Source organism: Gigantopelta aegis, chromosome 12 (assembly GCF_016097555.1).
Source record: "Gigantopelta aegis isolate Gae_Host chromosome 12, Gae_host_genome, whole genome shotgun sequence".
Taxonomy (NCBI): Eukaryota; Metazoa; Mollusca; class Gastropoda; order Neomphalida; family Peltospiridae; genus Gigantopelta; species Gigantopelta aegis.
The window spans coordinates 19,956,646-20,028,734 of NC_054710.1; the positions used below are offsets into that span (position 1 = coordinate 19,956,646).

General features: G+C 36.9%; 1 protein-coding gene across 1 annotated transcript; it reads right to left on the reverse strand.

The window, feature by feature from the left end:
• Positions 1–8,843: 8,843 nt before the first annotated feature.
• LOC121385793 lies at positions 8,844–38,369 on the reverse strand. The gene is made up of 8 exons (XM_041516578.1): positions 37,874–38,369; positions 31,220–31,303; positions 26,835–27,164; positions 22,341–22,459; positions 19,190–19,409; positions 15,435–15,797; positions 13,584–13,710; positions 8,844–10,370 (listed from the first exon to the last, which is right to left on the reverse strand). Exons 1-8 carry the CDS (start codon positions 37,902–37,904, stop codon positions 10,121–10,123), a joined length of 1,524 nt encoding a protein of 507 aa, XP_041372512.1. The 5' UTR covers positions 37,905–38,369; the 3' UTR covers positions 8,844–10,120.
• Between the last annotated feature and the right edge of the window lie 33,720 nt (positions 38,370–72,089).

Here is a 72,089-nt window from a genome sequence, read left to right on the forward strand (position 1 = left end):
TAGTTTTACAAACGATTCTCGTTGTCTTAATAAAGTGGTTGAACTGAATGTGTTTTCTATTGTGATATTATTAGACTAGACATGAAACCAATCGTGTCTGGCTGGGAATACTTCTAACACTAGTTTTACAAACGATTCTCGTTGTCTTAATAAAGTGGTTGAACTGAATGTGTTTTCTATTGTGATATTATTAGACTAGACATGAAACCAATCGTGTCTGGCTGGGAATACTTCTAACACTAGTTTTACAAACGATTCTCGTTGTCTTAATAAAGTGGTTGAACTGAATGTGTTTTCTATTGTGATATTATTAGACTAGACATGAAACCAATCGTGTCTGGCTGGGAATACTTCTAACACTAGTTTTACAAACGATTCTCGTTGTCTTAATAAAGTGGTTGAACTGAATGTGTTTTCTATTGTGATATTATTAGACTACACATGAAACCAATCGTGTCTGGCTGGGAATACTTCTAACACTAGTTTTACAAACGATTCTCGTTGTCTTAATAAAGTGGTTGAACTGAATGTGTTTTCTATTGTGATATTATTAGACTAGACATGAAACCAATCGTGTCTGGCTGGGAATACTTCTAACACTAGTTTTACAAACGATTCTCGTTGTCTTAATAAAGTGGTTGAACTGAATGTGTTTTCTATTGTGATATTATTAGACTAGACATGAAACCAATCGTGTCTGGCTGGGAATACTTCTAACACTAGTTTTACAAACGATTCTGGTTGTCTTAATAAAGTGGTTGAACTGAATGTGTTTTCTATTGTGATATTATTAGACTAGACATGAAACCAATCGTGTCTGGCTGGGAATACTTCTAACACTAGTTTTACAAACGATTCTCGTTGTCTTAATAAAGTGGTTGAACTGAATGTGTTTTCTATTGTGATATTATTAGACTACACATGAAACCAATCGTGTCTGGCTGGGAATACTTCTAACACTAGTTTTACAAACGATTCTCGTTGTCTTAATAAAGTGGTTGAACTGAATGTGTTTTCTATTGTGATATTATTAGACTAGACATGAAACCAATCGTGTCTGGCTGGGAATACTTCTAACACTAGTTTTACAAACGATTCTCGTTGTCTTAATAAAGTGGTTGAACTGAATGTGTTTTCTATTGTGATATTATTAGACTAGACATGAAACCAATCGTGTCTGGCTGGGAATACTTCTAACACTAGTTTTACAAACGATTCTGAATGTTGTCTTAATAAAGTGGTTGAACTGAATGTGTTTTTCTATTGTGATATTATTAGACTAGACATGAAACCAATCGTGTCTGGCTGGGAATACTTCTAACACTAGTTTTACAAACGATTCTCGTTGTCTTAATACAGTGGTTGAACTGAATGTGTTTTCTATTGTGATATTATTAGACTAGACATGAAACCAATCGTGTCTGGCTGGGAATACTTCTAACACTAGTTTTACAAACGATTCTCGTTGTCTTAATAAAGTGGTTGAACTGAATGTGTTTTCTATTGTGATATTATTAGACTAGACATGAAACCAATCGTGTCTGGCTGGGAATACTTCTAACACTAGTTTTACAAACGATTCTCGTTGTCTTAATAAAGTGGTTGAACTGAATGTGTTTTCTATTGTGATATTATTAGACTACACATGAAACCAATCGTGTCTGGCTGGGAATACTTCTAACACTAGTTTTACAAACGATTCTGGTTGTCTTAATAAAGTGGTTGAACTGAATGTGTTTTCTATTGTGATATTATTAGACTAGACATGAAACCAATCGTGTCTGGCTGGGAATACTTCTAACACTAGTTTTACAAACGATTCTCGTTGTCTTAATAAAGTGGTTGAACTGAATGTGTTTTCTATTGTGATATTATTAGACTAGACATGAAACCAATCGTGTCTGGCTGGGAATACTTCTAACACTAGTTTTACAAACGATTCTCGTTGTCTTAATAAAGTGGTTGAACTGAATGTGTTTTCTATTGTGATATTATTAGACTAGACATGAAACCAATAGTGTCTGGCTGGGAATACTTCTAACACTAGTTTTACAAACGATTCTCGTTGTCTTAATAAAGTGGTTGAACTGAATGTGTTTTCTATTGTGATATTATTAGACTAGACATGAAACCAATCGTGTCTGGCTGGGAATACTTCTAACACTAGTTTTACAAACGATTCTCGTTGTCTTAATAAAGTGGTTGAACTGAATGTGTTTTCTATTGTGATATTATTAGACTAGACATGAAACCAATCGTGTCTGGCTGGGAATACTTCTAACACTAGTTTTACAAACGATTCTGGTTGTCTTAATAAAGTGGTTGAACTGAATGTGTTTTCTATTGAAAAATAACTTGATTGAAAAATGCAGACATTGCAGTGGGAGCTGATGGAACTAAAATGTAACACTGTCACAAGCGTTAACTTATTTCCTCTGTATTTTCTCACAAGCACAAAAAAAGTTAGTTTATTTTTCCCTATAGCAAATCGTATAAGATATGGTGGTTAACAAGAAATATGCTGACAAAACTCCAATTAATTTATTAAAACAAAAACAAATTCAGACATAATTTAAATTAAACATAGAAGAAAATGTTAATGCATGTGACCTGTGACACGTACAAGTGAATCTTGAGAGAATTGTCTTTCAACCAAATAGAAAGAAGTTAACATTGGTATAATTGCATTGTGTCGGCGCATGGACTAGATCAATATTTTTCATGTCTAGTTCCACAACACAAAACAAATTCATATCATCCACTGTATTAAGAGAACAAGATCCTGTTGGGCTACTAATATCATAAGCGTTACCGGCCACACAGGCATGCTTAGTTTCATTGCTGATCCAATTCAAAGTTTTAAAAGTTTGTTTTGTTTAACGACACCACTAGAGCACAATGAACAATGTTTAATAAATGAAAGGATGTGTGTTTAACATCACCCAAGCAGTTTTATTCAGTTATGTTAAATATTCAGAGGCTATTTAACAATATGACACGAATGCCTGTTTTTAATATTTTGACAGCAGTTCACAGACAGGACTGCACATACCACGGCCTTTGATATATCATTCGTGGTGCACTGGCTGGAACGAGAAATATCCCAATGGGCCCACCAACAGGGATCAATCTTAAATCGGCCGTGCATCAGGCAAGCGTTTGACCACAGGGCTATGAGTATTTATGCACATATGTTTCATAAAAGGTAGATATATAGGGAACACATAAGTATGATAATAATGTAGTACACAAAACAAAATACCCGTGGCATGTTACTATTAATAGCTTTTAACAAGGCTTTTCAACACGTTCTTAGAATATTACTGAAAAAGCTTTAGATTTGTTGAATTTCAAAATATCTATAAAAAAATTGGCTTAATAAGTTATATAAAAATTCAACATCAAGAGTACTCCAAATTTTTATCCGAATCTTTTCAAATAAGAACGTGGTAGTAGTCAAGGTGAGCACCCCTCGCCATATATGTTTATTATATTTTGAGTATTTATGCACATATTTTGTTATGTATACTACATTATTATCATACTTACGACTAATGGATTTGTATTTTGTTTGCAATACACCTAGATGTGATTTTGTATGTACAGTTTAACAAAGTAATAGGTCTCCAATTCTTAAGAAACTGTTTTGGTATACAAGTGACAACACCTAATTTGTGAGTATTTGACATTTATCTTACTTATACCGGTAATTAATTGACCGTACTATAAAATAATCAACATCATTTCAGAAATGTTTTTAAAACTCTGCTGTAAACCAGGACTTTGGGCATTTTTCATATTTTAAAGAAATGTTTTTAAAACTCTGCTGTAAACCAGGACTTTGGTAATTTTTTCATATTTTAAAGAAATGTTTTTAAAACTCTGCTGTAAACCAGGACTTTGGTAATTTTTTCATATTTTAAAGAAATGTTAATGCTTCAGAATAACTACGTTTACCTTCTAGTTCTTATGCTTCATCATTAGTCAATTTGTTAAAATTAATATGTTATATTTTCAATAAAGTCATCATAAATGTGTTGATTTCTTTTTTATTAAAGATTTTGGTAAAATCGTTTTGTTTCTTCTAAAATATTTGTTGTTCAGGTATTGTTTTTATTATTTAATTACATTTTTGAAATTTACTTACTACTATATTTCCTTGGTTCCATATTAGACATATTTAGTAACTTTTTCTCCTTTTTCAATCCATTTTACTCTGATCTTACAAAATTACCATTTAGTGTTGGGGTTTTTCTTGTTACAAGTATTTGACTTCGTTTTCTTCTAATAGTTTTGTGTCAGTCATATTCTAATTGTTTTATTCCATTGCTTAATTTAGCCTCTAGTATATTTTCTGTTTTCTTTTCGAAAATTGAGTAAGATATTGTTTTCCCACGTTTTCATTGGCAGTTCCTAGGAAGAGCTCATCATTAATGGTTAACTGAATATTGTTGTCCACTTTATCAAAGTTAGTAATTAGATTTTCAGATAAAAGAAAAACATTTGTTTTTTAGTCCAAGTATATTTTTTCTCAGGGTTTTTTAATTTTTAATTTTTATTATTTTCGTGTGTGTGTTTTTGATCCAAGTATATTTTCTTAAGTTATCTCTATTTTTTGCAAGTTTTCCTTATACGTGTATCTTTTTACAATGTAGACAGTGTAGACAATACATATGACATTGTTTTTGTTTTTAAAAAATCATCAAATCCCTCCTTTTCTCTGGATCTCCGAAACCCTGACAATTAACTGTCATTAATATAGGTTCATGTAACTGATAATTACATTTCATAAACAACATACACAACCAACAAACAAGACATTATTTAACTTAATAATTTTATGAGCAATTTTCAAAGTAACAACTTGACATCAACAGAGGTATTAGTTTGTACACAGAGGGGAAGAAAGTATGCGAAAGTAAGTATACACACAAAATTAACATTACGAAATTTAATAAGAAACCCATTGGTCAAAAGTCACGATTTCCTAGTGCCAGACCTTTTTACAATACCAATAATACCATAGTACTGAATATGCATATAGAGTGATCGAAATACTTCCATCCCAACCACTTGTGCTGGACAACATCTCAATAGGTCGGAGGATGTTTCTGCCTACTGATCCATGAGACCGGCAATCAGTTTGTTTGAGTCTCATACATTATACCTACATCTAATGATTTGTAAAACTGTTTCCATCACAGATGTAAATGGTTATAAACCACAACATTTGTTTCTCTCTTTTTTCTATATTTTAAACAAAAAAACAAACAAACAAAAACACAGGTGTCAAATGGTAGTATTTACAAATAGCGAACATTTTGGAAATCGTTACTATTGAGGTTATGGTTTGCAGTAACATTATTACTAAGTCCATGTAACTGATAATTACACACCGGCCTTGGTGGCGTCGGCGCAGGCCATCGGTCTACAGGCTGGTAGGTACTGGGTTCGGATCCCAGTCGAGGCATGGGATTTTTAATCCAGATACCGACTCCAAACCCTGAGTGAGTGCTCCGCAAGGCTCAATGGGTAGGTGTAAACCACTTGCACCGACCAGTGATCCATAACTGGTTCAACAAAGGCCATGGTTTGTGCTATCCTGCCTGTGGGAAGCGCAAATAAAAGATCCCTTGCTGCCAATCGGAAGAGTAGCCCATGTAGTGGCGACAGCGGGTTTCCTCTCAAAATCTGTGTGGTCCTTAACCATATGTCTGACGCCATATAACCGTAAATAAAATGTGTTAAGTGCGTTGTTAAATAAAACACTTCTTTCTCTCTGATAATTACATTTCCATAAACAACATGCATGGCAAATATTATTTGACCTAATAATGTTATAAGCAATGTAATTTTCAAAGTATTTCAAATGTTAAATAAACTGCCACAAATAACATAATTTAAAGTATACAACTAATTAAAAATTGTCATCTCCATCCCTTAGATCTACAACTGAAATATCATTGACGTTTCCAGAACATGAACCAGTTTATGTGTTGTATGCATTATGCAATATAACTTTAGTCAAATAGTGACATCATTCGAATTTAAAAGAGTTCTGTGAGCTTTCACATGTTTTTGTTTTTGTTGGGTTTTGTTTTGTTTTTTGTTTTTTTAGACAACTTTCAACCCTACCAAAATAATTGTCAGTTTGAACAGAGTTTTGCTAAATTTTTAATAAATGTGAGGGAAATATTAGTTGAAATTGAAATAGGTGAAAGTAAGTCACTGTACAGGCCGTGAAATATAATACATATAGCTAATTAGTTAAGATTTGTATCATGGTTTTTGTTTATGATGCCAAAACAAGTGTATTGTGAAACTTAATATCACTGACAGAAACCAGTGATTCACTTTTCCGAAACGTGAAGCCATTTTCTATATTACACATCTTACCTTTTTGAATAAAATGCTCAAATACTCGCATATCCTAACTGATAACCTAACAAACACCTTAGGTCAGGTCAGGTGATAGGGCTTTACGTGCACACTCAGAGCAAGCTGTTGTAGCGCACGCCTGTCCTGGGCACAAACACCTTCACATTCCCAGTCCTTTATGGGTCTGCAATTGCTGTATTTTCCCTATTAGCGTGTAAGGTGATGTCAGACAACACGGTGATAGGGCTCAGGATATTGAAGGAATGAAGGATTCTAAGAAAACCCGATAGTGTAACAAACATCTTTAAGGTCGCACCATTTCCTACATTCCTTCCGTAATCCAAATACAGGAAAAATACTTGTACTTTTTAATACTATTGCTCTCGTACATATTTCTTTCTTTTAAAATGTCTAAAATATTTACTATACACAGCACAAATGTACAAAGTTGACAACATAAAGAGAATAACGTAATAAACAACATTTTTATGATCACTGTATTTTAAAAAATCAACCTAAAAACAACAATCGGATTGTAGATTATATAAAACAAAATCTGCTTATGACATGCTCACATCTTATAAAAAAAGAAATACATATACAGTGATTACACTAAAATTAAATATCAATAGATATTTACCTGTATTATGTTGGTAGTATATGATGCGGGCATGCCATTTTCAGCATTTTCAAGGGCCAGATTAGTCAATAATAAATGTCATGGATATAGAAACTATATACGTTCATGTTCAGTGTGGCAAACTCTTTAACATTAAAATGTCATGTAACAGACGAAACCCAGATAAAGAATATTTCAGCAATGGAAATGAATATTCACTTTGTGTCCCAAAATAGGGAGAATGGCTGAAACACACACACACACACACACACACACACACACACAGAGAGAGAGAGAGAGAGTGAGAGAGCGAGAGAGAGAGAACGAGAGAGAGAGAGAGAGGGAGGGAGGGAGGTTAAATCGCATTTTGCGGGAAATTATAAGCATTGATGTATTTCGATTCTGATAAACAAAGCAGGAATGCACGAGTCTTATTGATGTCATTATGTAATAAAACAATTATTGACTATATTCCTCGTAATATCAGGTTTTATGGACTGAAGAACCACGTACAATATCAACAATATCAGGTTTTTAAAAAAATCAGCCGTTCGCCTCGGTCAGTATCACTTTCTTATGTCCATATAACCTGATATTGCCCTCAATGACGGTCAATAATTTATATACATATGAAATATTAATTAAAATATTAAATATTAAAAAAAAAAAATACATCATCAATAACAACAATAATAACAATAATAATACAATAATAATAATAATAATAAATATTTGTTTTTGTTCTGTTACCCAATAAACTAGCTAAATGTTTGAACAACTGGTCTCAAAATGTCAATATATTTGTACTTGTTATATATATGTGGGGTCATGGCCTTATATACAATCTTTTTAAAAATCAATTGAATTGCATTGCTCTACTTAAAATGTTACATTTATTTTCCTCTAAATAATATTACATTTAAAATGCCACAGGTAGTTGTCTCTAAGTGTTCTACCTAAAATGCCATGTTTATTCTCCCCTTAGTAATGTTCTACCTAAAAAGGTCATGTTTATTCTCCTCTAAATAATGTTCTACTATAAATATTACATATATCTATATTGTCCTCAAAATAAAGTTCAGCTTAAAAGCTGATACATATTGTTCTCTAAATAATGTCCTATATAAACTGTCAGTTAAATACTGCATAGTCAAAACGTCGCATTTCTTGTCCTTCAAATAATGTTCTATTTAAAATATCACATTTGTTATCCTCTAAATATTTCTCTAATTAAAAAGTATCACGCATTGTTCTATGTAAAATGTCAAATTTACTGCCTTTAAATAATGCTCTACTTAAAATGCCATGTTTATTGACCTCTAAATGATGTTACAAGGGCGCCCCAGGAAACATTTTAGGGAGGGGACCAAGGGAAAAGGGCACATGGACAAACTTTCTGAAAAGGGCACTTCAATGAAAATTGTAAATAAATGGTTCAAAAAGGGACACTTTAATTTTTTAGGGGGGAGGGACAGGTCCCCCTGGTCCCCACCCTTGGATTCTACATAAAAATGCCACATTTACTGTTCTCTAAGTGATTCCCTACTTAAATGAACAGACCCTAGTTTTTAAACACTACAACATATTTTTCACTATTAGAGCCATTTATGATCACTGAAATCAAACATTACTTGTATTATATTCTTTAGATTATACATTTCCGTAGAACCGAAGTGTTTCTGGTCATCCTGGTGTTTGTAGTACCAAAAATAGCATTTTTCATATTTTTTAAAACACATGTGAATCTGAGAAGTAGCGGTTTATTGATTCAAGTCCTAGTTTATTTTTAAGGATATTTCCTGTTTTAACGTCACAGACTTTTCTTTCACTCTATTCTATCTTTATCCAGATGAGTTACAGGTTTGTAAATTAACTAAACTTAGTGTCGATTTTTTTACGGGTTAAAACTAGGGTCTGCCTCTTTAAAAGGTAACACATATTTAAATATCAAAATATCATGTATTGTCCTTTAAATAATATTCTACTTTTCACTGTTAACTAAGTAATGATCTACATACAGGTTAATTTTATAATAAAGTAAAGTTAAACCAAGATAATAAACTGTTTTGCCAAAGTTATAGTTCAAATTGACGGGTGACGTTTTTATTTCCAATGAAGGTTATTTCAATTATATAAAAATTATTAAAAATTCTGGTTTAAAATTGCTTTTTGAGTAATAGGGAAAACAACTGAGAAATAGTGATGTAATTTGTGAGGGTTTCCCTGACTGCAGCTGTTTAATGATGTATTGCAAATGATCAAGAATGATGTCATGTCATGAATTAAGATGTCATCCTTGTTCTGAAATAAAGTTTCGAATATTTAGCATAGTATTTTGTAAAAAAACCAATTTGTAATGCTTATGCTAGAGTGAAATTAGGAACATTTTTTACGCGTTATTGGGAATACAAAGTATACAGTAAAATAGATATAAACCGTACAGCTCAGTTAATGCATTTATTATAAAGTTAACATTTACAAGGTCAAATGTATTGTTATTTGAATAATGTTCTTTGTAAAAGGTTACATTTATTGTCCTGTAACTAATGCTCAATATAAAAATGTATTAATCTCTAAATAATGCTATACTTAAACTGTTGTTAGCTTGTAAACAAATTATTTTCTTAATATCGTAAATGAATGGTAACACAGACCCTGCCTTCAATATATTTTGACCCTGCCCTTTTCTATTCAGTTAACTGTAAACTTGTCCTTTTTCTTCAATGACTGATGACCCTGACATTTCTCTTCAGTGGCTGGTCACCTTTCCCTTTTTATAATCACTGTTCCGGGACTAGGCCCAATTTCACAAAACATCGTAAGCCTAGTTTTGCACGTAAACGTAAATTTACGACTAAACCACAATTCTTATTACTATTATAGTTCAACAAATATAGTTAGAAGAACACATATTTCATTTTCTTTTGTCTTTAAAATACTTCAGCTTCTGTAATGATGTAATTTTCTGCGTGAAATTGATGTCAAACACGTGCAAACACACGACAGGTATAACTGCTAGTAGCAGACGTAATGTTTAGTAAAATGGGTCCCTGGCTTAGAAGAACTTGAGAAGACTGAGTTATCAACTTAGTATTGGGTTTTTCTTTACCCATCTTGTTCTTTTTAACGCCAAGACGTTGGATCTGACTCATTTGCCACTTGTTTAGTAGGTTTTGAAGCGTCTGGGTTATCAACCTGGTTTTGGGTTTTATCCATGTCAATATCAACTGTCTCGTTCGATGAATCCCATTCTATATCTTCCAGTTCGTCTTCACTTACGCCAACTGCCATGTTACTACACGCTACCACACTCATTGAGTTTGGATCGGTCTCCGATTTTAACTCTTGTTTGTCATCTGGCTGTGTCTTTCGCCTGTCAAGGGAAATAATAATTATGTTTTATACTTTATATCTACTGTAACACGAAAAACTGCTTAAGCAGGCCTATAGCATTTGGGGGTGATGAGGAGGGCAGGGGCCCAAATTTGTTGGGGTTTTTTTGTCCTAATATATATTTTTACCATCCACAATTTGCCTGTGTACCCCTCCCGATTTCACATATCATTATTATGTATGTTAAAAGGTAGTTTGTTCTATAACATGTACATGTGTAGTGCAGACCTGTCAACCTTTAGTCAAGAGAAAGCAGGAGGTGTGTGTTGAAAAAGCAGGAGATTTTGTCAAAAAGCAGGAGATTTCTTAAATTCACACAATTTAACCCAAAAACACAAGATTTAAAAAAAACATTATTACAATGAGTTATATGAATACTTTATAATGTCATATATACTTCTTAACCTTAGATCTTGGCATTAAAAAAAAATATATATATAAAATGTTTTATTTTTATTTTTTAAATTTATTTTTAAGTTTAAATATTATTATGATTTAATACATATTTAAAAAAAAAAAAATATTTTATCCAAAAATGTTAAGGACATGAACAAGAAATAAAATTTTAATTAGTACATTTACGGTATTACACTTACAGCCTTACAGGTTGCGTTACATTATCATTTGTGGTTAGTGTACCTACCGGTAAGTACCAAAGACAAATTTATATAAATCTTATAAATTAATATTCAGTTTTTACTATAATGAGGAACGGTGGCGTGGTACTTATTTAAAATCATTATAATGATGCAATAAACATTGTATTTTCATTAATCATAAGTAAAACCTCATTACGGACATCGTGTGAAATATACTGGAATTATACCCATTTCCGTGAGTAACTTTATGTCAATGTCAAACACAACATTTTTTAATTGTACAAAAATAATTTCTTGAAGTGTACCCTTATAACCAACATTTTACTGCACAAACATACAAAATTAACTGACACAAGTATGTTTATACAGCTAATTGGTCTTTTCGTTGTCTTGCTGTGACATGTGATTTTAACATGCATCGTGTGTATAGCTGTCAACTCGGAGTCTGGCAGTTCAGATTCGTCATAGTTGCATTATGTAATCCAGTGGGAAGACATTTTACAATTCAGAGGTGTTATTAGAACTAAATTGGATAGTTTTGTTTTTTTATATGGCAACACTGAATGTCAATACACAGCCTGTTGAATTAGCGGCAACACGCTTCGTAGTCATTACGATGACAACATTATAATAACAGTGTTAACACGTCATTTTATAAAGTCCATGTGCTTTTTTAACAATATAAATAGGCTATCCCATAATTCTCACTTCGGCAAAGGTTAAACAGTCGGGACAATTCGGCCTGTTACATTCTCAGAAACCGAAAGTAGTCGACATTTTCCGAATGAGAAAAAAAGGCAGAGTTACTTCCCTTCTGTTATTTTGACAAAAGAGGATCGATTTTTTTTATGCTTACAAAAATGTCATTTAACAGGAGAAACTGTCTCCCGCACAGGTGAAAGGAGATTTGATCAAATACCGGGAGACTCCCGCGGAATCCGGGAGGGTTGACAGGTCTGGTGTAGTGTATAGTATTTATATTAATTATGTCTAAAACTAAATTTCCTCCTTCACTGATTAATTTTCCCAGATCTAGTTGTGAAAATGTACAGCAGAATCAACATTTTGATGGTTTGATATTTACTGAACATTGATAAACAACTGGGTTACCTTTTATAACAGATCGAACCAGCTGGTACAGCAGAATCAATATTTTAATGGTTTGATATTTACTGAAGATTGATAAACAGCTGGGTTACCTTTTATAACAGATCCAACATGCCAGTACAGCAGAATCAATATTTTAATGGTCTGACATTTACTGAACATTGATAAACAACTGGGCTACCTTTTATAATACATCCAGCCAAATCGTACTCTAGAATCAATATTTAATGGTTTGAAATTTACTGAACATTGATAAACTGGGTTACCTTTTATACAAGATCCAACATGCCAGTACAGCGGAATCAATATTTTAATGGTCTGACATTTACAGAACATTGATAAACAACTGGGTTGCCTTTTATAACAGATCCAACATGCCAGTACAGCAGAATCAATATTTTAATGGTCTGACATTTACAGAACATTGATAAACAACTGGGCTACCTTTTATAAAAGATCTGACTTGCCAGTACAGCAGAATCAAAATTTTAATAGGAACATTGATAAACAACTGGGTTACCGTTTATACAAGATCCAACATGCTAGTACAGCGGAATCAATATTTTAATGGTCTGACATTTGCAGAACATTGATAAACAACTGGGTTGCCTTTTATAACAGATCCAACATGCCAGTACAGCAGAATCAATATTTTAATGGTCTGACATTTACAGAACATTGATAAACAACTGGGTTGCCTTTTATAACAGATCCAACATGCCAGTACAGCAGAATCAATATTTTAATGGTCTGACATTTACAGAACATTGATAAACAACTGGGTTACCTTTTATAAAAGATCTGACTTGCCAGTACAGCAGAATCAAAATTTTAATAGGAACATTGATAAACAACTGGGTTACCTTTTATACAAGATCCAACATGCCAGTACAGCGGAATCAATATTTTAATGGTCTGACATTTGCAGAACATTGATAAACAACTGGGTTGCCTTTTATAACAGATCCAACATGCCAGTACAGCAGAATCAATATTTTAATGGTCTGACATTTGCAGAACATTGATAAACAACTGGGTTGCCTTTTATAACAGATCCAACATGCCAGTACAGCAGAATCAATATTTTAATGGTCTGACATTTACAGAACATTGATAAACAACTGGGTTGCCTTTTATAACAGATCCAACATGCCAGTACAGCAGAATCAATATTTTAATGGTCTGACATTTACTGAACATTGATAAAAAAAACTGGGTTACCTTTTATAACAGATCCAACCAGCTGGTACAGCAGAATCAATATTTTAATGGTCTGACATTTACTGAACATTGATAAACAACTGGGTTACCTTTTATACAAGATCCAACCAGCTGGTACAGCAGAATCAATATTTTAATGGTCTGACATTTACTGAACACTGATAAACAGCTGGGTTACCTTTTATAATACATCCAGCCAAATCATACTCTAGAATCAATATTTAATGGTTTGAAATTTACTGAACATTGATAAACAACTGGGCTACCTTTTATACAAGATCCAACCAGCTGGTACCGCTGCAGCAATTAACAGAACGATCATAGTCAATGCTATAATAGTTCCCTCTGCTCCACCAGCGACACGCTGTGGGTCATCTGGTGGCGTATCAGGTTCTGAAAATATATAAACTTGCAAGTTATAATAGAGTGATTGCAATCATCGCTACAACACCTCGGCTCTAGACCATATGCTGCCTCAGGCCTCTGAAAATTGCGACAATCACCCTTTCGCTTTTGCGTCCCCCAATTTTTGTTCATGCAAACTTTGGATCACCATTTTACATGACTATAATGGGTTACGCATGGAGCACCATTTTACATGACTATAATGGGTTACGCATGGAGCATCATTTTACATGACTATAATGGGTTACGCATGGAGCACCATTTTACATGACTATAACGGGTTACGCATGGAGCACCATTTTACATGACTATAACGGGTTACGCATGGAGCACCATTTTACATGACTATAACGGGTTACGCATGGAGCACCATTTTACATGGGTTACGCATGGAGCACCATTTTACATGACTAACGGGTTACGCATGGAGCACCATTTTACATGACTATAACGGGTTACGCATGGAGCACCATTTTACATGACTATAATGGGTTACGCAACAAGGAAATGGGTTACCTGGATTTATTTCTGTGTATCCGTAACCAAATTGGTCAGAGGCCAGCGGTCTACTAGTTTATGCAAATATATGAGAGTCAATTAAAGGGACTGTCCCTGCGGTCTACTAGTTTATGCAAATATATGAGTTAGTTAAAGGGACTGTCCCTGCAGTCTACTAGTTTATGCAAATATATGAGTCAGTTAAAGGGACTGTCCCTGCGGTCTACTGGTTTATGCAAATATATGAGTCAATTAAAGGGACTGTCCCTGCGGTCTACTAGTTTATGCAAATATATGAGAGTCAATTAAAGGGACTGTCCCTGCGGTCTACTAGTTTATGCAAATATATGAGAGTCAATTAAAGGGACTGTCCCTGCAGTCTACTAGTTTATGCAGATATATGAGAGTCAATTAAAGGGACTGTCCCGGGTCTGCAGCCATTGTAAGATAAGAATGTTGTTCAAGGGAGGGAGGGTGCTGAGCTAGGGCACTCGATACATGATGTTATATTTTTGTTCACTTTATACTTGGTTTTTTTTCCCCAATGATATGGTTTTCTTAAAAACTTGGTATTGAGGATATTGATCATTATTCAGGGGACATTTTGTTTTCAAAATCTTGATTAGCGTTATTCCTCTTCAAATCAAAATCTTGATTAGCGTTATTCCTCTTCAAATCAAAATCTTGATTAGCGTTATTCCTCTTCAAATCAAAATTCATTAGCAACTATACTGTTTAATGTTTGTGTAGCCATCTCTGAAACTTGCATAGCAAACCGCGACACGATACTGAACAAAATGTTCTGGGTTTTTCCTTAAATTGAATGCTGTTGTTTGCTTGTTTTTTTCTTGTTTTTTTATTGTTGTTGTTGTTGTTGTTTTGTTGTGTTTTTTTTTGGGGGGGGAAGAATTAATTTTTTAATAGAACATAATGGCTAGTTTTACTTGTTTCGTACTACAGAAAGAAGTCATTCTGTTGATATATTAAGATAGTGCAAAACATCTCCTTTTTTTAAACAAAACGTGAGTTTGATCGTTTGAGTCTTCAAATATGATTTAATTTCTGGTTACAAATTAAAGAATTTCTGAAGATTGGTTCGTTGAGCCCTCCATGGAAAACTATTAATGAAAACTTTGTTTCTGAATACACTGACTGTCAAATATTTTTTTTAAATTGTATGTTTAATAACTAAATAAACAAATATATTTACTTACTGGGTAGCTCTAAACGAAGTGCGATGCTTGCTTTTTTTGCTGAAACATGGTAGCAATACCAATCTGTGTAATCCTCTGCACGTAGTCTCAGTATCACAAGCACGTAGACTTCCTTGTGGCTCGTCAAGTTTCCAGCTCCTGTGTCACAAACAATATCATATTCATCTGGGGCATATCTGGTGGTGCACTCGCTTGCATTCTGTGCTACATGAGCAAACTTCTGATACTGTCCACTCTTTTCCTTCCTATAGAACTCAACCGGTCCAGTGAGATTTATGTCATGCCGATCCACAGTACACACCAGATCAAATGACATGTTTAGTGCTGGGTACACATTCTTAGCAGAGAGGTCCACAGAGACTCCTATTAAAATAACAAGGGGGATGGGGGACGACAAATAATTAAATCATTTTATATTTCGTGGCACGTTCCATATAAACTCATTCTGAGGACCAGACCTCTAAAGCATATTCTAGGACTGGATGAAGAAAGGAAATGTTTTATTTAAGGACGCACTCAACACATTTTATTTACAGTTATATGATGTCAGACATATGGTTAAAGACCACAGATATTGAGAGACGAAACCCGCTGTTGCTACTTCATGGGCTACTCTTTTCGATTAGCAGCAAGGGATTGTTTATATTCACCATCCCACAGACAGGATAGTACATACTACGGCTTTGGTTAGACCTGTTGTGGAGCACTGCGGGTGGGGGTGGGGGTTGGGGGTGGTATTGGAAACACTATCTCATCGGCTAGTGGAGTAGTGCAGGCATCAGCAGGATTTTAGATCGCATCAAAGTAACAACGGTAAAGGATGTGCCCAAAATAAGTATGCCCCCAAAATGTGCCAAAAATAACTATAAACATATGGACTACTAAACAACTTCTGCATATCTACAATCCTTCAAAGCGATTCGATTTCATATTCTTAATTATCTGCTTTTTTTTAGTAGTGCTTTACGTGGACAACTTTCCAATTGGTAGGAAATTCTGCTGATATCGATGATTTTAACCAGAGGCTGCATGTGCCCATGTACAGTAAGCGTCTTTGAATCCTCGGCATATAAGCACGTTTATACCTACCAAACGAACAATAGGCAATTGGAAAAATAGTGGGTGATTCCATGAATCTCTAGTGCCAGTTAAATTTTGGATATCCTAATAAATTGGAGCAAAGTTCAATTCTCAGAGGAAGCACTATTATGATGTAATATAATTTAACTAGTAGCGACAGTCATCATATTAAAAATACATTCTGTTTTAATACATTCTAAGCTATAACAAGTAATACAGCCACATGCACACAAAAGCATCGGAGACAAATGCATGATTAGTAATTGAAGGCCACAGGCGAATTTGACCAGGTAGCAGTAGCTATATAGGGTTCGTAGCCCAGAACCGGCTCCCACCCACAGCGAGTTTTAACGACTCAATGGGTAGGTGTAAGGCCACTACACCCTCTTCTTTATCACAACTAACAACTAACCCACTGTCCTGGACAGACATCCAAGACAGCTGAGGTGAGTGCCCAGTACAGCATGCTTGAACCCTAATTGGATATAAGCACGAAAATACATTGAAATGAAATGAATTATAAAGTTAAAATTTTGTTTTGTTTAGCTACACAACTAGATAACAATGATTAATTAATCTTCGGCTATTGGACATCAAACATTTGGTAATTCTGACACAGTCATAGAAAACAAGCTAAATACTTCATTAGCAGCAAGGGATTTGTTATGTGCACTTCCCACAGACAGGAACGCACATACCCTGGCCTTTGGCCAGTTGTGGTGCCCTGGTTGAAACGAGAAAAAACCCAATCAGTTGAATAGATCCACCGAGGTAGTTCGATAGTGTGACGCAAGTACCTCAGGCGTCCACTCAACCGACTGAGCTAAATCTCGTCTCTAGGATCTTTTAAATGCAGCATCCCACAGACAGTAAGAGTTGTCCATACACAAGACTCTTTCTAGTGTCCATGCCATAAAGAGCTTGAAGAATAATCTATGCAGTGTTCGAAATTAATGGTATCTCGATATTCCGGGGATACCAGCTAGATTTAAACTTTGGATACCAGACTTCAAGAATCCAGTATCCCACCAGGATACCATGTAATGTTGTCTTTTTTAATCCTGAGTGTTTATTTTTTGTGAAACAATGTAACGTCATTTACGGATAAAATTAAGTAACAGTATTTCCGAGTTTGTACCCAGTCAAATGCTACACTGGAGCAATAGCGACATAGCAAAAGACTGCGAACCGCTAAGCCACTATCGTTATTGTTGGGATGTTTTCTTCCAGTCTAAGTTTTCCTTAATTAGGCCTACTAATTCCGAAGTCGATAAAAACACCGAAGAGGCAAGTAGCCATTTTAAAATGTTTTCAACCAATACAGCTTTTTTTTTTAAATTAAAATTAAAATTGGCTTGCTTGCTATATTTGAATGTGAGGTAACCATATCTAAAAGTGAAATACTAAATTCTCAGGTTGGATACCAGATGTTGAAATGTTAGTATCCAGCTGGGATACTGCCCCAAATGTTTAAATCTTGAACACTGCTATGAACAATTTCCACATTTATTGTTATTGCTCAAACAAGTACGTTTGTTTCTGTTGTGACTGTTATTCAATTTTCATATTGTATGAATTGCAGGTCTCTGATCATTTAAAATGTGTGTAACCCATTCATCGGTTATGCCAAAACAAATTCAGGTAACCCATTTACTTTTAATGTAACCAACTATATCCATGTAAATTGTGTCCTAAATTCAGGTAACCCATTTACTTTTAATGTAACTAACTATATCCATGTAAATTGTGTCCTAAATTCAGGTAACCCATTTACTTTTAATGTAACTAACTATATCCATGTAAATTGTGTCCTAAATTCAGGTAACCCATTTACTTTTAATGTAAACAACTATATCCATGTAAACTGTGTCCTAAATTCAGTGCGTGGACAAAAAATAGGTTGCACAAAATTAGATTTGCACGACGAACAAAATGATCATTCTCACAATTTTCAGGGGCCTGAGTTGTGTCACAAATATTTTGGAAGTTACTCTTAAACCTGTAAATTGACGTTTCATTCGAGTTCTTGACATGTGACCATCTGACTTGGCCAATGAACAAGAGTCCAGAAAAGCACACCATACCAAGTTATTCTGCCATACCCGATCACATGAAGAAAACAGGTAACACAATTTGGAGTGAGATATTTTGGGTGTACAGTCCATGTGCACGTTTATTTATTTACTTTTGTCCATACTATGATATAATTACATATACTGTAGATAATAACATTACTTACTGGTGGGAAATGTTTGTTCACCCTTTTTATTATGATAATGAGGGCAGGACGTAGCCCACTGGTAAAGCGCTTGCTTGATGTGTGGTCCGTCTAGGATCAGTACCCAATGGTAGGCCCATTGTGCTATTTCTCATTCCAGCCAGTGTACCACAACTCATATATCAATGGCTGTGGTATGTGCTATTCTGTCTGTGGGATGATGCATATTTAAAATCCCTTGCTACTAACGGAAAAAATGTAACGGGTTCCCTGCCTCGCTGAGACTGTATGTCAGAATTACCAAATGTTTCAATTAATCAATGTGCTCTAGTGGTGTCGTTAAACAAAACACACTTCAACTTTCATTACGATAACGCCCTAAAACATCGCATTCTATGTGAAGGTGCTGAAAACTGGTAACACCAAGATAGATATTTAAAATTAGAGACATTCGTACCTTGGAAGAACAGGACTGGACTAGCAGCTGGTGTGATGGACCTGCCAGGAATGGAGGGGTGACAGATTGTCACAGAGAAGATAAGATATTTATCAAGGAAGGCCTCAGTCGTCTTTTCAAATTGTACAGTGCATGTGACCTGCACATCAATTCCGCACATCTGCACATCTGTACGCATGGTCAATCCAAAGGGATTCTTCAGCTCGGATTCACCAACTTCCTTAAAACAGAAAATAATGCAGAAACCATTTAACAGGGATTTGCCCATCTCCTGACAACAGAAAATATGTAGAAACCATTTAACAATGACTTGCCCATGCACCTCCTGAAAACAGAAAATTTGAAGAAACCATTTAACAATGACTTGCCCACCTCCTGACAACAGAAAATAATGCAGAAACCATTTTGCAATGACTTGCCCACCTCCTCAAAACTGGAAATAATGCAGAAACCATTTAGCAATGACTTGCCACCTCCTCAAAACTGGAAATAATGCAGAAACCATTTAGCAATGACTTGCCCAACTCCTAAAAGCTGGAAATAATGCAGAAACCATTTAGCAATGACTTGCCCACCTCCTCAAAACTGGAAATAATGCAGAAACCATTTAGCAATGACTTACCCAACTCCTAAAAGCTGGAAATAATGCAGAAACCATTTAACAATGACTTGCCCACCTCCTCAAAACTGGAAATAATGCAGAAACCATTTAGCAATGACTTGCCCACCTGAATACAATAAATAATGCAGAAACCATTTAGCAATGACTTGCCCACCTGAAAACAGTAAATAATGTAAAAATCATTTAACAATGACTTGCCCACCTCCTCAAAACACTTTTTAAACAGGAAATATGTAGAAACTATTTAATAATGACTTGCTCACCTCCTGAAAACAGGAAGTAATGTAAAAACTATTTAACACTGACTTATCCAATGCCTAAAATAAAACAATATGTAAACCATTAATACAAATTTCAAAAAAACATAAAATAATGTACAGATCATTTAACAATGATTTCTTCAACTCATAAGCAGAAAATAATACAGAAACCATTTAGCAATGAAATTGCTTAACATTTAAAACATAAAATAATGTAGAAACCATTGAACTTGCTTGATTTCTAACACAAAACAAAAGAACCCACACAAACAAACAACGTTCAACAACACCAGACCATTTAACAATATAACTTTCCTAACTTCTAAAAACATAATAATTAATATAGAAAGCATTTAACAATAACTTGTCAAACTCCCGATTAAAAAAAAAGAAAAAAAGGTAAAAGACATCACTCTTTCCGATTCCTGAAGTGTCTTTAAACCCTCGATATATAATCATGTTAATACCTAACTAACTTCTGAAAAAAACACATAATTAATATAGAAACGATTTAACGATGACTTGTCAAACTCCTCTTTCCCTCTTTACTATGGGAACAATCCCTGATTTTAATCAGAATGAATGAATGAATGAATGAATGAATGTTTAATGACACCCCAACATGAACATTATTTTAATCAGAGGATGTGCCCACAACAAGTGTTTGAACCCTCAAGATATACATGTAAGCATGTTAACTTACCAAACAAACAAAACATTCAGCAAGTGTTATAATTCAGTGCTGGTTTTAATTCTTTATTTTTAAAATTTTATTTTTATTATTTTTTAAATTACTATTTTCAAGAGGGATGAAACATCCTGCTATGTATCTCCTAGGGAAGTGGCAGGGGTCCTCTTAAGGACGAGCACCTGACAGTGGATACCATTTTGATATGAGAATACGGTTTTGTCATTCTGATTCTTAATGTGGAGAACACATTGAATATTTATCAATACATGTATAATTATAAAATGATGTATTTATTTAATGCCATGGGGAAATATGGATTTAGTTTTTATGTAATACCCTTATCCATCCAACTCGGGCCCACGAAGCCTGGCAACAACTTTATTAGTCCCCTATCGGTCCAACCTGAGGGCACTATATGTTTCATCTCCGTCCTGTCCGTCCATCTGTCTGTACCACATATAGTTTTCTGGATGGTTTTTTTTTTAGAATGCCTTGAGATACTGAGCTGAAATGTTGTGTATAGCTTTAGCATGTACTCTTACAGATCAAGTTTGACTTTCATGGCGACGTACCCATTTTTGAGGAGTTATGGCCCTTAAACTTAGGACACATGAACAATTGTTTCTAGGACTTTTTTTTCAAGAAAGCCTTTAGATATTGAGCTACAATTCTGTGTACAACTTTATCATGTACTGTTACAGATTAAGTCTGACATTCATGGAAAGTTACTCATTTTTGACGAAGCTATGACCCTTGAGCTTAGGAGATGTGAAAATTAGTTTCACAAACTTTTTTTTCAGAAGGCCTTGAGATACTGACCTGAAATTTTTCGCTTCTATTTACAGGTAGCTTTATCACGTACTGTTACAGATCAAGTTTGACTTTCATAGCGATTTAACAATTTTTGACGGAGTTATGGTCCTTGAACTTAGGAGATACAAAATCTTCTTATGTTCATTTGGGGACATGCATAATTGCTTTAGCAGTACTCTTGGGATACTTGTTTATTCAAAGAATGTTAATTTATGAAACAATTCAGAATAGCCCTTACATAATCCTCAACAAATCACTCATGCATTGCAACTAAAACCGTTTGTAGGTCTGGAAATACATGTATGTTCAATGCACTATGTAGATCTTAGACATCCTTTCAAATATAAATAAGCCAGTATAATACATTGTATATCTATTAATTAATAATTATCTGTTTATTTCCACTTGATATACTTTCATTAATAATATTTATCCATCAACTGCCAGCACCACTTTTAGTTTGGTGAATTTGGCCTCCATCTTTTGTATTGTTGCCATAAGATGATGAAGTTATTTGGATAAAAAAAACAGAAGATAAAATATGAATGTGAATAATACTGGAACGATCTGAGCAGCAAAAATTTATTACATATATTTGAAAAATTTAAAAATGCATAATTTCTTAGAGCGAGATAAGGGTGTAAAATTATAGAGCTGGATAAGGGATAAATTATTCAAAACAATTATAGTTTCACATAAAAATAAAAAATAAAAATAGTAATAATATATTAAAAAATTTTTTTTTTTTTTTTAAATTATACAAACCATGATTTTCCAATTGCATACCGGCACTGGAAAGGTACATGCACCAGTGACATGGATGAAGTAGCCATCAGAATCATTCTTCTGTGTGGGCAGTTCGTTCTCAGTCACCTTGAAGATAGCTACAGAAAATAAAATTAGCCAACTAAACAACCAGGGGCCTATATCAGCCCAGACAGCTTGGTATTTTATTTTCTATTTTGTTAATAGTAGGTGCGCCACGATAATTCTTTGAGACTTTCACATTTTCAATGTTAATTTTCTAATTAAAATGTTTAATCTTAATAAGAATTCAAAATTTTGTAACTTCCAAAACATCTCACTATTTGTTTGTCCTGACTGCCCCAGAGGATCCTATAGAACCAAACTTTACAACTATCTGATCAAAACTCTGGGAGAAGATACTTTCAAATTTGCAATTTAAATTAAGAATATAGTATTAAAAATTCCTAAATATCTCTATAGTAGACTACTAGTTTGTGAAGGCTGCTCCTGCAAATAATTACACTGAATTTGAGAAGTATCAATTCAAAAGTCTTAAATTAAAAAAAATTAAAAAGTTTTAAAATATCTCTCTGTTAAGTGTGTGAAGACAGCCTTTGACAATCATTGTACTGAGTTTTAAACTATCCAGTCAATAATTGATGAGGCTCAAATTAGTGATTATTTAGTTGCATGCTAAAACTATTCCCTAGCTTATAACATGTAAAAAATACATAGACTTGATCTTGTCTCCGTCTGTATTACTATCTGAAAACTAGTAATCTACATCCAATATTTCAGTCTCAGTAAAAACTGTATTTTATATTATTTTTTAATTATTTGTCTATTTTATATTTAAGGCTTAATTATATGTTCAATGGCTTTGGTTCCTGTACAATTCCTTGATTTCAAAATAAAATAATGTGTCATTTTATAATCAAAACATGAATTCTGGAGAAGTGTTATGGTTCATTGGTGTTTTCTTAAAAGATTAGAACATGAATCTTCAAAGTTTAAAGGGGCGAGGCGTAGCCCAGTGGTACAGCGCTCGCTTGATGCGCTGTATGTTTTGGATCGATCCCCACCAGTGGGCCCATTGCGCTATTTCTCGCTCCAGCCAGTGTACCACGACTGGTACATCAAAGGCCATGGTATGTGCTATCCTGTCTATGGGATGATGCATATAAAAGATCCCTTGCAGGTAATCGAAAAGAGTAGCCCATGAAGTGGCAACAGTGGATTTCCTCTCTCAATATCTGTGTGGTCCTTAACCATGTCTGATGCCATATAACTGTAAATAAAATGTGTGTCATTAAATAAAACATTTCCTTCCTTCAAAGTTTAAACTTGACGTAAAGCTAGGGTATCACATGAAAATACAAATGTGCTTGCCATTGTAATTAAATTGTGTATGTCCAAACAAAAAAACCCAACAGAAAGTGACTTCTACATTGTATATAGAGGGCAATATAAAACAACTGTATTTCATGACTTTAAAATACTTCAATAAACAAACGATCACATACAAACGTTCAGTAAAGTGTCAAAAATTACTTTTTCCCCCTTTTTTATTGGAGACAGCCCGAGAAGATCACTGTACCAAGTTTCACAACAATCCGATTAAATTGTTTTGAGAAGACACTCTCTCAGAAAATTGCAGTAGCAAAATTCAAAACTATACGATAAAAATTATAGGATGATAGACTTTCAATTTTTTTACTTTAAAATTTTCCAAAATATCTCTCTACTAGCTTGTGCAGTCTTCCCAAGAGAATCACTGTACACAGTTTCAGAACAATCCAGTGAAAACTCTAGGATAAGGTCGACGTCAATGGTCAAAGGAAAACTTGACAACGGACAAATCAGAACTGGTAAAGCTCCAATGATGAACGCCATAGCAGAGCTAAAAGGCAAAACTCCTGTGATATTCTACTGCGACTGTTAGATCTAGGCATGTTCTTAAGGAAAAAGAATGAAATAATTGTTTCCAGCTATTACAGCCGTCAGTTTTAGGGGCAGATTTAGCTCAGTCGGTTGAGTGCTCACTTGAGGTACTACTTGTCACCCAGGATCGAACCACCTCTGTGGACCCATTCAGCTGATTGGTTTTTTTTCCGTTCCATCCAGTGCACCACAACTGGACAAATGCCGTGGTATGTGCTTTCCTGTGGTATGTGCTTTCCTGTATGTGGGAAAGTGCATATAAAAGATCCCTTGCTGCATTAGAAACAAATGTAGTGGGTTTCCTCTGATGACTACAGAATTACCAAATTTTTGACATCCAATAGCTGATGGTTAATAAATCAATAAGCTCCAGTTTGATAGCGAAATCTAAGAATGGTATGATTACATTAATTTATCTTCACATTAAAAGTAACTACCAGCTAATATTAACCAGTCAGGAACGAGCGTTCAGATGCACATGTCATGATTCTATCAACATATTCACATTAATAACATGGTCAAAATATCAATATTTGACCAAACGTTATTTTTGTCTGTGTAGTTCTAAACCATGCTAACATTTATGAAGGAATGAAATGCTGGCGGAAACCCAGACCCTGGTAGGTATAAGTTCCGCGAAATATATCTGAATGTCAAAACTGTATTCAAAATTGTATCTCTGCACAAGGCAGAGATGAAGGGATGTTCCAGGCAAAGTTGTGACTGCTTCCATGATCCACTATGGATATCCACTCCCGTGGTAGATCCGTAACAGGATGTTTAATCTTTCCTGCACCCCCCCTATAGGAGGACTGCCACTGCCAAGACAAGCTTAGAAAACTCAAACTTGCACAGGAGCTGTGATGGCATGTACTCATGAATCACTATAAAAACAGTGATGCTATTACATGTACTCTGCCCCACCAGTGGCACCCACCTATAAGCACAACTTACAGTTATCAAGTCCATCGTTGAAATGTACCAGATTTTCATCAAACCGATGAAAAGTCATGTGCACGATCACATGGGGTATTGTATCACAAGCACGAACACACACACACACATTCTCTCTCTCTCTCTCTCTCTCTCTCTCTCTCTCTCTCTCTCTCTCTCTCTCTCTCTCTCTCTCACACACACACACACACACATCCCCATGATCTAGGAACAATGGGCTTTAAATTTTTTTATATGATTTGTTATTGTATAGTTATTTTTAATGATAAAAGTAAAGTATCTGTGTTAAACTATAAGAATTTATAAGCATCGTGCACCAGGAAAATGATTTGTTACAGATAATATATTACAGCCCCCTCCCCCACCCACCCAAACACAGTAGGTGATCCTCCCCACCCATCCAAACTGGGCCAAACACAGTAGATGTCCCTCCCCCATCCACCCAAACACAGTAGGTGTCCCTCCTCACCCACCCAAACACAGTAGGTGTCCCTCCCCATCCACCCAAACACAGTAGGTGTCCCTCTCCACCCACCCAAACACAGTAGGTAACCCTCCCCATCCACTCAAACACAGTAGGTAACCCTCCCCATCCACTCAAACACAGTAGGTGACCCTCTCCATCCACCCAAACACAGTAGGTAACCCTCCCCCATTCACCCAAACACAGCAGGTGTCCCTCTCCATCCACTCAAACACAGTAGATGACCCTCCCCCATCCACTCAAACACAGTAGGTGTCCCCCCATCCACCCAAACACAGTAGGTGACCCTCCCCCATCCACCCAAACACAGTAGGTGACCCTCCCCATCCACCCAAACACAGTAGGTGACCCTCCCCATCCACCCAAACACAGTAGGTGACCCTCCCCCATCCACTCAAACACAGTAGGTGACCCTCCCCCATCCACTCAAACACAGTAGGTGACCCTCCCCATCCACCCAAACACAGTAGGTGACCCTCCCCATCCACCCAAACACAGTAGGTGACCCTCCCCATCCACCCAAACACAGCAGGTGTCATGCATAAAGAAAAGTACACTAAATATTGCATTTCATTTACACATATTTTCATTCTTATATATCCAACAAGATTCAAGATGCATGGCTGCCCTGGGCACACACGTCAGCTATCTGGTCTGTATATCCAGAACAGTGGATTCGTTGCTAATGTAAATGTGTTGAGTGCGTTGTTAAATAAAACAGTTCATTCCTTCATTGTTAATGAGAGAAACGTTGGTGTAATGGTTTTACTCCTACTCGTTCTAGGTGGGAACCGGTGCCGGGATGTGAACCCACTACCTACCAGCCTTCAGTCAGATGGTTTAACCACGACATCACCGAAACCGGGTTTTTGTTAAAACTGTATTCGACATATTATACAAGACGTGTCGTTTTATACGCCTCATGTTAGGTCCAGTATGTAAGATACAATATTGTTGTCTATGCGATTTTATTTCGTATACTCATGAGCAGAAATCATGTTAACCTATATGAGTGTACCCATGAGTAGATGTAATGTTAAGCTATATGAGTGTACCTACGAGCAGATGTAATGTTAAGCTATATGAGTGTACCCATGAGTAGATGGAATGTTAAGCTATATGAGTGTACTCACGAGCAGATGTAATGTTTACTGAGGCCATGCTTTCATCATCGTCTGTGTCGCGACACCTCCACATACCCACGTCAACGGCAGGGTTGAAAGACTCGATGGTCATCACGTAGGATGAACCAAACGTGGATGTCAGCTTGTAACCGGGGACGACCGTCATGCAACTCTTGATTGTGAATTGGTTGTCACACCGAAGAACTAATTTCTTATCACCAGGTCGAATGATCTCAATGGTTCCCGTAACTCTTCCTCTTTTCAACTTACATATTAGGTCGTGTGCAATACCATCATAACCACGCTCTAGGCGAGTGTAAAAATCCAATTTTTCAAACTCTGTAAAAAAATAAAAAAAATAATAATAATAATTTATGAGAAAAAAGAAGAAGAAAAAACAGACTACATGTGAGTAGGGTCTCTTCGAGTACTCAAGTACTCAGGCACGAGCAAAGTCTTTAGCAAGTAAAACTCGAGTCTGTTCACAGGACTCGAGTACCCGTGCAAAGAAGAGCATTCTCATTTAATTGTTTTTGTTTTGTTTTGTTTTACATTATTTTGCCACATGCTTGCTGCCGGTTACATTATGTAGGCATACAAAAGTTGAATGTGTGGAATCAGGCCTGTAGCATGGTGGACATTATTGGGGGGTCCAATTGAACAAGCGCTGAAGGCGCGAGTTATTTGGGGGGTCCGGGGGCATGATTCAAAGGTTATTTGCTCATTACTGTAACTCACCATTAATCTTAATCTTAGTCTCTCTACAACTTTTACATTCAGTCGAGATGTAAAGGTTATAAAAAAAAATAAAAAAACCCAGCCAAAATTATTGCCCCATTCCCCCCCCCCCCCCCCCCCCCCCCCCCCTCCACGGGCCTTGGAATGCAATGCAATGCATTATTTAGCATTCACGTTTAGCGCTGGAATTAAAATGTAAAATGCTATTTTACTTTATTCCTTAGTCTCATTATCATCTAGTCGCGGGAACTCTGGTCTAGGTCGAGTTTGACCCTCGAGTACTTGAATCCAATATTTTGGACTCGTGGAGGCCCTACCTGTCAGGTACACGCAGAGCCAGTTTATCCTGGTAGAACATGTAGCACTTCAGCGGGCCCCGCGGTGATGTGTACATTTATTTTCCCCAGGTCATTTTTCCCCTCTCCCCGAAGGAGGTTGCAAAATATATATCTTGAGAAGTGGAACTCGCTGTTTTAAGAGGAAACCCGGTACATTGTTCCATTAGTAGCAAGGGATCTTTTATATGCACCATCCCACAGAAAAGATAACACATACCACGGTCTTTGATATACCAGTCGTGGTGCACTGGCTGGAACAAGACATACTGTAGCTTAATGGGCCCACTGACGACGATAGACCCTAGACCGACCACGCATCAAGAGAGCGCTTTACCAATGGGCTATGTCCCGCTCCTGGGTTCTTTAAAGACTGAATTACACTTTACTACATGGGTGTTCAAACCGTCTTGGGTTCTTTTAAAGACTGAATTACACTTTACTACATGGGTGTTCAAACCGTCTTGGGTTCTTTAAAGACTGAATTACACTTTACTACATGGGTGTTCAAACCGTCTTGGGTTCTCTAATAACTGAATTACACTTTACTATGTGGTGTTCAAACCGTCTTGGGTTCTTTAATAACTGAATTACACTTGACTATGTGGTGTTCAAACCGTCTTGGGTTCTTTAATAAATGAATGACACTTGACTATGTGGTGTTCAAACCGTCTTGGGTTCTTTAATAACTGAATTACACTTTACTACATGGGTGTTCAAACCGTCTTGGGTTCTTTAAAGACTGAATGACACTTGACTATGTGGTGTTCAAACCGTCTTGGGTTCTTTAATAACTGAATGACACTTGACTATGTGGTGTTCAAACCATCTTGGGTTCTTTAATAAATGAATGACACTTGACTATGTGGTGTTCAAACCGTCTTGGGTTCTTTAATAACTGAATTACACTTTACTACATGGGTGTTCAAACCGTCTTAGGTTCTTTAAAGACTGAATTACACTTTACTATGTGGTGTTCAAACCGTCTTGGGTTCTTTAATAACTGAATTACACTTGACTATGTGGTGTTCAAACCGTCTTGGGTTCTTTAATAACTGAATGACACTTGACTATGTGGTGTTCAAACCATCTTGGGTTCTTTAATAAATGAATGACACTTGACTATGTGGTGTTCAAACCGTCTTGGGTTCTTTAATAACTGAATTACACTTTACTACATGGGTTTTCAAACCGTCTTGGGTTCTTTAAAGACTGAATTACACTTACTATGTGGTGTTCAAACCGTCTTGGGTTCTTTAATAACTGAATTACACTTGACTATGTGGTGTTCAAACCGTCTTGGGTTCTTTATAACTGAATAACACTTGACTATGTGGTGTTCAAACCATCTTGGGTTCTTTAATAACTGAATGACACTTGACTATGTGGTGTTCAAACCCTCTTGGGTTCTTTAAAGACTGAATTACACTTTACTACATGGGTGTTCAAACCGTCTTGGGTTCTTTAAAGACTGAATTACACTTCACTATGTGGTGTTCAAGGTGTTCAAACCGCCTTGAGTTGTTTAAAGACTGAATTACACTTTACTATGTGATGTTCAAACCGCCTTGAGTTGTTTAAAGACTGAATTACACTTTACTATATGTGGTGTTCAAACCGCCTTGAGTTGTTTAAAGACTGAATTACACTTTACTATGTGGTGTTCAAACCGCCTTGAGTTGTTTAAAGACTGAATTACACTTTAATACATGATGTTCAAACCGCCTTGAGTTGTTTAAAGACTGAATTACACTTTACTATGTGGTGTTCAAACCGCCTTGAGTTGTTTAAAGACTGAATTACACTTGACTATGTGGTGTTCAAACCGTCTTGGGTTCTTTAATAACTGAATGACACTTGACTATGTGGTGTTCAAACCGTCTTGGGTTCTTTAATAAATGAATGACACTTGACTATGTGGTGTTCAAACCGTCTTGGGTTCTTTAATAACTGAATTACACTTTACTACATGGGTGTTCAAACCGTCTTGGGTTCTTTAAAGACTGAATTACACTTTACTATGTGGTGTTCAAACCGTCTTGGGTTCTTTAATAACTGAATTACACTTGACTATGTGGTGTTCAAACCGTCTTGGGTTCTTTAATAACTGAATGACACTTGACTATGTGGTGTTCAAACCGTCTTGGGTTCTTTAATAACTGAATGACACTTGACTATGTGGTGTTCAAACCCTCTTGGGTTCTTTAAAGACTGAATTACACTTTACTACATGTGGTGTTCAAACCATCTTGGGTGTTCAAACCTTGAGTTGTTTGGGAATTACACTTTACTTGTGGTGTTCAAAGACTGAATTACACTTTACTATGTGGTGTTCAAACCGCCTTGAGTTCTTTAAAGACTGAATTACAAACTGAATTACACTTTACTATGTGGTGTTCAAACCGCCTTGAGTTGTTTAAAGACTGACTATGGTGGTGTTCAAACAATAACTGAATTACTTTACTATGTGGTGTTCAAACCTTTACTATGTGGTGTTCAAACTTGGGTTGTTTAAAGACTGAATTACACTTTACTATGTGGTGTTCAAACCGTCTTGGGTTCTTTAATAACTGAATGACACTTGACTATGTGGTTTCAAACCGTTTAAATAACTGAATGACACTTGACTATGTGGTGTTCAAACCCTCTTGGGTTCTTTAAAGACTGAATTACACTTTACTACATGGGTGTTCAAACCATCTTGGGTTCTTTAAAGACTGAATTACACTTCACTATGTGGTGTTCAAGGTGTTCAAACCGCCTTGAGTTGTTTAAAGACTGAATTACACTTTACTATGTGATGTTCAAACCGCCTTGAGTTGTTTAAAGACTGAATTACACTTTACTATGTGGTGTTCAAACTGCCTTGAGTTGTTTAAAGTGTTACAAATGTGGTGTTCAAACCGCCTTGAGTTGTTTAAAGACTGAATTACACTTTACTATGTGGTGTTCAAACCGCCTTGAGTTGTTTAAAGACTGAATTACACTTTACTATATGTGGTGTTCAAACCGCCTCGAGTTGTTTAAAGACTGAATTACACTTTACTATGTGGTGTTCAAACCGCCTCGAGTTGTTTAAAGACTGAATTACACTTTACTATGTGGTGTTCAAACCGCCTCGAGTTGTTTAAAGACTGAATTACACTTTACTATGTGGTGTTCAAACCGCCTCGAGTTGTTTAAAGACTGAATTACACTTTACTATGTGGTGTTCAAACCGCCTCGAGTTGTTTAAAGACTGAATTACACTTTACTATGTGGTGTTCAAAACAAAAGAACATCCGTCATGATGGATATGATTAAAGTGAACATTTAATTTACCTTCATCATAGTAGTCTGCAGTAACAAAGGTCACAATGAAAGATCCAACGATGATACATGTATGTAACTTTTTGGAAATCATGTCTGGAAAAATAATAATAATAAATAAATAAATAAATATATATATATATAGAATCAAATGACTCACCTACAATAAACTGATTCGTGAATAAAGACAGTTCAGATGTAACATTCATGATTGATGCAGTTTTTTCAAACAAACTTTTAAAATTAATAAGCAAGAAGCAACACTATTTAATTTTTTTTTTTAAATAATTACTAGTAGATCCATGATAATTCATAGAATTTTACATTTTCAATGTTCAATTTCTAATAAACATTTAATAATTTTACTAAATATTCAAATTATTCTAACCTTCCTAAATAGTTCGTTATTCAGAACACTCGGATTAGAATTCTGACAGATTACTTCATTTGATACTTTTTGTTAAATATTATAAATTTCAAAAAAATATCTGTTAGTTTATGATGACTTACCCTGGAAATATTTATACTGAGTTTCACAACGATACAATTTAAACTCTAGAAAGTAGACTTCTATTTAATGGTTTTTAAATTTTTTAAAAATTCACAAATTTTAAATTTCCAAAATATCTCTCTATTAGTCCAACCAAAATTAGGAGTAGACAGACTTTTAAATTTGCAATGTTAAATCTCTATTTATTATTATTTTTTAAATTTAATAATTGAATTGAATATGAACAGTTTTCGTATTGAATTGTATGTACATATCTGTACATAACCTTTCCATCACAAATGCTTTTTAGGGGAGATTTATGTCCATACATATGGTGTTTTCTTTGGTCAAGCGAAAACATAAAGATTGAAATGTCACACAGAAGTTCTTAGGCACATATACTACATTGCAACCATATCACCTCCCAGGCCAAAAGTCATGCAATTTATCACCGTCTATCATTTTGCTTCTGTTTTGTTTGGGGTTTTTTTAATGGAATACTCCTAAAGAGGGGTGGACGCCTCCAAAGTATATGACGTAATTAATATGATGTCATGGCAATTGCTTTATATCTGGGTCCAGACTCAATCACTAATGATGTCACAAACATACAATTTGTATGGCCTTGTCATGGCATTAGAGTCTCAAGTCTAGACTCTAAAAGTTCTATAAGCACCTGGCTTTGGTGCTTATAAAACTTTAGAGTCTAGACTCGAGACTCTAACGGAGTCTGGGACATGAACGTCACGGTAACGCCATACACGCTGTATGCGTGTGACATCGTTTGAGACTGAGTCTGGGACATGAATGTCACGGTAACGCCATACACGCTGTATGCGCGTGACATCGTTTGAGGCCGAGTCTGGACTAAAAGTTTTATAAGCACGGGCCCAGGCCTGGAGAGAGTTGGACACATTTTATGTTTTTTCATTGAGTGGGATTTCAGCAGTGTTCGGATACAAACAAGCGGACACGTTACTACCGGCCTCGGTGGCATCGTGGTAGGTACTGGGTTCGCATCCCGGTGGCGGTACCGGCTCCAACCCGGAGTGAGTTTTAACGACTACTACACCCTCTTCTCTCTCACGAACGAATAACAACTAACCCACTGTACTGGACAGACAGCCCAGATCGCTGAGGTGTGTGCCCAGGACAGCCTGTTTGAACCTTAATTGGATATAAGCACGAAAATAAGTTGAAATGAAATAAAGGACACGCTACTTTACGATACCATTCTATCCCATACTCGACCACTGGCCATGCCAGAGACGGGCGTGCAGGCCCGTAGCCAGCATGTTTGGGAGCGGGGGTCGAAATTTCATGTAGAAGGAACTCATCAAACGCGAGCGTCGAATGCACGGAGCCGTAGATGGGGGGTGGGGAGTGAGTTCCCCAGATTTGTATATATATATATATATATATATATATTTACACATATACAAGTATATATATATAACCCCTTGCCAAACAATGTGATGACGCTGGTTACACTCAAGAAAAATACACTAATTTTTATTGTGAAATATGCGTTAACATGTTGCATTAAGTTGTGGTATGCATGTAAAATGGCCTGGTCACAGAGCCACGACAAGAAACTCTTTTTTTTTCAGTCGTATCAATGTATTTATAATAATAGATACATAGCAAAAATTGTAACAAATTTAAGACTACTGGAACACATTGACTACTAATCAGCGGTTATTGGATGGCAAACGCAGTTATATCGACACTTGGTCACATATGAAATCCGCTGTCGCCACATGGCTACTCTTTCCAAATAACATCAAGGGATGTTTATGTGCACTTCCCACATCTCACAAACAGGATAGCACACATGACGTCCTTTGATGGACCAGTTATGGATCACTGGTTAGGACGGGAAATAATCAAACAGACCCACTGAGGAGGATCGAACCTTCAGCAAATGGAACCTCAGACAGCCATTCTTGCTATGTCCGACTCCCTAACTTGCATAAGATCATATCATTTCATTCCATAAATACAGCGTCGAGTTGCATGTTCCTCGGGTGCTGTTGGGCGAATAATGTTGCAACCTCGTTCACATCTATATCTTGGTCATAATGAATCGTTAGGAGCGCCAAATTAGAAAGGCGCTCCTGTCACATAGAAACACGCATGTATGTATGTAGTCACTGGATGGTGCTAAAGCTCAGGCCCGTAGCCAGCCATATTTGCGGGGCAGTGCATTGAGATATCGAGTGGAACCAAAATTATATCATGGTTGCTTCCCCGGAAAATGTTTAAATGTTGATATTCAGAGGTGCATTCTGGAGCTATTTGTGATGTGTTTTTAATATTTTATTTCAGGTACTTTGAGGTCGTAGCGTGTATATTTTTTTTATAAGACTTCAAGAGCAGCAGTAAATTTGAACTACATAAAACTGTAAAACCGTCAACATTGATGAATAATGTACTTAAATGAGTATATCGCATATGTGTATGGGTAGAAGAAATGTAAATATATGGAACGTGCGTATGCTTACATAATGGGTACATCTCGTACACTATTTTATGATAATTTCTAAATACGCCAATATATACTTTATGTCTGATCCAATCATGCATGTCCTAGGTAGAAATCATCAGTCGTGAAATTTAATTTCACGCTTATGTTCAAGTATTTTGTTGAAAAACATATTTGGAACGTCTAGTGATGGTACAATGTCGATAATTCGAGCATTTTTTTTAAAATCCTCTAACTTCGGGCAAAACTCAGCCTGCCCACCCCACCCCAAGAAAAATTGGAGCCCGTACGCCTGTGAGGGGCTGTATGATGAGTGTAATGTTATCATTAACAGACAATGATTCATAGTTTGTAAAAACAGGAATCTACAAAAATAACAATTGAATCACATAACACGCGCGTGGTAAACAAAAAAAGACAAGAAAAAAAAAGGACCCCATCAATGTGTTTAAATTTTGGTACTGGGCATAGCTTTCGTTTTCTATTTGGTGTATTGACGGCATCGGAATCGTTTTCGTGAATAATATTTAAGTCAGTTGCTCCCCTTGATTGTTAATTCGACAAGGGTATTGCAATCGAAGTTCCACCAATGACTTTATTCGAGACAGTATGAAATGTATGACATGTTAAACACATTTATGGTACTGGTACCAATCATATGCCAGACACGATTTGAGTTGAGAACGCATTCGACAGTGTCAGCTGTTAAATAAATACATCTCTAAACAGCATGCAATATATAAAGCAATTCGCCGAACGCAACAAAGTCCAGTGGTGGAGGCTGGGGGGGGGGGGGGGGGGGGGGGGTCCGCTGAAGCAAATGGTCCGCTTTCAGAACTAAAACATACAGGTTTATACATATGGAGTTTCTGGTGGTGCAAAAACAAAATAGAGAAGGTCCACTTGGTTCATATTCGAACCCCCACAGGTCCAGCTCACGCTACGCCCCTGAAGTCAATAGTCATATTTAACTGACATTTTATTATTTTTCGGGTGATCGTAGTTGATCGAGATATTTCATAAACGTATTTATTTTATTGTCCAGTTATATTATACCTTTTTTCTTTTTCGTAAGAAAAGCGTCCATCGTTTGACAGCTCTTGGCTGCACGTTTTTTGCTTCGCTCTCTTTGCTTAGGTCGTCCCATGATAGTCGTAGTTTGTGAGTCGACAAAATAGCGTGCCACAATTACTTACATGATAGACTGGTTCTCAATTGAATATACCCATAACGACGCCTTGTAATATCATTCGTGGTAACACCTGTACCATTTTAGGCCAAAAAAATATTTACGGGGGGTGGGGGGGGGGGTGGGTGGGGTGTCGTCCGAACCCCCCTCCCCCCCCCTCTCAGCCTACGCCCCTGCTGTAGATTCTGATTTTTCAATTTTTTTGGTATTCACAACCAGTATCGCACGACTGGTAATACCGTATATCAAAGTGCATATAAAAGACCCCGGAATGTTGTTGAAGTTTCTTTTTTTGGTAGAAAGTATGGCAGCAACGGGTTTTCTGACTTATGATCTTTGTTGGTTCTAACCATAATGTCCGATGTCACTATAGCCACAATAAATTCTGTTGAGTTGTGCGTGAGCAATCATTTCTCTTCCTAACCATTGTCAGAACTACTACGCAAAATACAGAACCGCCATGCCTGTACAGAAAGTTTAGCAGGGGACTGGAGAAGGGTCTAGACTGGTGAGCAATTTTTATTGGTATGGGGAGGGTTGAGTATGTATGGAAAAGAAAACAGAAAATGTGCTCGAGCCGGGGGGGGGGGGGGGGCACCTGCTGTCATCCTCCAAACGTTTTCCTTCCACAAAAAGTCACAGAACAAAACGCTTGCAGCAAAACAGCGGTAACCGTTCCAGCGCTGTGTTCAGTGACGGCGGTCGACGCTAAAGTTCACAATTTAGTGATTCAGAGTAATTTAACTCTTCTAAATAACAATTCTTTGGCTATAAACCTCCAAAAGAGCAACTGATCACTATGTGAAAATGGCTAATGTTGCGATTCAGAATGATGCCAAGAAACCACGTTTAAATCCATTCAATATTAAAATTTTCGCGGTGGAGTATACCCGCGGACCCCTTAGACGTCTCGGATCGTAATCACTATGGCCTCCACATCCCCACTTAACCAATGAGGTCTAGTTTGTTTAAGGTCATCATAAGGAAAACACTATGTAAATAATCTTTTAAATAGTTTGAAAATTGTTGCATAAAAATGGCTAATTTTGCGATTCACCCCACCCCCCCACACAAAAGAGAGGCTTTTAATGCTATTCAATTAAAAAAATTACCTAAATAAAAACATTCTTTTGAGTTATATTAATATGCAAAATAATCCTTAAAATAGTTTGTACTGAGATGTACTTATTGACAAGTCATTTCCTTCAAGGAAATACAGTGAAATTAACAGAAAACATGTGTTTGCTTATCTTGAAACAAAAAAACCAACCTTAATATCAAAAATACAATCTACAAAATAATCGAAAATCGTTGTTTAAAAATATCAATTTTTTAGTTCCAGATGCCGGAAAATACGTCTATGATGTGGAATGTCTACAATAAAACTGTATTTAATGAATGTTTCACTTTCATCATGTTTATTTCTTATTTACGAAGTCAGGAAACGCTTTGTTTGATACTATTGAATTTACAACAAGTTATGCACACAAAAATAGTACTCTTTTGTTATTTTAAAAACACTTTTTAACTCTTTTTTTTTCTTAAGTCAAACCAAATAGAAACTATTTACAAATAGTTTGTAGGAGGCTCTCTATACCGGTAGTATGCTGAATGTGTGTTATTGCCAACGTTTCGAGTGGGAGGGTTCGACTATGTATTTGCCGGGGCCTTTTGGATATGAAGTTGAACTTTGTATGGGGTTCCATGATCATGCTTTTCCGAAAATTTTGAAATCTCTGAAAATCTAAAACGCGTTTTCCGTCATCTGGAACTAAAAAATTGATATTTTTAAACAACGATTTTCAATTATTTTGTAGATTGTATTTTTGATATTAAGGGGTTTTTTTTCTTCAAGATAATGAAATTCTAGCACACTGTCACAACATGAGTTAAAGTATTGACATTGTCCCAGTGGCGGATTATGCTTTAGGTAAGGACAGGGGTGGGGGGTCCGAAACTGCAGCTTTGGTAAGGGGATTGCTAAATGATGAAGACAAGCAATTATTGTTTTATGGGAGGGTTGCAAAAGTTACTGTCAACTATTTATACAATATTAAAAACAGAAGAGAATAGAGGACCTTACCCCCCCCCCCCCCCCCCCCCCCCCCACACACCTTAATAGGCCTACGGGCACGATTTCTATCTGGACAAAAACCCCATAATTTTTCCTTATATTTTTAATCTAACAGCAATTAGCCTAAAGGTAGGAGAGTGATTTATAGTAGTTGTTAACAATGTGGTTCGGACCAGGCGATTAGGCTGTGTTGGAAATGTGTTAAAATTGGACACTGTATAAATAAATTAAAAAAAAAAAAAAAAAAAAATTCGCACCAAAAAAACTACCAAAAAGTTAAATTTTGCTAATGTAATGTAATATATTTTTCATCAAAATCGTATTCAGAAGTTTAAACAAATTATTATTAGCCCAAATTAGTTTATTAATTAATATAAAAAAACAGTTAATTATATTAAATTAGTTTGAATGGTTTGAATTAAACTTACCAAATATTGTTTCGACAGGGCAAACGAACATGTATCACGTGACTTTAAGCATTTCCTATACTTCACGACATGCCAAGTGGTGCAACTCTTCAGTGAATTCCACGAATTATACAGGAGATCCAGCCAATTTTACGAATCATTCCGGAGAATCAGAAATAAAAAGACCATTATGTTCAAATACATTTATTGTAACATGATGTCAGGCACCTCAGCCTGTTGTAGCTAATAGCGGATCTTATCCACAAGCAGGCCCACGATAATCGAACACTTTGTAGAGTGAATGACACTCGTGACTCCTCGGTCGATTCCACAACACCCGCGACCCTTCGGCCGATTCCGTCATATAGGAGTTTCTGGGCGCGTTGTACAAGCTCAACTCTGCTCAGCACCGAGTAAGAATCTCTAAGATGATGCTTTTTTGTATAGAGCGAGGAGCAGCGCTACTAGGCGCTTGGCTTAACGGACGCGCCCTCCGTGAATCTATATAAAAAGGAGTGTTTCAGGCCGAACCCAGGAAGATACAAAAAATTACCTTTTCAATTTAAAGGGGAAATGTCAAAGTTGCATTTAATGGCCAAAATAATTACTAATTTTCTTGTAAAATGTAAATAATATATCTTCAATCACATGTTCCGAAAACATTACATTCACCCTCCTATCCACCCCAAGAAAACAATTGTAGGTCCTACTAGTACTATTAACAAAATGTTTATCACAAATTCCTTTAAGGACATATGGAAAACTTTCCCACTTACCATTTGTGACACCCAATAGCCAATGAGTATTTTTGTGCTGGGTTGTCGTTAAACAGTAACATTCATTCATCCATTCAATCATTCCCAGCGTTGAAAAATAAGACTTATTCCCCTTTACCAACCTTGTCTCGTCTGCCTGAATGGCGGCAAACTTGCGCGCTTCCCGCAGACGACGAGAAATTAGATTTGTAAACTGGAGTCGTAAATTCAAATATGTGAGTAATGCATTATAGTTAATGAAGTTTCATATTGGTGAAATCCGTTTGCCTACCTACATATCATGCTGTACTGTAAGTTCCTTAAATAAAACCTGGTCATCTTTATTTCTGCTAACTATGTTAAGCTCTTTTCCACTAAAACATATTCTATCGTTGTCGTGCATCAATAAATTGAAATTTCCATCTACAATGATACTGTTGGTCTTTATTGAGATGCGGGACATTCCGAGTCAGAGGGTTAAAATTTGACTACACCGGTCTTTAGTACATGTCATTTCTTGTTAAAATACGATTAGTGATTAGACTGATAAAATGTTGCTGGGATCACTGGAGATTTTAATCATTGATTGGCTAAGCGTGAGTTAGGGTGTTCTTGGTGTGAGTGTCGCTGGCCGCCAGTATGTTGTTCGTGTTTACAAGAACAATTTTCTTCAGTAGTTCAGATACAAATGAAAAGGTTAATGGGCAACTATATTCAAATGGGAATCTAACATGAGCAATTTTCGTACCTTTTCTCCTATCATAAATACGAAAATATACTTTTTTGTGCTCGAACAAAAATCTGTTTTCACCTCTTTTGGGGAATATATATATATATATATATATATAAAACATAATTTTTAAACATATTTTGTTTTCATCAGTGTCATTAAATTGCATCAGTATATAATATATATAATTCTAAGGAACTACCCATAAAGGTTCTGAGGTGTGCTTCAAACACCGAATATCGTGACGGTGGTCGTGAGGGAAATAGCTGAACACGTTGAACAATGGAGAAAAAGTTGGTTAGAACATTACCATCAAGCACATATGTACATCTAGGTCAGGGATTTCACACTACATGCAGTTTTCCAAAACATTGAAGATATTAGCCAACACACGTTTGTTTGGATTTTCTGACGAGTGATTACAACCTTTGCGTGAACGATCCGTCATTTATGTTTATATTGGTTTTGCATAACCTAAGATAAGATATTGTTTAAAATATAAGAAAAAGTAGGATATATGTTTATTTTGTTTGGGGGGGGGGGGGGGGCAGAACTGTTACTATGGCTGAAACTCTGGACAGTCCCTTTAATTTCCGAAAAGCATATGATTTTGTGCATGTAATGAACTGATCAAAGGGAACGTGCAACTATGTTACTAAACTTTTTTGAGACTTCTAAAGACTATAAACACTAATTCTGATAGTTTGATTAGCTGCCATCTTGAACTTACAGAGGGGCACGATAACAAAGTATAAGTTGCTCATATTTCGGCTTCTGTACCACATAGGAGGTTGGAATTTGGTCTATAGAGGTAGTTTGGTTTACTAATGTAAAAAATTGATGGATTCAAGAAGTCTGACAGGCTGGTTAGCATCTTGAATTTAAAGATGGCCACCATAATAAAATACCAATTGCTCATATTTAGGCTTCTGAACCACGTACATATAGGAGTATTTAGGCGTATTTTGGTACGCTAATTTGAAAAATTTGATAGATCTGACAATATAGTTAGCTGCCATCTTGAATTTAAAGATAGCTATCGACATGATAAAATATCAGTTCCTCACAGCTCGGCTTGTGAACCATGTAGAAGATTCGGATACTCAAAATACATTTGGGGGTAATCTTCAAAATGACCTTCATGCCTATACTATTTCTGCTGAGAAGTGGACTATCACAAAAACACAATTCCAAGAATATGAGTGTTTCAAGTTTAAACTGCAAATGACATCTTGAGAAGTGTCTTTCTATTACCAGTATATGGCAGTATTTTACAATACTGAAAATGACAATAAGATTAAAAGATCCATAGACCCTTAGTAGTACACCTAACTCAATTCCGTCCAACATACTTCTCAGTGGTTCATCTTCTTATTACTTGGTATTATTGATCATACTCAATCATGTTGATCACAAAAACTGTTGACAATGGAATTTTAAATGTTTTTAAATGCAACACAAACATAAATAAAACTTACTTGATTTTTGCCAAACACCCAAGACACATTCACATTAGGATATGTGCAATCAATGGAGATGCTGACATTAAAATCTTCTTTGGAGTCAATCTGTTCCTGTGTAGGAAGGGCATCGCCAACATGGATTGACGAGTTCAACAGCTCTACTGAAAATGTATTACATATACAATGTGGATGTTGCAATGCTGTTTGAATGTTATATTTTCACTATATAAAACTCTATAAAAATAATGATATATGCCTAATTTCTGTAAAATATTATGGAAATGTGTGATACTGTTAATATCCATATTATACCCAGGGGTAAGGGAAAATAAAACTGCCAGTTTGTCCCAGCTTACGTCCTCAGTAAATACCTACGTCCAGTGTGGGAAAAAAAAGAGAAAGGAATAATTGTTTTAAATATACATGTACAATTAGTAAAGTACACTTAGAAAAAACATACTTAGAAAATATTACCGCATAGAATGAACTCATTATAAAATAACGCCACCCCCATATATAATATCAATAAATTGTAATGCATAAAACAAACTATGTATAACAGATTCATTTTTAAAACGAACTAAATATTTTGTCTGAAATTGTGATTTTCAGAATAAATTATTGTGCATACAATGAACAGAACATAATTTGAATATTACTTAAAACAATAACTGCAAACATGCCAACTAAAAGAGGCAAAAAGTAAAGGGAATTCCCCATCAAAAATGTGGCAAGGAAATAGTCCTGGGGGAAAAGGTTTCAGTGTGGCAGTCATACACATGGACAATATAAACCAAAGGGACATGACTAACAAAATACGATCTGCACGCATTCATCCCCTTGGACATTTATTCCCTAGTGCAGTACAACTTGCTGAGGTGAACCAATCAAAAACTAACTAATTATAATAAACTATAGGTGTTGATTATAGTAACAGTTATCAATTATTGACTGCCACTGAGGGCAATATCATGTTTTATGGAATGAAGAAATTGACATCGGTCAATATCAGTTTCTTCTCAATGATGGCAAATAATTGTTTCATTACATAATGACATCCATAATACTCGTACATTCTTGCTTTATTTATCAGAATAGAAATGTGTCAATTCTTATAATTTCCTGCAAAATGAGATCTAACTGATGACATTAAGTGACGTGAAGTAATCCTATGTTGTTGTATGATAAGCAGAGGGATGCCGAAATAAACAGTTGACATATTACCAAGACATAAATTACTAGCAAGAGTGTCAAAATCATATTAATAATAAAATAATAATAATTTTTAAAATGTGATAAATCTGAACATACATTTATACTGAACAGTTACCAATTACCTCCAAATGCATTCTTTATTTGTAACATAACATCCAGAGAATATCGAATCCAACCGCATTTTGATGTATCATGTACATTTCTAAATCTGCGAGATATTACTTACACAATTTTATGAGTACTGACCTTGTTTTTGTGGTATTTTCGGAATTAAACTCAGTATGAATAAAAGTGTCATTTTTTTTGAAGGACAGCAAAGCGTTTTGTCACACTTTTGTGGTTGTTTACATTAAACATTTTAGCAGCTGACTCTGCATTACGTTACCTACTCATTCATTGGATAGAATTGCTTCTCTTCCTTATTTTCATGACATTGGTTAAAAATTTAAGGGTAATGTCACCTTTGATCGGACTGGTTGGGCCAACTGATGGCAATATAATTATTTACAGAAGGTCATTTGACTGTTTTTTTACCAATAAGAATGTCATAGAGATATTCTCATTATGTAGGCATGGTTTTACAATTTTTCAAGAATTTGAACTATCATATGTTTAATGATATCCATCAGAACTCTGAAATAAACAGCCCTCTCTGTTGATGTTGTTGGGGTGTTTTTTCAGTATGCCAAGTTACTGTTAGTTTAATTAAGGTAAACATGTAGGCAATGTGCAGTGAACAATGACTAGTGTTATCCTGACAAAAGTCCTGTTACGAAACCAGCTGTCGATTCGTTGGACATCTCGGGGTGCAGTCCATGACTGACAAAACATCAGCAGCAACGAGAACAGTCAGTGTTAACCAGAGCTTGCATTGCGACCGCAGGACCCAGATGATGGAATCCCTCAATGTCTTCGGTGGATACATCATGCAGATAGTAATTGGCAAAGATCAAGTGGCCCAAAAACACCTGTTAAGATACTGTTAATAGGTGTGTTGCAGTGAATCGTAGTGGCAAGTGCACCAAGTTCATATGAGTTAGATGCTGACGGTGGAGGTAATCCCTCAGCTTGGTAAGAACAAATGATCATGGAACGGATCCAGGTGGACAGAGTTGTCTTTCAAGTGGCTCTGGTTGCATGAGAGAAAGTCGATTTTGATGGTGTCGGGCGCTTGATTAGGAAGTTGGTTCTTGGCAACAAAGTTCATCAGAAGTCCTAAAGTGACGAAGTGTCATCTCGCTTAAACCACACTCTCGCTGCCCTAGTGAAGCCCAGCAAGAACACCGTCTTCCTTGTCAAAACATCTAACGACGTAGTGGCTAAAGGCTCATAAGGTGCTTTGGACAAGGCCCTCAGAACAAAAGTCAGGTCCCATTTCGGTGGATAAAAACCTTGAGCCTAGTCTTTGTGCTTGAAAACCTTTATCATAACTTGGATCTCAGGAACTGCCACCAACTTGGAACCGGTGGCTGAATCACGGATAGTAGTAATGATCGAGATGTAGCTGGCTATGACAGAACCCTTTAGTTTCAGGTGAACCAGAGATACAGCAACAATTCTGCTAACTTCTCCACAGGAACGGTCTGAAGTATCTGCTTAAGACATATATAGCCTCTTGGAAGATAACCCTTTTTTTCTTTAAACCTTCAGTAAGGCAGCTGGAACAAGTGTGGATTGGGATGGTGCATTTTCGACGTGGGATGAAGCAGAAGGCGATCCCAAGCAGGTACTGGTGGAGGATCTGGATCCGCAAGACATATGAGGTTGGGATACCAGACTCTGCCTAGCCACATCGTAGCTATGAGGAGTATTCGACAACAAAACTCTTGAAAATGCTGGAACACTCTGGGAAGCAGTATTGGTGGAGAGAATGCATAAGCATCCTGACTATCCCAATTGATTGCCAATGCATCAAGATCGAGAGCTTCCGGATCCAGAACTGGTGAATCATACACCCAAAGCTGGCATTTGAAGCATGTCATGAACAGGTCGATGTTTGGTATCCAAAGCCTTTGCAGTGGAATGGCGTCTACCAACTCGAACAGGTATTAGGTGAGTCAGAGCAGGCTGCTGGAATGTGATGCGCCCTGCCAATTGATATACACTGTGCCTGTCACATTGTCTGTGGCTACCATGAGAGTCGCATGGATCAACAGCTGACGCCAGTAACGTACTACTTTGAAAACTGCCAGAAGCTCTAACACGTTGATGTGGAGACCAGCCTCGTTTGTCCGATTGTTGTGATGAGCTCACCAACCTTCCAGTGATGCATTGACGAACAGATGGTGAGTAACGTGAAAACGACCGCAAAGGGATTCCGTCTAAGATGTTCGACAGAATCTGCCATTACTGGAGACTGGACCGGAGGTCATTGGGAAGGCTGATCATCAATCTGGAGTTGTTCAACGTGATAAATGGATTCAGGAAGACTTGGTGGTGACATAACTGTAGACGGCCCTGAGTTTCATACCTTGCACTGAAGTTAATGCATTGCCAGCAGGCTTTGCAGAAAGTGGAATGTCACATGTTCTGCCAGGACTAGGGAGACCGCAGACTGAATCTTGTCTCATCTGTCAGAGGGAACCTGTACTAGTCTCAGGTCCGTACACAGCAAGGCTCCAATGAATTGAAGACTGTGATGGTTGCAATTGAGACTTTTCGAGATTGACAATCCAGCGGTGGCACTGCAAGAAATGAAGTACGAAGTCGACATGCACCGCTAACTTCGTCTTGTTCTGGCATTTCATGAGACAGTTGTTCAGGGATGCAGGAACCAGGACATTGGAGCAGCGATTCTGGTAAACAGCAAAAAAGCCACCTAAGGCGGAGCGGGCCCTATGCTATATCCCGACATATGTTGATGCTAAACAACACAAATACCATACAGAAGGTATCCAAGATTGTCCCAACGCCTGATGCAAAAAGACTATCTTCTCTGCATTGTACTTGAACGCTGACGGTAGTAACTGTGAAAGACAGTGGGTTGATAATCCGCAATAGACCATAGTAACTGTTGCATTAGAAACCTGTGAGCTGTGTGACGTCAACTGGATGATTGTCGATGGCAGCCGAAATACCGATCTGTTGAAAATTCCAGAGGGCAGCTGTGCAAATGATTAATCTCAACGTACCTAGCGCTGATAACTTCCAGAATCATCAGAAGTGGCAAATGACTTGCAGACTTCCGGCACTAATGGATGTAGTGATTGACCAAACGAATATCTCAATGAACATTTGAATGGTCCACAGTACTCTTCAATGGGTCCCAAAAACAGCGCCAACAGTTGACCGGTCCAGTGCACTGTCTTCAGCACCCAAACCATAATGCTTGTAACTTCAAATAGATGACAGCAAGCGAAAATCGGCTGCATGTCGAAGACCATGTGACGAGGTCTACCATAACTCATTGGGTTGGTATGCTAACTGAGATGGAAGCTGTAACTGAAACTGTAGTTGGACTAGTAACCTGAACCGAAGCTGTGAAGTAAAAGTATCGTCCTTCCACCTCAAGAGCGACATCGGCGAACTGACGATCAACAGTTCATCTGGAAAAACTGGATTAGTGGTCCAACCAGAGTTCTAGTAAAATTACCAAACACCAATTAACACAGGAATGTCAGCTAAAGACTGGTAAATTGTTAGGTAGTGAGGAAGTGTTTTTTCCGACCATGGTGATTAGGTGTGCTTAAGATTCTATTAAACAAATTGTTTGCAAGAGGTAATCAACTACCACACTTGTACTTTTGGTAATTGTTTTTCTAAAGCACTTGAAACCAGGGCACAGCAGCAGTTATTTAATGTGATAACACGTTGTCAAAGTGCTTACTTTACGGACCAAGAGTATCAGCCCGCTAGACCTTATGGACCAGGCTAAAATTACATACCCAAGAATGAATATAATTTTAGATATATTATAGTAAGAGAATCGCTGTTTGAAATATACTCTTCAAAAAAAGTAAGGGAACTCTAATAAGAATTTACAATTGCCAAACTTGTAAGGTATATTAGCAGTTATATGATAATAGTGAATTAATTGGGAAAACATTACAACTGGTTTGATGACCACCAAAGATCTTGAAGGACAATTGGGGTCAGAAGTGAAATTTGAAAGTTGACATTTTTTTTATCGTAGTGGGTGATACCGCCACGGTGTGTCAGACATTCATTCAGTCGACGAGGCATACTGCATATGAGTCTGCCAATGGCCATTTGAGGGAGTCTGTTCCACTCCTCTTGCAGTGCCTGACCAAGTTCCACCAACGTGGTCGGCAGTCTTTGACATTGACGCACACGTCTCCCTATCATGTCCCAGATGTGTTCAATGGGGGAAAGGTCTGGGCTCATTGCTGGTCATGGCATTCGATTGATGTTGCGCTGCTGGAGGTGAGCATTGACGATTCGTGCACGGTCAGCATGGGCATTGTCATCCTGAAAAAAACCCGACAACCCACACGCCTAGCAAACAGAACAACAGTATGTCATCCCGGTAGTACAGCCCAGTGACCCTTCCTTGCACAATATGGAGGGAGGTTCTGTCAGTCATAGTGATACCATCCCACACCATAACCGATCCACCGCCAAATCTGTCATGAAATCGCATTGTGACGTTGGCGTGCCGTTCATTTCGTCGTCGCCAGACCCGACCACACCTGTCAAGGAAGTCCAAAGTGAATAGGGACTCATTTGAAAACATGACACGTGACCAGCGACGAATACTCCAGTTCTGACGCTACCTACACAATTCACGTCTGTGGGCAATATAACGATTTGTCAAGATAGACACAACCCGGGGCCGTCGAGCATGAAGATGGGCTGCATGAAGACGATTTCTAATCGTCTGACCTGTAACTCGGACACCAATAGCCTGATGAAGGTTTGCAACAATTTGATTTACCATTTGAGCTCGCTTTCTTAGAGCCTGGTTATGGATGAATCGATGCTGTACTCCTGTCGTTGCCCTGGGACGACCTGAACGTGGTCGACCGTCAACATTTTGGGTTTTATTGGTACCTGTTCCATAGTCTGCTAATCACTGACTTCGAAACATTGAAGGTATTGACCACTTCTCGCTGATTTCTGCCCGTTTGCATGCTGCCAATAACCCGTAGATGCTCATCGCATTGCATACGCCGCATCGCAAATTCAAACAATAAAAATGACTAAAAATAAAACAATAACTGTATGATCAACAGAATGAAAAGGATTGACAGAAATAATGTTCCACAGTGATTAATCGACCTTCCTAGAAATTGTCAAAATCGAGAATGACACCCCACGCACGTGTAAGGAGCAACTGCGTGATGCATGTGCAAACTATGGAATGTGTTTCGGTGTGCTGATAAACAGACTTGAACGTTCTTTACTAGGATGTCTGTGGTCAAAACGTATGTTCAGTGTAATAGTTGATATTAACATTAGTATTTCAGGTTCACCTACTTTTTTGAAGAATATATATGGCAAAGTGTTTGAAATGCAATGTCCAATTTGAAACTCATAACCACCTAACTTAGTTTCTGGCAGAAATTAAACCTGTTCTTCACACACTAAAAATAAGTAAAATAAAAATATTACTAAATTTTATTTTAAAATTAAAGGTTTAATTAAGAACATTTTAGTTTGTTTTCTTCATAAGTTTTGATTTTTTTTCCAATTCTAAAACTTGATGGGCTACAATGCTTCTCTAGGGCAGACTTCAAAAATTAACATAACTAAATGTTTACATTTAATAAACAATAGCTAATTACATACATGTACCTGCCTACGGTTTGTTTAGCTTATGTAATCAGAACTACACCTATTATTCTGTTTGGCCTTATTGTAAACACTGTGTATCTACATAAACTAAAATATTATTGAACTCATGGGTGGATTCAGAGGGGTACAAGGAGTAAGAACTCCTGTTTTTGACAATGTATACTCCTTTTGGTTTATTTAGCATAAACGTTTTACACACACTTTTTAAAAAATCTTAAAATGTACACTCCATCCACCCCCTTTTCAAATTCTGTATCAACCTCTGAAATTGTAAGGATCAATAAATGGCTTCAGTATGTTTAGTGCAGGTTTCACTTAAAACCTTTTTTTAATTATTGCATTTTAAGTACAAAAACATAAGGCACTGACTAATTGGCTCATAGGGGGAAACAAATCAAATCTTAAGTCCTATAAAAGCAACAGCAAAAAAAAAGAGCTTTATCCGGTCTGTCCTCATATCATCCAACTATGTCGATAAGCTACTATATATAGACTATTATATTATAGGCTGATTTTGGCACGCACAATTGAAAATCCACTAAAAGGATGTAGAAGTAACTTAAATGGAACAAGTAAATAATGCAAGCAAAAGAACAAATGTTGCGAAAACACCCCCATCATAACGAAAACAATAGTTTTCCAATTGTTACTTACGTGCAAATGGAGATGTTAAATTCAAATAATTAGAAAATACACCATAGCCTTCCTTTACTCTCCAGGCACCAGCATGCCGTGTTGTATTAAATGAAGGAATTTCAAGTGTGATTACATTTGACGAGATTCTCGTGACATGATTCCCTTTTCTAGAGATACACGTCCCATGGTTCTTCAAACATACTCCCTCTATAGATAACTTCACAGTGAAAGTGATTTTATCTGTAATGTTTGTTATCTCATTATGTTTGTATGTTAGAGTCAGAGGTTGACCAATTACTGGTATAATCTTGTCCTTTGAAAGAATAGGAGCACCTACAAAACAATGAAGGAAGCAAATGTTTTATTTAACGACACACTCGACACATTTTATTTATGGTTATATGGCATCAGACATATGGTTAAGGACCAGACAGATATTGAGAGAGGAAACCCGCTGTCGCCACTTCATGCGCTACACTTTTCGATTAGCAGAAAGGGATCGTATATATGCACCATCCCACAGACAGGATAGTACATACCACAGCATTTGTTACAGCAGTTGTGGAGCACTGGTTAGAACAAGAAATAATAGCCCGATGGGGCCACTGACAGGGATCGATCGACCATTTGTAATAAGTTGATTATTTGTCCAGAAAAGAAAACGATGAAAACAATGGGGGGGGTATAGGTCAGCGGTAACTTCGGTAATTGAAATAACTTTTAAATAGTATCAATGACTGATTTATTTGTCAAGTATATGTAGCTTGTAAGTTGAATTTATAAAAGAGATTAGATTGGCCGAAAACACAATAAAAGAAATAAATTTAGAAATTATCATTTGTAAATATAATTTTAAAAGTTTAAAAGTTCGTAAATACCACAGATTGCAAATGAAGCATTGGGTACGAAACATCCATAAACACATTATTTTTAATCAGTTGACATCAACCAATCAACTTTCAATTAGAATTATTTGAATTTGAGAAAGATTTGAATTATAAGGACTATCCACCTTTTGTCGTGTTCACCTAAAATGGTTAATTTTACCTTTAATAACTATTTAATGTATTTTTTCTTTAGGTACACATGAAAACAAATGCAAACCCCAGCATATTTATATCAATTCTATCATACAAACAGGCGGAACTATTATAGTAAATATTTTCTCCACAAAATTGATTATGGATTTTTATAATCGATCATCATAACGATTATAATTGACCATCAGAACTTCACTAAGTAATAGTACATAATTATTTAGTAATCATTTTTAAAGTGTATGCAAATAGGTTGACTCACCATAGCATGATCAGATTGCAACTGACAAGCATCACAAGTCTGCTGGATGTCCGCGTTTAATTTCCCTCATAGCTTGATGGTAAACTTGTCACGAGATACCCCAATTACACTTACGGTGTTGCCACAAATAACAATGATTACATAGGATAATTTCTTGTCGTGGACGCACAATTTGATGACATGATGAGCATGGACATGGCACATCAAGGATAGCTTGATTTGTCTATGTACCCATGTACAGTTATGGTATATATCACAGTGTTTCTGTCAGAAAGAAATTTTGGGTATGGTACTATGGAATTGAATGCAACCACAGTCATAGTATGGGGGCCCTCCCCTACAAAGAAAATTAGTTAAGTTCAGGGTTAGGGTTAACAAAATCATACAGTAATGATAAGAATAATTAATTTTGTCAAAAGGTTGACTTTAAAACGTTATATATCTGCAAACACATTTGGGTATGCCTCCATACCTATTTTACCTTCTGGCAGAAACCCTGATATTATCTATATTGCCTATGATGTATGGTCATACTTAACAAAGAATATGTGGTCTTAAATAATGTTTAAAAATGGTGTCTTAATGTCTAGTAAGAACCTAGTTTTTAATACTGTTAAAACCTATTTTTAATGTTAACACATCGCTAAACACTTTTATATTCCTAAGTTACATGTGGTTATGCATCCTTTAATTTTCGTGTAACTTATTAATATTATTTATAATACAAATTTAATTATACAAGTTTGAAACTTGTATGTATCTGTTATATGTTTTATGTATATAATAAAAGAACGTTCAATTTTATATTGTTATTTATTGATAGTCTCATAGTTCCTGTAAGAAATGGCTTATGTACTTTTATACTGTATTTTAAATTGCATTTTATTATTGCGTACGGTACATAAGGTGAGACTTTAATGAAAATATCTGTCTGTCTATTTTTCTGCTTAATTTAATAGATATGTTGTAAACTTCGTTTATTATTATTAGTTAAAATGTATGAAAGCTATTTACATGTTGAGTGAGGCTAGCTGATTGTTTCCCTGGTTTACTACCTCTTCGCATAATATTTTGCATTCACGATGATACAGAGGCATACACAAACTTACAAGACAATACATGTTTGACTTACAAATGCTGCTGCTGCTATGCTTAAAGGTCAGGTTCCCGCACTCACACCAGCCTCTTTTCTCGTCACCCGACACCTCACTCTACGAGCCATTAACGACTTCCGTTCATTTTCTAGTACATCAAAGGACCCCCAACAGCTGTATCAACAAACGTCTGATAATTGATGTACAGAGTGGCTTTCATAACAAGCACTCTACAACTGTCACTGATCAAGTAGTCCAAAAACAAATGGTTATTAACAAAGCATTTAGAAAGCGTCGTAAAGTATGCACGATTTTCGTAGATATTGAAAAGGCTTTCGACATGGTCTGCCTTCAAGGCCTACTAACAACAGGAATAGGAAGCTCCTGGTATCCGAGAAGTACACACTTGAACACTTGAACACTTGAACACTGTACACTTGAACACTTGAACACTTGAACACTTGAACACTTGAACACTTGAACACTGTACACTTGAACACTTGAACACTTGAACACTGTACACTTGTACACTTGAACACTTGAACACTTGAACACTTGAACACTTGAACACTGTACACTTGAACACTTGAACACTTGAACACTGTACACTTGTACACTTGAACACTTGAACACTTGAACACTTGAACACTGTACACTTGAACACTTGAACACTGTACACTTGAACACTGTACACTTGAACACTTGAACACTTGAACACTGTACACTTGAACACTGTACACTTGAACACTGTACACTTGAACACTTGAACACTTGAACACTTGAACACTGTACACTTGAACACTGTACACTTGAACACTGTACACTTGAACACTTGAACACTTGAACACTGTACACTTGAACACTGTACACTTGAACACTGTACACTTGAACACTTGAACACTTGAACACTTGAACACTGTACACTTGAACACTTGAACACTTGAACACTGTACACTTGAACACTTGAACACTTGAACACTTGAACACTGTACACTTGAACACTTGAACACTTGAACACTGTACACTTGTACACTTGAACACTTGAACACTTGAACACTGTACACTTGAACACTTGAACACTGTACACTTGAACACTGTACACTTGAACACTTGAACACTTGAACACTGTACACTTGAACACTTGAACACTTGAACACTTGAACACTGTACACTTGAACACTTGAACACTTGAACACTGTACACTTGAACACTTGAACACTTGAACACTTGAACACTGTACACTTGAACACTTGAACACTTGAACACTGTACACTTGAACACTGTACACTTGAACACTGTACACTTGAACACTTGAACACTTGAACACTGTACACTTGAACACTTGAACACTGTACACTTGAACACTTGAACACTGTACACTTGAACACTTGAACACTTGAACACTGTACACTTGAACACTGTACACTTGAACACTTGAACACTTGAACACTTGAACACTGTACACTTGAACACTTGAACACTGTACACTTGAACACTTGAACACTTGAACACTGTACACTTGAACACTGTACACTTGAACACTTGAACACTTGAACACTGTACACTTGAACACTTGAACACTTGAACACTTGAACACTTGAACACTGTACACTTGAACACTTGAACACTGTACACTTGAACACTTGAACACTGTACACTTGAACACTTGAACACTTGAACACTGTACACTTGAACACTGTACACTTGAACACTTGAACACTTGAACACTGTACACTTGAACACTGTACACTTAAACACTGTACACTTGAACACTTGAACACTTGAACACTTGAACACTGTACACTTGAACACTTGAACACTTGAACACTGTACACTTGAACACTTGAACACTTGAACACTTGAACACTTGAACACTGTACACTTGAACACTTGAACACTTGAACACTGTACACTTGAACACTTGAACACTGTACACTTGAACACTTGAACACTTGAACACTTGAACACTGTACACTTGAACACTTGAACACTTGAACACTTGAACACTGTACACTTGAACACTTGAACACTGTACACTTGAACACTTGAACACTTGAACACTTGAACACTGTACACTTGAACACTTGAACACTGTACACTTGAACACTTGAACACTTGAACACTTGAACACTGTACACTTGAACACTTGAACACTGTACACTTGAACACTTGAACACTTGAACACTTGAACACTGTACACTTGAACACTGTACACTTGAACACTTGAACACTTGAACACTTGAACACTTGAACACTGTACACTTGAACACTTGAACACTTGAACACTGTACACTTGAACACTTGAACACTTGAACACTTGAACACTTGAACACTGTACACTTGAACACTTGAACACTGTACACTTGAACACTTGAACACTTGAACACTTGAACACTTGAACACTGTACACTTGAACACTTGAACACTGTACACTTGAACACTTGAACACTTGAACACTTGAAGACTGTACACATACAAATGGGCAAACATCAAGCAATAACAGAGGAACACCAATATTTCTCAAGTGTGGTTCCACAAGAAGAAAACGACGAGAGGCTTCAGCTAGACACACTATATTTGCAGCATTTTCTGGTTGAAAGAGTGTTAAATGGCATAAACTCACTCTGGAAACTATGGAAAAACTTCTGCTTGATATTTTCAAAAGAACAAGCGAAGTACGGACTGATCCAGATGGTCAAAGCAAAACTATACCCATTAATGGAAAGATCTCTTTTCTGAAGTGGTGCAAGAAATTAGTCTTAGTGACCAATGTCAACGTCTGCACAAAATGTATTGTGGATACAAGGATGAAGTGATGAACTAGGACTAACAGCAGTTTTGGATTAAATACTTGGGACAGAATATGGTTGGTGTTAAGATCCCTTCGAGCTACAAAAGAGAACAACGTGATCTATACCTGGCATGTGTCTAAGTCTTGGTTTCTTTGATGTTAAGTTTTGATCATCCCAGCTATGTTCGATACTTGTCTGTGTACTTTGTTTCACTCGTCAACCTCTCACACACTCGTCCAGGAGCAGACAATTTACTGAGAAACTGTGGGATCGGTGTATCCAGATTGGATATACCAGCATCAAGAAATCCAAATGACTTGACAGATGAACAGACACTCACCATGCAGTCCAGAGGAGGTATCAGTGGATTCAGTAGAATACTATCGATAGTGCCTGGCAAGACATGCTAGGTAAGTTACATAGAAGCCACACTGGATATGGCAGGTATGATAGGTTTTCAAGACATGATATACATGCAAGCAGTGATCAGACTTGTTGATGTTAAATACCCACAAACGCCATCACTAAGTGTCACTAGATGATATTAAACGCCAGCACGCTCGCTCGATGTAATAACATACTAAACTAAGTGGGCTTTATTAACAAGTGATCAGAGTCGTATATGTGTTTTAGTCTTGTTAGAAATTATTGTATACATTAGTCTCGGTAATTAATAACGTCAACAGTTGAGAGAGGTTTGCAGAGACTGGTAAGTGATTTTCAAAGTATTATAAATCCATATGAAGTTGACTTGAAAGAAGGTTTGTTTTATATTTCTTCTGAAGCAGTTGGATTAAACACTTTCCAAACGTGTTTTAAAAAGGCTTATTGTCACATCTTAGAACTTCCATGCACTCATCCCAAGACGGTCACTAAAGCCGTTTGGTTTAATTGAAAAAACAAAAAAGTTGAAGTCTTCAAACATGGAGGTTGATCAGGTAACAGCACAACTGAATCTCTTTGGGAAATTGCTTGTTCTCTCTGAAAACAACAATATCAGTCTACAGAAGATACTGTCCTATCAACTAGGTTCTGTCCGATGAACATTGGCGACATCAGATGGACTGCCGATGAAGACCGACAAGGCCAAACTCATGAATCAGTTTGAAGATGGCACAGCACTTGTTATACATCCTAACCTTGATGGCTTATGATGCATATTTGATGGGAATATCATAGCATAAGGACAATAGATTCACCAGATAATTATGTTTTAATCCGAAAGAAAAAAGTATACCTATTTCTACTCAATGCAGTCATGCTGCACTGGGTGGAACAAGAAATGTCAGTTAACGAATACCGCCACTGGTATAAATGAATCTTACAGCATATTGGCAATCAAAACTCAAAAATTTACTTATAATCCAGAGTTGCAAACATGTTAATGGTAAAATTCAGGCCATCGGATTTCACGGTAACGATCGTTACCGGTAGCGTGTCGGCAAAACCACGGAACCGAAATTTCGTTTCCCATGATTATTATGTCGATTAAAAATTTTAAAAATATTTATCTATACATATATATATATATATATATATATATATATATATATATATATATATATATTATACAAATAATAATGTTTCTCATATAAAACTACTGGAGATAGTTTTCAACACAATCACGACACCCGATTCGGATTTTAGTGTTCGCCATACTTCTCAGTGTTCGAGTAAACCCGAATCAGAGTTAGACACCACGCTCAAATCAAACCGACCAAATATTGTAATATTAACATCATGGCATCTGCTCCAAAGAAGAAAAAGTCTGAATCCATTTCTTTGAAAACTTTTTTTTTAAATGGCCATTTAGTGGCGATTTTGAAGTCGAAGTTGATGCAGTCGATAACGATCTGATATCTGTTAGATGTAGTAGGCCATTCATTTAGTACAATACAAAAAAAGTTGTGATTTTCGACATCCTTCTTCCTATTGTACATGTACAATCGAATAAGCTCCACTATTTCCTGTCTTTTTCATTAAGGGCGGAAATGATGTAAACTTAGAGTTATGTAGCTGTCAGTCAGAACAGCATGCGTATGTAATGTGGAGGGGAGGGGAGGGGAGGGGAGGGGGTGCGCGACTGAGTCGAAAATATTGAGTTTGAAAACATGTCTCTTTCCACGGGTTTGTGCGTTGAATAATCGGTAGCTTGGGCGGACTCAACGTTTTCAGCCCAGAACAGGTCGTAATGCAAACAGATCGGTGTATCTCGGTGATGATGTAAACGGTCAGTTGGGGACTTGGTGATTTTCAGAACTACTGGGCATCATTAAACTTATTAACATATATAATAATCGACAATGATGAATCTCCAGATTTACTATTTAGTTTATTCAAGGACAGACACAAAGCCTCAGAACGATGCTTACACATACGTCACCGCAGCAGGTGGAATTAAAGGTGCATCATAATCATCATATAACATTACACTAAACTGACAGAAAAATCAGTGATAGAGATCGATCATTTGTAAATATATTGAAAAATAAAGATTACTGCTGGCTTAAAAAAAATTTTTTTAAATGTTATATATATATATATATATATATATATATATATATATATATAAAATATTTGATGTAAAACAACCCAGTCAGTTGGCTGGATTGGAACCTTTATTTGTTGTCATTTAAAATAATAAGTCAGTTGGCAAAATTCCAACATATTACCCAACCTGCATAGCATTTTGACAATCCATTGCATTATGGTATAAGAAATGGGTTCCCATAACTTGTTTTCATGGAACCTAAAAACAGCTTCCGATGGGTTCCCATGATCTCAGGGCACGGAAGTGTTTCCCATGAAAGTTGAAATCCTATGGCTTGTAAAATTGCTGTGGAAAATGTCATGGACTCTATTTTGGTCATTTTTTTAATTGCAGGGGTTGCTCCATCAATATTTTTCTTGCAGATAAGCGGATATCAAAAGGATATATAATGGGCTATCCAAAAATACATGTATTTTATATAAATTACACTTGAACCAAATAAAAGTGTGTGGTTCTGGTTACAAAAATCCCGGAAAGGTTTCAGTGTTTGACCCGTGGACTACACATAAATTTTTAGTTTAATATCTCGAAGCATTGAAAACAAAAGATCAACGAAAAAACCATATGCATGATTCAGCTTGAAGATGACACGAAAAAAGGTTTGAGAAACCATATGCAGAAGGCTTGTGATATCTCCTGCGATAACAAACATATAGTAAACTGCATAACTTACGATAAGAAACATCTGAATTGCTCAGTAGTGAAAGATATACCAACAACAAACAATTGTTCCTCATCATTTAGTGTTTCTGCAATGATAAAACAACGTTTTCATACAGAATCACATTGTACATGTATTTTATATAAATTACACTTGAACCAAATAAAAGTGTGTGGTTCTGGTTACATGTAAAAACAAATTAGGGTAGGTAGGTGCACAGAGATCAAACTTAATGGCAACAACAACGGCAATTGCCGTTGGCAAGATATAAACTGCCGTTGGTTGGGGGGGGGGGGGGGGGAGGTCATCGATGGCACTTTTGTGCCACTGTACAAAAATCAATGCCATCGTACAGCTCCTCAATGATGGCAAAATAAATAAATCTGTATGAACATTATCTGCCAGTATTTAACATTAACAGTTCTGCTGTATCAAAATGCACCTTTTTTAACTGAAAAACATCATCAGTCTGCACACTAAACATCAAAGGAAATAAATCCAGATTTAAATGGTTGTAACTATTGATTGTTTACTTTCTGTCAGGACACAGTATTAGATCTAGTCCTTCAAAAACATAAAACCGCCATTACGAATAGCAAAAACCAAACCTATTAAGTGAAACTTTCAGCAAGAACAGTGGTAACGAAAAAAATTCTAAAAACATTTCTGAAAAACTACACAGAAGTAACTCTCTTAGCAATTCCTAATAAAATATTAGAAACTTTTACTTTTGTTAGGGATATTGTTGCTGATAAAAACAACGGAAGTGATAGTGTTCATCATTAAAATAATTTATCTTGGGTGCCAAATAGTATGTACACCGCCTTAATAATAAGGAAAATACTGTTATGAGCTAGTCCAGTCAATTTAACCCAAACATATGTCAACTCAAAACAAATTAGAACAGAAATGATTTTTTAGTTTTTTGTATTCAGATATGTATTTAGTATAACATTATAAATCTGCTCTCAAAACTGTGATAAATATGTTTTTGGGTAAAAAGTTGAAAAATAAGTAATAAAATGTAGTGTTTTTGGAATATTTTTAGATATCTTTATTATGAATATATTCCTTCTTCATTTTTGTGTTTCTCATTAACAGGCATACAAATACACATAACTGTTTGCCTTCTGGTGTTAAATAAGTAAAATAAGTAATATTTGGAATTAAAAGAAGCTTATTTAATACAAAAAAAAAAAAAAAAAAAATACACACGTATCTTAATGTCATTCGGTTTTGTAATATTGTTGATCAAATATATATGTACGATTTTTGCTTATAAAGCAAAGGAAAAAACTATAAAATAATACGGTCGTTTTCAAATATAAATGACATCCCACACATATAATACATCACGTTATGTAACGATCGTCAAAAGGTTGAGACCTCGTTGTAAGACAGGGTGTGGTAAAACCTAATCGCATTAGAACAGAAATGATATGTGTATAGCTGTGAATACATACAAAAGCATATAAATACTTGGCATTCTGTTAAAGCTGGTATTTAATAATAATAATAAACACATATTTAATATAGATATGAAGTCCATTACATGTTCAATGATAGTCTTATTTTACAGCAAGCAGATAAGCAGTTCATTGCATTCCCAAAGATAGTCCGTTTTGTTACAGGCAGGACAACATCTTAAAACGTTTTGCATTTTACTATTTGGTTATGACTGATTTCAGAAAATTTCACAACTGACGCCTTTGTATATGCTACAACTTGTGGTACATTCAAAACCTACTTGCTTGCAACTACAACTTGTAGATTTATATCCAGTGTTACATGTATATCGAATGATTTTCATAAGATTATCTGCAGTTGATGTTTTGTCAGTTTTCAACAGTGTCAGTGTGTTACTTGTTAGTTGCAATCCCAAGTCTGTTGTATCCAAGCGTTCTACATTATCCTTTCTATCCTGTATCTGAAAGTATACTCTCAGACTGACTATGATAACTGACAGTGTCGGAAGTTGGTGTCAGTACTCTAGCGTCAACAAATGTAGAACTTTTGACAACTTATTCTGTACAATCGGCACGCACGAAAGCGATCTAGTTCTTCTTTCTCCTTACTATTGTATAGACACAGGACTGCTTATTCGCCAGAATCTATAATATCTTTTTGGGTTACTTAACGTGTTTGTTTGTTTTTTGTTGAAGATGGAAGCAGCGTCTCTGAATGCTGGACATCTTTCAAACATGTTCAGTGCAACACCCTTTCCAATCCATAAATCTTGGATGTAGTGTCACAGCCCAGTATTGCATGTATAAACAAAATATTATTGCAAATATAATCTCCCAATTTGCGTTTTGTCTCATGGATATTCCAGACTAGAGTTCTACTTGCACACAGTGGCACAACAATATAAGCAAGTCAGTGTCATCACCCACTAAAGCAGTCTTTACGGTGGTTCCATAGCTTACAGCCCTTTTTTTTTTTTTACAATCATGACATCAGCATCACTGGTTGCGCACAGTGTTTCAACACAAGTGGACTGAGGCTTTTCATAAAGGAGATTTATAAATCTCTGTTTGTTTTTCTTGTTATTAAGAAATGTTTTCTTCGTTCCTCTAATTACCAGCTCTAATCAGTGCACAGTTGATGTCAGTGTCTGAATTAGCAGCTTAAGCTCTTTCTGCCAATATTGTCATTTGCTCTCCTGACAGTACATCCTTAGCTTCTTCATCATCAGACAGATCACTCGTATCTTGTAATGTGTTATCCCTCACTCCGTAATTATATTCATCATCTGTAGACAGGTCAATATCAAAAACATTCTTGACCAGCAATGACTGTAATGTCATGTCTACAAGGCCATGGTCTCAGCCCGAGCAATAGCTTTACCTGTAAGGATATGGCTAAATGAATTATTGGCATATATTATTTCCAACACTTCTTGTAACCCAGAATCATTAATTATGTGTCTAATGCAGCCCAAGAAGCTGGTTTCTATGTGTAATCCATCAAGTCTTAAAAAAAAAATGTGCAGGTCACAATAGGTTGGTTCAGCAGATATTATCCCGAGGGCTTTCCACCACAGTGGCTGGTCAAATGTTATGACAGTGGTTACAGAATACCTTTCCGCTTGAATATTTTCCACCACTGTGTACCATTCGCATTGTACTCTTCCAAGATGACTTCCACAAAATATCTATTTTGTACATTTTATCCTCTGAAAACATTTGAAGTAGAGGACCATACTTCATTACTTCAGTTTGTTGGGAACTATAGAAGTGTATGTATGATAATCATCAAAATCATACTGAGTTCATCAAGTCCTTGCGGAAACGCCTGTAAGACACGTACAGACTTGCCAGTGAGGCTGCTGATCACAGTCAGACTCGGCAGAAGCAGCAGTACAATTTCAGGGTCAGCGGGGCTGTTATTCAGGTCGGAGATCGGGTGATTGTCGGAACATTAGCGTTTGATGGAAAGCATAAATTGGCAGACAGATGGGAGCAGGATGTTTATGTGGTGCAAAATCAACCAAGAACAGATGGTCCTGTGATTGTTGTCAAGGAGAAAGGACCTGGGTAGCCACGGACTTTGCTTAGAATTCTCGTTCTTCTCGTCAGTTCACTGCCAATTCCTGCCAAAGATATTAAGCCTGTACCGCCACCATGGATCACCAGGCCAGCAGCTCCCATGAAGATACAAACTGCCACAGATCAGTAAGATGGATCAGCCCCATCTGAAAATGACGAGTCTTTAGATGCTGATTCTGTGCAATTTATGGAATCTGAACAAAAGGTAGTTTCAGCAGGTTTCGGTGCTCCAATAGCAGCTTATGTTATGCCTGTTGAGGAACTTGCACTGGGGGACACTACTCCAGTTCCTGAGAACATTCCTTGGATATACTCCTGTTCAAGAAGATCCTTTACCAGAGGGGGACATCATGGAGGGATCAAGTGATTCAGAAAATGAGGTACAGGAGGACCGTGCAGATGTTGATAGAACACCGCCAAGACCACCACTATGAAGATCACTGGGTATGGTCAGGTGACTTTTCCATGTTTCAGTCTGCACAGTCCTATATTCTAATCGTAGATCAGACTGGAAAGAGAGGGCAACATTTTTAACGTCTCTAGCAGTCACTGGTGTTCTTAGCAGTATGCCTGGCAGTGCTCGACAAACACTGTTGTCGTTAGTTCTTAAGAATTCATAAATAACGATGACGTTATTTAAATTCAGAGCTGCCAACCCTTAGCCACAAGTGAGACTAGCATTCATGACAAGCTGAGCGTAGCAAATGATATTTGAGCGTAGCATGGCCGAATGTCATAAACAACAGCAAAAGAAAACACCGAATAACACCATATAACTACGTCATAGTAACTGCAAAAGACTGGGTCATGCTATTTTAGCATAGATAACGCTTGTCGTCGGTTTAGAGATATGGACATATCCGAAATGTAACGAATGTTGTCAAATAAGTTGGGTGATTTGAACAGGATTATGAATTACCAGAATTTTGGTTTTAAAACAGTATCGAAATGCAATAAACCCAAAATTAACTGTTGTGCGATGATGTGATCAATACTAAATTTGAATGCTTATATTCTTATTTCAAGTTAAAATTAAAATTACTCTATTCCTAACTGGCATACGTTCACATGCAATTTTCTATATTCACGGCATGCAAGCGTAACATAAATAAAGAACAGTTCTTTGAAGGTTTTATAGTACGCGACACTGGGTTCGGCCTACAGTAAAACTACATGTCTGTTATTGAATACATCTTACTATAACTGTTTTACAATGGTTCTTAATCCGCAAATTATACTTTTATAATTATGTTGGAATAAAAATTAAAAAAAAAAAGCCACAGAAATGAGGAATTCAGGTTTTAGTTAAGCCCCTACTGTATTCCAAGATTAGACATATAATTTGTGATAAAGATGAAACGTATACGCTTGCCAAATAAAACATAATTCGTTAGTAGGAACTTTGGCCAAATACACTAATCATCCAGTTATATTTATCTGTTGCAAAAGTTATTACTGGTTTTATTACTGAGCGTAGCAATTTAGGCATGAGCGTAGCAGCGTAGCAAACGTCGACTAAGCGTAGCAAACTACGCCCAAAGCGTAGCAGTTGGCAGCTCTGTAAAATAGAGGGGGAGAATGTAACCATGTGAGTTTTGTTTTAATGATTTTATTACGCACAACATACATGCACCTAAGCCTTTGGCTAGGAACTGTAGGGACATGACCAGGGACAATGACGATCAACCAATAGACTGGCCAGCTGTGTTAGACCCAGTTGGTGGCTATTCACCGTCACTCACCTGACATTCCACGTCACGATCTGCACTGGCTACGTACTCTTGATCTGCATTTAAACTATACAGGGATAATTGACGTTTTGACGGTTATGATGATGTTACTGCCCTAAAGCCCACAGCTAAAGGGTTTGTTTAACGACATAACCACATTCTCTGGAATAAAGAACCCTATCTAATAATCTTCACAGTCCAGTTGTCTGTTCGAGGGAAGTAACATATTGTATTGTATTGCATTGCATTGCATTGTATTGTATTGTTTTGACTACACCAGTGCATAAAACCAAAATGGCGGCCATAACGCTGTAAGCGTTGTTTTCTTACTGTGGAACATATTACAGTTTTATTTATTTCTCAGCGAAATAATTTAGGAACTGCAAACAAAATATTGTATATTTTTGTTAATTTTACTTTTCTTCTTAGTTACGTCAAACAAAACTAAAATAATTTACAAAAAAAAAAAAAAATAATAATAATAAATCGGCCTGCCCCCGCTTACTGAACGAAACAAAACCTAAGTCAATGGAGTAGCGTTATTTAGTATTTTCAAGGATAGAAGGAAAAAAAGTAAAGTCTGTTTTATTTAACGACGCCACTAGAGCACATTGATTTTTTATCTTATCATCGGCTATTGGACGTCAAACATATGGTCATTCTGACACTGGTTTTTATAGAGGAAACCCGCTGTCGCCACATAGGCTACTCTTTTATGACAGGCAGCAAGGGATCTTTTATTTGCGCTTCCCACAGGCAGGAGAGTACAAACCATGGCCTTTGTTGAACCAGTTATGGATCACTGGTCGGTGCCAGTGGTTTACACCTACCCATTGAGCCTTGCGGAGCACTCACTCAGGGTTTGGAGAAGTATAGAAGGAAGGAAGGAAATGTTTTATTTAACGATGCACTCAACACATTTTATTTACGGTTATATGGCGTCAAACATATGGTTACGGATCACACAGATATATAGAGAGGAAACCCGCTGTCTCCACTTCATGGGCTACTCTTTTCGATTAGCAGCAACGGATCTTTTATATGCACCATCGCACAGACAACATAGTGCATACCACGGCCTTTGTTACACCAGTTGTGGAGCACTGGTTGGAAAGAGAAATAGTCCAATGGGGCCACCGACGGGTATCGATCCTAAACTGATCACGCATCAAGTGAGCGCTTTACCATTGTGCTACGTCCCGCCCCTTTCAAGTATAGAAGCACAAAACGTCTTAGGAACAAAATATATAGCTGCAAGTTGCTTGGTTAAATTGATATCTTGAAGCAATCAATAAAAAAGGAACCGTGTTTACAGTTCACCGATTTAGCAGTCAGCAGATTGCTGCATGGTGTTTAAAATATTGCTTGCAAGATAAGGTGGGACACACGTTTTTGTTTTTAAATAGCTTTTGTTATCCATGTTTTTATTTTTTTATTTAAATATTCTTTTAATATTTATTCAAATATAATACTGACTATACATATTGTAGTAATAGACATATTCTTAATGTAAAACTCAGTACTGATGTACATCCTACCAGCATAGGCGTACGGGCTCACATTTTTGTAGGGTGACCCCCTACAAAAATGTGAGCCCTTACGCCTTTGCCCGAATTAAAAGATAATGCCCGAATCTGAATAATAACATTTATTCATATTAGCATTACTGACAAACAGCTATGCAGAGTTGCAAACGAATCACTACAAATGTGTGCCTGGATTACAATTTTGAGGGTAGAATAATGGAAATACATGACAAAAAAAGTATCAGGTTAGCTTATTTATTTTGCCCGAATATCTGTATCAATTTCCCGAATTTTAGGTTTTGCTCCAGCACTAGGGGGCAGTTGACCCCATCCCCATCCCCGTCTCGTACGCTTGTGCCTACCAGGTGGACCTAATTTATGTTTTCAATTTTATCGCCCTTATTTGCTTCACATTTTTTACTGACATCACTTACTAGCACGTAAAAATAAACATGCACATGCAGACGACACTTCGATATAATATATTTTGGAAATAATCGCCATTAATTAGACTAAGAAAATTACAGATGTTTTAATTGACATACGGGTTATGTGTAGAAAAAAGAATGTTTATATACTTCAAATTGCTTAGCTACTGGACTGTCTACACATCTAACTGTGAGACGGGGAACGTAAAGAAACGGCAGGCGGCGTATTACTTTAAATAAAAAAGGGTGGAAATCCCAAAATAGTGCGAGTTAAAAGAGACCGCGACTCAACAAGGCACGAGTGTAAATGGAGGCAAGAAAGTTGTTGTGGGTTTGAGATTTCAGATTGGACACTATATTTCATACACTGTGAACATTTTTATTTTTAATTTCAAAATTATTAGGGCAGAAACCCTGATTTAGTCCGTCAAACAGGGAACGCCTTTTTTCACACTATGGAATTTACTACAAGTTATACAGAACACCAATGAAAACGCACCAGGGATAATATACAAATATTTTGGTATATTAATGCACAATAATTATTTGGTAACTTTGGGGGGGGGGGGGGGGGGGGGGTCAAAGTTAGGGGTCTATCAGTTTAAATTACAACAAACACCGACATCAAACGTCGTAGAATGTCATTCATTAATGAAAACGACAGAAGGTGCAAAACGAAAAGTCAGTAAGTCGTGTGTCCACCTCCAGCATTCATACACGCTAAACAGCGTTGTCGCATGGACAGAATCAGCCTCTGGATCAGGTTCTGGGGTAACCTCTGCCATTGATCTTGGAGTGCCTGGTCAAGATGCCGAACGTTGTGGAATAGACGTTGTTGAAGACGTCGTCCTAACTCATCCCATAAATGCTCGATTAAAGAAAGGTCAGAGGATAGCGCAGGCCATTCCAGGACAGGGATATGTGCATTTGCCAAAAACTGCATGGTTAATGATAATCTCACAGTATGCGCTCTTGCGTTGTCCTGTTGAAAGGTGTGCAGATTTGGATGAGTACCAAACTGGGGTACGACAACTCTTCGCAACTCGTTATTGATGTAATACTGGGCGGTCACCCTTACATGGCATACATGCAAAGGTGTTATGTGTTGCTAACTGATTCCGCCCAAAATCATCACACTTCTGCCTCCCAATCTATCAGTTTGGACAACACGCATCTTGATACCGTTCTCCACGACAACGTCAAACACATAGTCGACCATCAGCATGTCTAAGATGAAATCGAGATTCGTCTGAAAACAAGACACCTTCCCACTGTCGTCTATTCCAATATCGATGACGATTTAAACGTGCATTTTTGTGACGTTGAGTGAGCATTGGACCAAGTCTAGCGTGCAACCCTGCTGCTTGTAACAGCATTTACAGTAGGTAGAACAACGAAAAATGAAAACATAAATCTGTGGTCAAACTTTTTTTTTCAAGCAAAAATATGTACCAAAAAATTTAAATTAATGAAAACCGGAACGAAAAATATTTAGTGGTTAGAAAGTTATAGCCCTTTGAAGTTTGGCGTGCTGTGAAATATGTCTGCCAAATTTGAATCGTTTTTCTAAACTTGCCGGTTAAACTCAACTACTAATCACCATGTGTATATTTCACTTTAAAATCGATCTGAAACACGCCAAATATTATTCTGGAATATGTAATAGCGTTCTTGAAGCCACTGGAAAATGGTAACTTATACCATTATAATGTTACAATGTAACCATGAACCCTAACGTTGTTATAAACGTAAAATCGGAAAATAAGCAATACAAAGCGACATTGTTGTTTTCACAACTTAATATATTTAGTTAGCCTATCAACGATACCCCATTCATTATTAACTTCTATTATGCATAAATAGTGAAACAATGTTACATAAAAAATAAAGGCAGTGCACATGGGCGATTGAATGAGCACGTGACGAAAGCGAGTGGCAGGGACTAGTCCATTGTAATACAATAGGGTAAAACAGTCTATTTAATGATAGTGAAAATATTTTGAAGAAAAATAAAGTTGGTGGTGGTGGGAGGGAGTGACGGGTCTTTTGGGGTGGTGGTGGTGGTGGGTTTTTTTTTTGGTTTTTTTTTGGTGGGGGAGTTCTTGATTTAAGGTGAGTAACAAAAAATACATTTTGACAAAAAATATATAAAAGGCTGAAAAATATATATTTTTTAATGATAATAATACAAATGTGATTAATGATAGTGAAAATATTATTTTTTTTTTTTTTTAGAGGGTGGGTGACGTGTCTTCTTTTTTGAGGGTGGTGGTTTGGTGGGGGAGGTCGTGTGTGTGTGATTGCCGATGGGGAGGGGTATTTTGTATTTTATTTTGGGGTGGGGTTGGTGTTGTTACTGGGGTGGTTTGGGGGTGGTGGTGGATTGGGCTATTTGTTTTTGTTTTATTTATGGTTATTTATTTTGATCTGCCTGCCAGTTATGCTTACAATCATGTGTACATGTCACGGGGATCCTATAATACCCGTAACTGAATGAAACACGATTGTCCAAATATCTCTCCTAACTGTATATCTATTAGATCTCTCTGTAACAGGCAGTTATACCCGCTGGCTCGTCTAGGTATGATCAGAGATAAGATCTTATATAAAGCATATATTATTATAGCACGTTTAGTTCAGTAGAAAACACAATCAAAAACACAATACACTTTGGAATCTGTATTAACCTACGCTGACAAATGTACTGCCGCAGTAGTTAATTAACAACAACAAATAATAACAACCCAGAACTGATCACTTAATTAGTTAATCTCTAGGTGTCTAGTTTACACAATATGCTAATCACTTCACCGTGACACAACACCCACACGTGTGATAATTGAGAAACGCTGCCAGGGGAACTTAATTAATAAAGGAATTACAAATCTATTCCTAACTGGTTAATTTTTAATTAACCCTAACTACTCATTCAATAACGTGTGATAATTGAGAAACGCTGCCAGGGGAACTTAATTAATAAAGGAATTACAACTCTATTCCTAACTGGTTAATTTTTAATTAACCCTAACTACTCATTCAATAACCTTGTAATACAGACTTAATACTAGTACCTATCACAATAAAGACAATAACATACAGTTTACCTAGGTCCTCTAGGATGACTGGATAAGCTTTATATATATATATATCATAACGGTGAGACTACAGTATACTGCGTCAGATGACCGGCAGTACCGTCTAAATAATATTGGTATAATACAGTATTAAAATATTTAAAGTCACATCAATCACATCAAGGTTATACACAGAGCAGAAAATATATAATTACCAGTCCGGACGGACTAACGTTCCCCCTGGACGCCTTCCAATATGTTTCTCCCTGATATCTCTAAAATCCAAGCTATTTATTGAAAACTCTAAGAGACAGCGAATATCGGCTGGGGGCACAATGCGGTACCTCACCTATCATCTGATATTTCCACCTCTTCCAGAGTCGGTATATTTTCTTAGATCGCCAGACTGGCTATCGCCATTCCGCGAGCAATCCCCTGGTCATAAACAGCACTACCGGAGTTATTACGTAACTACTGGCCACATGGCCTCCACACCTCCGCTGGGTATGTATTAGACGCTCGACGACCGTCGCACAAAGGTATCACGTAACAAGTTGCCCATCAGGGCTTAAGTGCAATTTGGAACTGCACACGGCCCTCTAAAACAATTAATATCGCCACAGGCGAAAACAAATTAAGAGCATGTTCCGTCACAGTACAACAATGTCTTCATTCTAACATGTTGGACATCATGGCCCTACCTATCTTGAAAAATCGACATGCAAGACCAACATTATAAACATGTTTATACAAATACTAATGTTACAGTTACTAGGTCGATGTTTTTAGGATCAATTATTTTTGCTGTTATTACAGCAAAGTTTGCAATTTAGCATGTTTATAATACAATTTAATGTAAATATAAAATTAATTTGAAGCATTGAAAGGAAATATTTTGTAAAACAGGCGCCTGTGCAGGAAATTGTGTAGAGGTCAAGACTGGCTAGCAAAGGTTTTTGTGTGTGTTTTGGGGTGGGAGTGGGGGTGGGGTCATGTTTCCCTGGAAAATACATTTAAAAAGAACATGCAATATAGCACGTGGGGGGGGGGGGGGGGGGGGGGGGTACTGTGTGCTGATCGGAATATTACCTAAAATATCTAAAAATAATAATTATTTAACTATTAAAATTGTGTTTCTGTCACACACAATTCTTTATAAAAACTGTAGGTGTGTTTCTATGAAGTTATGCTAATTAATGTGAGGCGAGATTGCAGCTTTAAAAAAGGAAGACAATTTCCATGCAAGAAACAACCAAAACAATGTAATTGTGGGTGAGAGCTCGCTAGCCATACTGTATTTGGGCTAGATTCACCTCCGATATTTGACACATGGTCAGTTATAACAGTTATATCATGTGACCCTATCAGCTGTAAAAATGGCCGCGACGTCATACTTGTTACGCGACGTCATTGACAGAGCTCTCTTGAAAATCGTTATTGGTGTAGTTTTAGCCGAATTACAAATTAAATAATAAATAATTATATCTGTTGGAAAGACGATAAAACGCTGTGTATGTACATCTATTTAATATCACTGTATTTTATTGGGAAGCTGTAATATGTGTGTTGAAAAGTGAGTCATTTAAGCTGGTGGCAGATATGCAGCGCAAAGTGACGTCAAACTTTGTCATACCTATTTACAGTTCACGTTGTGTGTATTTTCATTTGAAACATATAATATTGACAAAGATACCATGGTGCGTTTTCAATGCCAGTATATTTCTGAGCCGATTGTTTTCTCAATTGAACACAAAAACAGTATATTTTTGTTATTTCCAAGGTAGGAGAGTAATTTATCGTAGTTAACAATTTGGTTCCGACTTTAGTCTTAGTCTTAGAGAGGAAACTTGTTTTCCCCGCACCCACAAAACCAACAAACAAAAAGACCCAAAAAGTTAAATTTTGAAATGTAATATGTTTTGAATCAAACTTTTATTAAGGAGTTTAAACAAGTTATTATTCGCCTAAATTATTTTATCAATTAATATTTAATTAGTTAAATTAATTTACCAAATTTTGTTCCGAATATATCACGTGGCTGTTGGCATTTCCTATACTTCACGACACACCAAAGTGGTGCAACTCCTCAGTGAATTCCACGAATTATACCGGAGATCCAGCCAATTTTATGAGTCATTCCGGAGAATCAGAAATAAAAAGACCAATGTGTTCGAATACATTTATTGTATCATTCTGAGGGGCCAATCAAACTCTCGAGAGTGGGTGTGTTTAACCTATACGTTATGTGGCGTTAACTTACAGAGTGTGGTGTGTGTATTGAACAGCGTTACGTAAAACATTACGCCAAAACAACAATGCATATTGAAGGTACTTATAAATTTGTATACACACAATAACGATTATAAATGAGTTTTAAATGTTACACCAGACAGCGCATTTGACTGAAAAGTCTTTAAGACAATAGGTTTTGAGGTCAACCACAATGTATGAATGGACCTGTATAGTTTGTCGAGGTTGTGATTATATATGTATAGCGAAGATCAGACCTACAGGGCTTTATCCAGGATTATTTTTAAAGGGTCCCATGTCTGATGGGATTGGGAAACTTAGCGTGAGTAAATCATATTTGGGATATTTTTTTCAGGCCACTGAATGATGCAGTACGCCACTGTTAAGTTAATTTATTAGAATATATATAATTAAATATATATATTGGGAATTTTCAACATAGAAATTGGGAATTTTGAGTGCCACTTTCTTTAGGGAAGGGGCTATGTTCGGTCCCACAGAACGCCTGGGAAAATCCCTGACGTATCACAGGAACCCAGTACCTGAAAGCCTTACGTCCCATGGCTTAACCGCGACACGACCGAGGCCGGTATCCTTCAATGGATCATGGTCTGCAAGCCAGTGGAGCTTCGTAATGTCTTCTAAGCTGCAGTAACATAGAATTTCCTCATTCCATGAAGAACGTGTTTCTGTCTTCTGGTGAGATGACGCCCTCCTCTGTCAGAGAGATTAATGTCTCCCTTGTGATTCCACCAATACAGATCTTCTCACCTGGTAGCTGGTTTTCTTCTGGTGAGATGACGCCCTCCTCTGTCAGAGAGATTAATGTCTCCCTTGTGATTCCACCAATACAGATCTTCTCACCTGGTAGCTGGTTTTCTTCTGGTGAGATGACGCCCTCCTCTGTCAGAGAGATTAATGTCTCCCTTGTGATTCCACCAATACAGATCTTCTCACCTGGTAGCTGGTTTTCCTCTGGTGAGATGACGCCCTCCTCTGTCAGAGAGGTTAATGTCTCCCTTGTGATTCCACCAATACAGATCTTCTCACCTGGTAGCTGGTTTTCTTCTGGTGAGATGACGCCCTCCTCTGTCAGAGAGATTAATGTCTCCCTTGTGATTCCACCAATACAGATCTTCTCACCTGGTAGCTGGTTTTCTTCTGGTGAGATGACGCCCTCCTCTGTCAGAGAGATTAATGTCTCCCTTGTGATTCCACCAATACAGATCTTCTCACCTGGTAGCTGGTTTTCCTCTGGTGAGATGACGCCCTCCTCTGTCAGAGAGATTAATGTCTCCCTTGTGATTCCACCAATACAGATCTTCTCACCTGGTAGCTGGTTTTCTTCTGGTGAGATGACGCCCTCCTCTGTCAGAGAGATTAATGTCTCCCTTGTGATTCCACCAATACAGATCTTCTCACCTGGTAGCTGGTTTTCTTCTGGTGAGATGACGCCCTCCTCTGTCAGAGAGATTAATGTCTCCCTTGTGATTCCACCAATACAGATCTTCTCACCTGGTAGCTGGTTTTCCTCTGGTGAGATGACGCCCTCCTCTGTCAGAGAGATTAATGTCTCCCTTGTGATTCCACCAATACAGATCTTCTCACCTGGTAGCTGGTTTTCTTCTGGTAAGATGACGCCCTCCTCTGTCAGAGAGATTAATGTCTCCCTTGTGATTCCACCAATACAGATCTTCTCACCTGGTAGCTGGTTTTCTTCTGGTGAGATGACGCCCTCCTCTGTCAGAGAGGTTAATGTCTCCCTTGTGATTCCACCAATACAGATCTTCTCACCTGGTAGCTGGTTTTCCTCTGGTGAGATGACGCCCTCCTCTGTCAGAGAGATTAATGTCTCCCTTGTGATTCCACCAATACAGATCTTCTCACCTGGTAGCTGGTTTTCCTCTGGTGAGATGACGCCCTCCTCTGTCAGAGAGATTAATGTCTCCCTTGTGATTCCACCAATACAGATCTTCTCACCTGGTAGCTGGTTTTCCTCTGGTGAGATGACGCCCTCCTCTGTCAGAGAGATTAATGTCTCCCTTGTGATTCCACCAATACAGATCTTCTCACCTGGTAGCTGGTTTTCCTCTGGTGAGATGACGCCCTCCTCTGTCAGAGAGATTAATGTCTCCCTTGTGATTCCACCAATACAGATCTTCTCACCTGGTAGCTGGTTTTCTTCTGGTGAGATGACGCCCTCCTCTGTCAGAGAGATTAATGTCTCCCTTGTGATTCCACCAATACAGATCTTCTCACCTGGTAGCTGGTTTTCTTCTGGTGAGATGACGCCCTCCTCTGTCAGAGAGATTAATGTCTCCCTTGTGATTCCACCAATACAGATCTTCTCACCTGGTAGCTGGTTTTCTTCTGGTGAGATGACGCCCTCCTCTGTCAGAGAGGTTAATGTCTCCCTTGTGATTCCACCAATACAGATCTTCTCACCTGGTAGCTGGTTTTCCTCTGGTGAGATGACGCCCTCCTCTGTCAGAGAGATTAATGTCTCCCTTGTGATTCCACCAATACAGATCTTCTCACCTGGTAGCTGGTTTTCCTCTGGTGAGATGACGCCCTCCTCTGTCAGAGAGATTAATGTCTCCCTTGTGATTCCACCAATACAGATCTTCTCACCTGGTAGCTGGTTTTCTTCTGGTGAGATGACGCCCTCCTCTGTCAGAGAGGTTAATGTCTCCCTTGTGATTCCACCAATACAGATCTTCTCACCTGGTAG

What these genes read in the sequence shown, in the direction of transcription:
- LOC121385793 (XM_041516578.1), bottom strand. Translation starts at nt 37,904, where the DNA reads ATGTTCGTTTGCCCTGTCGAAACAATATTTG. An exon ending in CCCTGTCGAAACAATATTTG is followed by an intron (nt 31,304 to 37,873) that starts GTAAGTTTAATT and finishes TTATTTTTCCAG; the next exon opens with ACATGATTTCCAAAAAGTTA. An exon ending in ACTTCGTTTAGAGCTACCCA is followed by an intron (nt 13,711 to 15,434) that starts GTAAGTAAATAT and finishes ATATATTTTCAG; the next exon opens with AACCTGATACGCCACCAGAT.